The sequence below is a fragment of the Telopea speciosissima genome, chromosome 1 (genome assembly GCF_018873765.1).
Source record: "Telopea speciosissima isolate NSW1024214 ecotype Mountain lineage chromosome 1, Tspe_v1, whole genome shotgun sequence".
NCBI lineage: Eukaryota > Viridiplantae > Streptophyta > Magnoliopsida > Proteales > Proteaceae > Telopea > Telopea speciosissima.
In genome coordinates this window covers 65,537,539-65,609,627 of record NC_057916.1, presented here as the reverse complement: position 1 = coordinate 65,609,627, position 72,089 = coordinate 65,537,539, and the positions used below count along the sequence as shown (strand labels likewise).

Below are 72,089 nucleotides of genomic sequence, written 5' to 3'. Positions count from 1 at the left end.
AGAGGTCGATTTCTCTGGTGTTGAGGTGGATTCCTCAAGCTGTAATGGTGGATTCCCTAAGGCACTACAGGTGGATTCCTGTGTTCCACTCTTCTCATCCTTATTTCTCCTATTTCAGCTCTGTTCTACAAGTTTATCTGGTCAGATCAATACTCATATCTCATCCCCTGAGATGCCCTTTTTCAGATCTACGTTTCAGCCTACAAGTTTCGTTCACATCTCCTTCCATCTTTCACTGGTGTTGAGTCTCTTTATTTCCTCTCGGTCATTCCCAGTTACTACAATATCATCCACATAGACAATTAAGGTTGTGATATTACTACTACTTTGACGGATGAACATTGTATGATCAGCCTGACTCTAGGTATATCCATTCTTCAGAATAGCCTGTCTAAACCTCTCAAACCAAGCATTTGGAGACCGTTTAAGACCATAGAGAGCTTTCTTAAGGCGGCACACTTTACCTTCAGCTATAGGAAACATGAAGCCTGTAGGAACTTTCATATACACTTCCTCTATCAAGTCCCCACGGAGAAATGCTTTCTTCGCATCCAACTGATACAGTGTCCAGTCCCGGTTGACAACCATTGATAAAAGGACACTTATCAAGTTGTGCTTAGCCACTAAAGCAAATTTCCCATGATAGTCAATTTCATACACTTGATGACTATAGCCCTTGGCTACCAACCTAGCCTTATATCTTTCAATGATTCCATCTAATCGGTATTTAATTGAATTGACTCATCTGCAACCTACTGGTACCCTTTCTTCTGGAAGGTCGACAAGATCCTAGGCACAGTTCTTCTCAAGGGCCCTCGTCTCCTCACTCATAGCTTCCTTCCACCTGTGACTAGTCATGGCCTCATTAACTTTCTTGGGAATATGAATTGAGGAAAGGGCAGCCGAATAAGTAAGATCTGTAGGAGAGATTGCATCATAGCTGAATTGTATGATTGTCCTATAAAAATTTTCTTTAAGTTTAAAGGAATGCTTTGACCAAACAACACTCCGGACACACCTATCCACTTCATCCGTCCTATTTTAATTCTCTATGAAACATCATCCTCTATATCAACTTCTTTATTTATGATTGATCCTAGATACCTAAAATAATCAATTTGTGGTATCTCCCTCATCAATTTTCACCACTTCATCCGTCCTAGTATGACTAAAGTTACACACCATATGCTCTGTCTTCATTCTACTTATCTTAAAACCTTTTCCAAGGTTGGTCTCCATAGCTCCAACTTGGTGTTAATCCATGCTTTTGTCTCATCCATCAAAACAAAATCAACCTCAGGCTTTGGGGAGTGATTTTGCATTAGCAAAAATCATACACCAATGAACCTCATCTTGAATGTCTCTGGTTAAATCATCCATGATAAGCACAAATAGATAAGGGCTTAAAGCTGATCCTTGATGTAACCCAATAGAAAATGGGAATTCACTACCTTGATCTCCAACTGTTCTTACACTAGTCACAAAGGCATAAGTCAGTACACCATTTTACATACCTTTAATTATGCTCACATATTTACTTGAAACACTCTCTTCTCTAGTACTTGCCAGATTAACTCTCTAGTGACTTTGTCATAAGCTTTTCCAATCTACTGCTGATCTTGAACCTGAGTTCACTTGATTTGAAAGATCTATTAATTTGGAAGGCATCACCAGAGGTGATCTGCCAACCAGGCCTTAATTCAAAATTTTGAATATGCTACTTTGTTTTAGTACCTATTTCAAGCCCTCTGAAAAGTGGTCTGATCTCTTTATCCCTTACAAATTTTGAGAAGGCAACCGGAAATCCAATTGGTACAAGATAATGTCATTTGAACAAGTGACAAAAGAAGCTAGGAACCAGCCACTTGGTTGGCTTCTCTCCTAAATGAAAAACCTCTCTCTCTCTCTCTCAAGGGCCTTCCTTCTGTTCTGTTTCAGTATTTCATTTACTTAATGCGGGTACAGCTCCCATACTTCTTTAGTTTTGTTTTGCTTTGCCGTCAGATTGGCTTTTATATCTCTTCCACCATAATGTTAGTAGCCATTAGAAATGCCTCTACAAATGAGTTAGCAGTTTTTGTCATTCATTCAGCCTATTTGGACCATAGCTATTAGAGAACTCAGAAACTGGATGTTTAATCAGTTCTTGGTCTTGCCTGCATCCTAACAGTAGAATGTGGTTGTACACTGATACCTTTTCCATTTCTAGCTAAACCAGGTTGAAATTTCTTTTAAAATTGATTTGTTTTCATGTTTGATGGCCAAACCCAGTTAGAGCTTTTGTAACTATTTAGCACCACAACTAATTTAGTTGAGGCCAATATCATGGTCTGTAATGGAATATGTGATTCAGTGCACATGGTCTACTACTCCACTGTGTTGAATACGATGGTTTGAATATTGGCCTTTTCTTTTCAAAGTGATTTTGATTGATGGACATTGTGAGTTATCTCATGAAGTCTCCAGACATAGTCTACTTCATAAAGATTAAACTGTTCTATATGAACAGATTATTATCAGCAGGGGAACTACTGTACACTTTTCCCCAACAGCGGCAGTCCCCCTTGCTTGGGGGTTCAGGGGCTTGGCCCCCGACCCGAATTTTCTTGAGACGTTTTTATACTAGGGGCAGTTTTGTCCTTTCAGGGAATTAGGGTTTCTTTATATGTAATGTCTTTTGTTCAAGGGCATTTATGTCCTTTGCTTTATTTTTTAATCAATTGAATAAATAAGAGGCATGGTGGTCTAATTTGACCTATTCATGCAATCTCACTTTCTCTCCCTTGCACGTCTCTTCTCATCTTTCTCTCTCTTTCTTGCATCACTCTTTCTCTTGCGGTTTGAGTGTTTCTCACTCTCACATCAGACTGGACAAACTAAGCTACTCTTATACCATTGTGATTTCATCCTCTTAGAATTCAGGTTACAGATTTTATTACTTTATTTAAGTTTGGTTACTTAGAGGGTGGGCCTTGGTGCAACGGTAAAGGTTGCTCCATTGTGACCAAGCGGTCACAAGTTCGAGTCTTGAAACAGCCTCTTTGTGAAAGCAAGGCTAAGGCTGTGTACATTATGACCCTCCCCAGACCCCGCAGTGGCGGGAGCCTCGTGCATTGGGTACGCTTTTTTTTTTAATCTGAGTTTGGTTACTTCAATATCTGTCCCATCTTGAAAGAGATGAAAAGGTTTTTCTTTGCCTGGTCTTTTTGGTGTAAAGCACTCATAACTTTTCCCTCCATTATTTCCTTAATAATAATAATCTGTTTGTATATACTGGAAGGGGAGTGGGAAGGATATTGGAAACAATGTTTCATTATTTATTGCATTGGTTGTTGTACTCAGAAGCGTCTTTTTATTTGTGTATGGAGTTTAAAGACCATGGTATCATGTAAAGAATTTCTAGATGTATTCTTCTTCTACAAGTTATGCTATGGTTTCTGTTTCCCCGATGACGGGTTTGTTCAACTATAGTCTTAAGATGCGACATGCTGTTACTTCTTGGCCCTATAGTCCTAGGACTTTTGCTAGTACGAATGCCATCGAATGTTACATACATTTGTTTTGGTATCATTTTCAGAATTTCAGATGGACTAAATTATGCTGCATTTGCTCCTTAGATCCTCCCCCCCCCCTGGTCTACATGATTAGATTCTGCATCAACTTTTGAAGTAAAAAATACTTGAGTATGCTCAAACAGTTCTAAGTGGACGCTAAAAGTTGACATGCCACTCTAGTCAATTCAACTTAACAGAATTTTATCCACTTAATCAGGGTTGGCTACATGAATGTTGTTCAAAACATCCATGCTACCTGTGGCAATATCTCTTATTAGGTTGCAAGTCTACAGGTCTTTTCTTACTATCTACATCATTGCTGTCTTTGCCTTCCTGATGCAGAACTGCAGCAAAGAAGAAGAAGAAAAAGAAGCTGTCCAAGTAGTAGTAGTATTTCCCTACCTAGTTTATTTTTAATGTTTCCAAAGCTGGTTGAACCAGTGGTTCAATTTAAGTGACTTTAGTAACTTTTTTATTTAATGTAATTTTAGTTCTTTTTTTTTGGGTCCACATCTCCCACGAAATTAAAAGTAGGAGGCGAGTCTAGTGTAAGTCGGCTAGGGGTCTTTACACTCCTAGGCTGATTAGGAGTATGGCCTATGGCCTCATAAAAGCAATAAAAATTGTGGATCTCTCAATTCTCCACTTTTGAAAAGAGAATTTTGCTCTTGGTCTGCAACTTTCTCTTCTTCAAGAAGACTTTTATCTTGTGTGTGATCAAGCCTGGTGGGATTGGTGTCTGAATCAATTGACACTCTGCGGTGTGAAGCCTGGGTGGTTCTTTGAAGTTCTTCATCCAAGGTTCTAGTCAAAGATTTGATTTTTATTCAAGTTATTCAGTCAAACAATCTGCTGCCAGGATAAATCTGCAACAACAGTGAGTTTAAACCATTCCCAACACTCACCATTCTTCTCCTAATCTTCTACAGCCCCAACCCTAACCATTCCCCTTCTTGTTTTCGAATTTTCCAAGACCTAAAATCTCCAAGACCAAACCAGCTCAAACTTGGATCAAATTTTCCTCCCACCCTAAGGAGAACTCGATCCAAACCCCAGCCCAAATTGTCCACTTAAAAACCTAGATTCCCTCATTATTCCCTTTTCAAAAACCTAGAAAACCTAAACCTAACCTGGTGCCATTTCAAGTTTACATGTGTAACACCATTAAAACCTAATGAGACCTTCACTTATAGACTCCCCTACATCAACTTACCCTAACCTTACCATCAAACCCTAACCATAATTTCACAATTTCACCTATTAAACATACCCAAATTACCTAGTTCATAGCAGATCCTGGTTACTGGCTTCTAGTTGGTCTCCTACCAATCTAGAACTACATTACTTCCCCTTTACCTTTCAGAGCTTTGAACTTGCACCTTATAATTCCTTACAGATTTGAGACATATCATGTTCATATGCACTGCCAAGGACATTCTGGTGGATTCGTTATTTTCAACTATTTGTAGCATTAAAATCTTTTCAGATATAAATAAAAAAGATGTTGTAGATGGAGCTTGAAATTATGTGATCCCATCTATGAGTAGACTTACTTACTACAGGGGGGTATTCGATTATTTCGATATTCTTGAGTAATTAATAGGTTTTACTAAAAATCTAATTGGTTTTCAACATCAAGAAAATAATATAATCATCAACATTTAATTTCTAGCACTTGTTTGAGAACAGTGAAAGATGTCAGCATGATAAGTTGAGAATGTAGGGAAAATAAATGGTACCAACAAGAAAGGTCTAACTAGAAACAATCTGTTATACCCGCACCCGAGAGCCTATTTGTTTATTATTTATCCTCATGGTGTGTAGACTATGCTGCCTTGTTTGCCGGTGAGCCTTTCACCGTGATGGTCAAAGGGTAAGTTACTAGACCTATTTTATCGCTTGTTTCCTTCCTCTCAAAGTTCTTGAGGTGTGGGCCCAAGCCCGGACCTTTTTGATACTTTATTTGTCCTTTTTGTTGCATAGGATGCAGGGTCCTATATGCATTCGACCTTGCATCCGATGTTGCTGTCGTGGCTGTTTTGAGTGAGACCTTATGTGGGACCCACATGCCCTTTATTGAGGGTGTTGTTGGTGCCCTGTCATGGTTGACTACTACCCTAGCCTCCCTTTTATTTTGGTGACCTCTTGAGTGGTCCCTTGGGCCCAAGTTATGCTTGAAATAGGTTAATGTACTTTAGACATTAAAAGACCTTAGCCAAACAAGGCCCAAGCTTTATTCTAAAATGAAGCCCATTGGGCCCAAGTTGTGTTTATAATGGAGTTTAATTGAGTTTAGATGGGTAATGTGTTTGTGGTTCATTAAGAGACTCTACCTAAACAACCCCTAAGTGGACATTTAAGCTACCCTACCCAAACAGGCCCTAGATTTATAACTAAGAGGCCCTAGCCAAACATGCCTTAGTAAGGCATTTTCTATAAATAGGATAGCTAGGACAATCCCTTAGCCATTTCCCATTTCTTTCCTAGCTAACCTAAATCGTAACAGAGAGGAGAGCTTTGAAGCAAGGAGGAGAAGGAGGAGAAGAAGGAGAAGAAGAAGGGATCGGTTGCTTGTGCTTGGGTCTACTTGGTGCAACCCTTGTGTACCTCAAATAGGTAGGCCAAGTGCTCTTTCCTCATTTCTCCCTTCTCTTTTCTCTTTTTCTGTTGAGCTTGGATGGCTCTCCATGTTTCAGTTTTGAGCTTAGATGGCTCTCCTTGTTTCAGTTTTGAGCTTGAGGTTCCTTTAGGAACCAAATGGTTTAGCCTAAGCTGTGTTTTTGGGACTCCATTAATGTGTTATAGTCCTATAAAGACCTCTATTTTGACCTCCTGCTGAATCTATTTGATTCTAGAGTTTCAACTACCAAAGGAAACCCCAAATCTGGATTTTGAGGTTTTGATCCTTTAAATCCCTCAATCTTTTGATGATGGGTACTTCTAAGACCTTAATAGACCATAGGACACCCCCTCCCTAGTCCCTTAGAACTTAAAGAACAAAATAGGGCAAATCTGGACTGTTAAGGACCTTAAAATCGCACCTGGGTTGCATCGGATGTGTTAGATATATGGGCCAGAATACCGTGGGGCTATTCTGGACCTTTTGTTCCTGTTATTTTTGTTTCTTGTATGTGGTTTAGTCCCACATTGCTCATGTAAATATTTTTACTGTTTCATTATACTTATAAATAAAGATGTGCTTGGGATGAATTAATCATCCAAGCCTTTCCCTAATTTTAAATCTCTACATGGTATCAGAGCAGATTTTAAATTAGGGACCAACCCCCCCCCTTTTGAATTTCAGTGTTTTCTCTCTCTCTCTCTCTCTCTCTCTCTCGATCTTCTCCTCCTCTCTCTCTCTCTCTCTCTCTCTCTCTTTCTTCTCCCTTGTTCTCCATTCCCATATAGGGCAGCACTGATGAGGTGATCATGCGATCCAGTTGCTGCCCCCATTACCTCTTTCATGCTCTATATTTCTGCTCGATAAGGACCTGCCAAGCCTGCCTGCGATATTTGATCTTCAGTTTTTTTTGGAGCTTGCTTCTACAACAACTACAAGGAATCAACTCCTCCCTTTGAAGACCACAACCTGCAGCAAGATTGTCCTTTTATTGGTTCAGTTCTTATCTCATAGATTTGAAGACCTCCTTGAGATCGATTCCACCATCACAGGGATTTTTGCAAAACCCTGACACCTATCGATCTTGGAGTTGCTGCTGCCCATTGGTTTTGATTTTCTGCAGGTTATTTCCTCCAGTATAGAGGGTTAATCGACTTCAGTTGAAGCCACTTTTCTGCAGATTTTTGTGATTCTTTATTCCCCTCATCGATTTCAGCAATTCAGGGTTTTTTTCAAAACCCTGACAATATCGATATAGGGTTCTTCCTTGCTACTGTTTCTGATTTTTGGGAGTTAGTTCAGCCCTTAACCTGAAGATATTATTGGGCTTCTTTGCTGCCAGTAGGGTGATTCTTCCAATTCTTCAGCTACTTCGGATCAGCCACTTCATGATGGCCACAGCAAGATAGACTACCACAACTTTCCACCAAATCCTATTAAACTTGATGGCTCAAATTACCTTTTATGGTCCAGATCTGCCTCCTTTGCCATTGCTAGCCGTGGTCTCACTAGCCATATTAATGGCACTAGAGGTTAAAGATCTTGACCCTCTAAAATATTTTCTAGGGATAGAAATTGCTCGATCTTCAAAGGGCATCTTTCTTTCTCAAAGAAAATATGTCCTTGATCTATTGACTGAGACAGGGCTGCTAGGCTGTCACCCTTCAGATACTCCTATGGAAGCTACTACAAAACTTAGGGAGAAAGAGGATGAGCCTGTTGATAAGGGTGGTTATCAGCGGTTAGTGGGCAAACTAATCTACCTTTCTCACACACGACCTGACATAGCAGTTGCTGTGAGTTTGGTGAACCAGTTCATGCATGATCCCTATTCCTCTCATATGGATGCGGTCCGTCGTATTTTGCAGTATTTGAAGTCTGCTCCAAGAAAGGGAATCCTTCTATCTCCCAATGGTCACCTTAAGATTTAGGCTTATACTGATGCCGATTGGGCTGGTTCTACTGACCGGAAATCTATCTCTGGCTTTGTTCCTTTGTGGGTGGGAACCTTGTCACATGGCGTAGCAAAAAGCAGAATGTTGTGCCAAGGTCTAGTGCTGAAGCCGAGTTTCGTGCAATGGCACAAGGAATTTGTGAACTTCTGTGGCTTAGAGGATTATTGCAGGATATCGGTGTTGCTGTCCATCTTCCCATGATGCTTTATTGTGACAATAAAGCTGCCATTAGCATTGCTCATAACCCTGTCCGGCATGATCGTACTAAACACGTGGAGGTTAACCGACATTTCATCAAGGAGAAGCTTGAAGCCGGCCTCATTTGTGTTCCCTTTGTGAAATCTACTGATCAACTGGCTGATGTATTCACTAAGGGACTGAGTAGCAAGCTGTTTCATCCTATCTTAGTCAAGTTGGGCATGCATGATATATATGCTCCAACTTGAGGGGGAGTGTTAGATATATGGGCTAGAATACCGTGGGGGTATTCTGGACCTTTTGTTCCTTTGTTATTTTTGTTTCTTATATGTGGTTTAGTCCCACATTGCTCATGCAAATATTTTTACTATTTCATTATACTTATAAATAAAGATGTGCTTGGGATGAATTAATCATCCAAGCCTTTCCCTAATTTTAAATCTCTCTACAAGATGCAAGGTCGGAGGCACGCACTGTTGAGTCCGATGTTGCCTCCGATGAGGCCTAAGCCTGCAGGAAAGGTCGACGCAAGGTCGGAGGCACGCACTGTTGAGTCCGACGTTGCCTCCGATGAGGCCTGAGCCTATAGGAAAGGTCGGACGCAAGGTCGGAGGCACGCACTGTTGAGTCCGACGTTGCCTCCGATGAGGCCTAAGCCTGCAGGAAAGGTCAGAGGTATGCGGTGTTGCATCCGATGTTGCCTCCGACGCTGTTTTCCAGGCCTATAACTTATGTAAACTGTGGGCTTCTCTATGAGGCCTCCCCTACACTCTCTCACACTCTTATTCACTTCCGTAGGCTCCAACACATGTGCAAGGGAGTGATCTTGAGCGGGAATCGTTGCGCTTATACAAATTCTATTACAAGTAATCGGTGAGTGGGTTTTGGGTGATTGATTGGTTTGTTTATACTAAGTGTATCTTTATTATACCACTTGTATCATCATTGAACATGCTGCATAATTGCATTATTCACTTTGATTATGGAATGATATGATGATGTTGAGAATTATGTTTCATCTTTGTATTGGGTGACGATGTCGGAAATGCCAGCATTGGGACCCCAGAAATGTATATGAACTTACATTGCATGCCATGATGGTCTGTATGCGCCGTGTTGTGCTAGTACCCGGGTGTTAGATGGAATGGGACGTTGATACACCCGGAATACCTCTCGACACGATAGGAAGCATGTAGTATAACTGTGGTTAGGATTTCGTTCCTTATGCTACGACCCTTACCAACAGGGGTTTAGGTATTGGGTAACCAGAGCACCTGATGCCTGTGGAGAGTTATAGAGGCCAGGCCAGGGGTAGTAATGCTTATCGGGGTCTGCCTCTGGGTGGTGATGGCTATGACCAGCGCGGGCCCCATGGTAATAATTGAGGTTGCATTGTGGTGAACATGGAAGGATCCATAGTGTTTTCCCAAGTTATTGCAGTAGCATATACCCATTGACTTAGCATTGTGTGTTAGGTGGTAAATGAATTAATAATGGCATGCATCATGGACTAATTGTGATTGTGTGATTGTGCATCCCCTTTTCTCTCTCACTAGTTCAGTGGAGCTAACCCCCATGTACACATTCTTTTAGATTTTGATGCAGATGGTGGGTACTTTGCTGGACTCGAGGTCCAATCTTCGAGTATGATGATTTTGGTATTGAGGAACCAGAAGCCGTGATAGAGGATCATGGTGATGGTTGCCCCTGTGATGATTGTGCCTACTGGCCATACTGTTACTTGGGATTCGATCTCGTTTTGTTATTTTTGAGAGCCTTGTGCTTTGTATAAATTTTTATGTTTTGCTTTTTTGGTAGCTACTTGATGGTCATAGGAATTTTGTAACTATGCTACTTATTATCATTAGCCAATGAACATCTTATAATTATTTAATTTACGCTTCCGCAAACTCTGACCTATCTTGGAATGTAATATTCCTTTGTCTTTCGCACTCTGATATTATTGTAGTTTAATATTGGTTTATGACTGTGGGTTGGGACACTGTATCTGTGATCCAGGTAGCTTAGTGGGATGACATGTGTCATCCTAGCCACACCTTTTATTGTATTTTATCCCTTGTTGGGATAGGGTTGTGACACAATCATACTTTAATCATTAGAGAATGGAGAATCATTGGAATTATGTTCTTTTGGATTTTGATCCTCAAGGATCTCAAAGGAATTATGTTTGACTGTTCCGTTACACAATGAACGGACTGTGAACAATATGGGGTTAGCTTCTTTTATTATTGATATGTACCTTTACCTTATAGAAAGTAATTATTGGAAAGCACATTGAAATGCATGCATGAGATAACTTATATTTGCTATGTGGTTGCCCATGCTGTGCAATCTTCGATATTTTCTTTCCCAGCAGCCATACGTTGTGTGTTTTTTTCTGATATTTTTCCTTCTCTTGCATTATGGAATATAAGTTTGTTAATTTCATAATTTGTTTCCTCAATCAAGATAAATTTGCATCTTTTGTCTATTTTAGTAATCCATTTCAGATGAAGTCAATTTCCCTATGGGAGGCATTAAAATGCCGTGTCCTCTGCTCTATTGTGCATATGTTGGTGAGCGGTTTCTCCCATTGTCTCTAAAGGTTTAAGCCTTTTTCACTATATTTAAGATTAAAATTTAATTTTCTTTGTTTATGAAATAAAGTTTTAAGTTTGTATGGGTGTATCTTCTTTTTCTAATATCAACTACTACCATTCTACTTATAACAGGTTTTAACTTTTACCACAGTGATTGATACCATTATGTGGCAGAGACTTGTCTGGCCTGAATTTGAAGTTTTCTGATTTAATTCTGTTCTGAACCGGAGTTCTGAGTGGGGTGTATCCACTATGGAAATTCAAAAGTGTTATTACTAATGCTGATATCATGTGAAAGTCCAGAATGCATGTGATGAGTGCATAGTATGTTGATCTTTCTGCGTATGATTGCATGTGTGCAACTCCCCCCCCCCCCCCTACAGTAGTGGTATGCCTCCTTGTCATAGTTTTCACTGTGCCTAGGTGAACCAAGCCGGTCGAGAGGGGTAAAAAACTAAGGCGACCCCAACAAGGCACCTAGGTGTCACCCAGGTGCGTAGGCCACCAAGGCGCCCAACAAAAAAAAAAAAGTGGCCAGGACGCCCTTGACAACTATGCTCCTCGTGGATCTTAGAATACAGAAAGTGAACTGTGGATGTCTTTGTAGTACTGGTAGTTTGAGTGTGTCTTATGAACTTGAGCTTTTGAAGCTGCAAACTTTGTGATGTGTTTGTGCCATTCTACAGGATGTGGGATGCTTTATCCTTCTGCTTTTATCCTCCATGAAGAAGATTTGAAATACTATGGTCTCTCACTGAACTCATCCATATTTTTAGCCAATTTGCTCAGAATTTATATACCAACTTCAATTTTCCTAGTGTCTATAGAATACCAATATATATATTTTTTAATTAAGAATAAATGCAGATTAATAAATAAGCATTAAATCTCCCTCAAAGGACACGAAGAGTACCTACACAAGAGTGATAAATTTAGAAGGCTGACAAAAGGAAAGAGAAAATACAGAGGATTTCCGAGATTCTTCCTCTACTCATGAACAGAAAAATGTCAAACTAAGCGACGGGCTTAGAACTCGAATCCCCAATATCACATAGCCAGATCAATTACCCACCTTCAAACCCAGTCGGACAAAGAGAACCTGTTTCATCCGAGTTCCCCACTTCCAAATATTGAATCTTTCCTTTCTTCTCTTCTTCATTTTTAGGCTAATAGAATTTATCTGATTTGAATAAAAATCAACAATTGAATCAAGATCAAGCCTGCGAATTGGACTTCCTTGCCTGACCCTCTGCTTCTCTCTCTTCCAAAAGCCATCCGGACTCCTCATCTGCCTGAGCAGCCTTCTTCTGACCTTCCTTAACCTTGAGTGCCTGCAGCTTCAAAATGGATTGAATTGGATCATAGAATGCCTAATGGAAGAAAGTCCCTTTTGAAGTTATCTCTTTGACAACTGTATTTTTCTCTCCTGAAGCAAGCAATCAATGTTTCATTGCATGTATTTATAGCTTTTATACTTTATTCTCCCATTCACGTTCTTCTCTTTTTCTTTGTTTGTAGAATGATCAGTACTTATATATTACTGCAATTTTATTATAATGATTTTGTTCTTATTATTCATATTTGTGATAAATTTTATGGGTATTAGTGTCCTATCAAATCATCATTACTTTTGTTACATTGAGGCAATATGCATATAACTGATACTATTTGTGATCTTTGCCATGGATTCTATATGAATTCCACTGGTATTTTATTTCTGCTCTTCCTCGCTCCTTGCTTGCAGCATATCCTCTATTTGTGGTTAGTCTTGTGGGTATCTTTTATGATTGTTTTGTGCATCAGCCTTCTGCAAGACCAGATGGCTAATCCATCATTCAGAAGAAAGAGAAATAATTTGTTGGTTGATATTGGGTTCTCTAATTGCAGCTTATAATGTTGCTTGGTAGGAATATATTTGGTTACATTGTTCCAGTTCTATCTTTTGTTTTGCTTTGTTCAGAGCTTCCACACAAGGTCTTGCACTTGAGTATTACCACTCAGTTGAACTACTGGCTGTAACGTTATTCACAAATTCATCTTGTAACCATAATCTCTGTTGCCACAGGAACTCCGTTTCATAATTGGTTCAATTCCAATGCTCAACTTTGCAGCAGCAGTTAGCAGAATGTGTATCCTAATTCTTTGCCCCCTTATGGTTATCCCAATATTTCTATCAGCCATTGTCTATCAAACCTGGATTGGAAATCTTATTATTGTTTAATTAAGATCAGGTACCAAAATCTGATGTTTAAATTTGTTAAGGGAAGTCAGGTAGCTGGAACATCAAGTTGGGATAGCCTATGTGGGAACTACATATGCCTCAAGACTGTCTTCCTTTCTTTATTCTAGTAGTTTTGTCAGAAAGTAAGGTACAGATTTCCTTTCTATTAAGTTCCACCTTGGAGATTCAAAGGCCAAAAATTGGTCTAACCAGGTAATTCTAGTCATTAGATGGACAGATTTGGATATATAAGACAATTTTTATGCCTATGGGTGGCTTATATTAAAAATGGCTCCTTTTGGTACTGTTAATTATTCAGTTTGTGTTGTAAGCCATTCCCATGCCAGATACATGAGTCACATCAGCTTGTTGGCCATACATGTCAAACAACTCTAAACCAATGATTCTCTTACCCCTTGTTCCATTATAATTATTCAAGAAATCCCATTATAGATAACACATATCCATGTTTTTTATTTTTAAAAATTTCCTTTTTAATTAGTTGCCTAATTGCTATTTCGCTTTTTGATTTCTCATCTGAATTTGTTTCAGCTACAAAATAGGAAGAAGGCTTTCTGGAAATGGCTTAATCTGATGATGCTTGGATCTCTTGTTGGCAGGTTAGATGCATAACCATCATTGTACTAATACTAATTTACTCATCCATGTCTCCTTTCTGCTCATCTTCTGGTTGTTTTTGTCTAGGATTTTCCATTATTTCTAGCATCATATGAGAACTATCCAGCTGGTTATGCTCTTAAAATTTTGCATCAGATAGGTGAGTTCACTACTTCAAATTCTGCATCTTTCCCTTTTCCTTTTTTTTTTTTTTTTTTCTCTTTCTATACTCTGTAGTCAACAGATGGTGTTTGCGATGCATGTTATCGTTCCGTTAATGACATTAATCAGTCATGTGTGGCAGAGAGCATTTGAGTGCAATATTTTATTGATTATTGAACCTCATTGCTGGATGCTTTGAAGTTTCCTTCTTGTCTCCTTTGCCATGTCCACACGATACTCTGAGAACCAAGCTGAAGAACGCAGTTGAACAGTCCCTTAACAGAACTGGCGCCTTGATCATCCAATTCAAAGCATAATCACACCTCCTAAGAACTAGTCAAAATTGATCAAAGCCAGAAAATTGGTTGATTTCTATGAACCATACAACTGCCTCTTCTTATCTTTCACTGTTATGATTTTTTTCCTTCTCGCTAAAACACTATTTTGATTTTAAAAAGAAAGAACTGGGTTGATTCAGAACAGCCCATCCAACAATGCAGTGTCCTGCCCAATTTTCTGAACCATGAAATAAAGCATCATAATGGATGTTTCTATTGACTGTTTTCCAATATTCATCCAATTCACAAATCTATGATTGTGCTTGTTAATTGGTTGATGCTTTCTCAACAGGCCATGATACCAGTGAGGGGAAAGATTCATGTCTTCACATCGACTCCTTTTCGGCAATGAATGGAATCTCCCATTTTTTGTGAAAATGATTTCCCATGGCACTATGCTTTTCTCTTTCAATCGTAGCTTCACTTATGATCATACCTGGAGAGTGCAATCAGGCAGGATAATGTTTAGTTGAGTTGATAAGATCTTGATCACTACTGGAGAATTAGATTTTTCTTTTGTATTTCCATTAGAGTCCCTTTGCCCAGATTTTGTCCACTATACTGTTTTTTTCTTTTTTACATTTTCCTGGGGTTTTGCTTTGGTTGTCTGTTCCTATAAGCAATAGCTTTCTTTTTAGAAAACAGGTATTCCAAAGAAAAAGGGATTGCTGTGGAAGAATTTCACAACAGAAAATCAGGAATTTCACCTACCTTCTGAGGTTGACAACCCTTGACAAAGCAGAATAATTGAAGTGCTGATGTTGAGTTTGCTACTCCTGTATTTTATATCAGCACTCTATGCTTGAAAGTTTAAAAGTTAAACAAATAGAAATAGTCATATGTGCTAAGTTATGTTAACGAGTGAACTCGCATTAATAGGAGAGTTTTGTGTTAGAAAATCTCAACTGTTGCATCATAACATCATATCATTCTGGTATCTAGTCGTATCCTGTATTCATCTTGTATCCACAGCATACTGGTACTGTGGCCATATGCTGGGATCCATGTATACCCTCTGGTGAATTGATGGATGTCGACATTGTAGATGCAAATATTGGATACTGTTTCCTATACATGCATATAAGTTGACATGTATTTTCTTCTGTTCTACTATATCTTATTTACATGAAGGAAAAAGGGTGCCATCTCACAGATCTGTGATTCTAAAAGTCTTTTTTCTCTCTCTGTGATAGTGAGCATGGTGACATGATGGTTCCAAGTGTTTATTCTCTGTAAATGGGTTCTCAAAGGCTCGTCTTCGCATTGGCTTCCCACCCATATTGCTGGTAAGATCAAAACCCTTCAGCCCTTACTGGTGACTGCCTGCAGTGCTGACTAGTTGGACTTCCATGTCATATCTACAGCTGAAGGAGCCTAAAGTATTTATTCATCGGAATATGAGAAGCCAAGATGGTTTCTACTTGAAATGGCCTGGCTAAGTTTTAGGGAAAAACTCGTAGTAAATTCATAACTAGATTAACTATTGATTTTCTTGATTGGTAATTAAGGATTAAACAATTTCCTTAAGGATGCAATAGAAGGGCTCCATCTGAAGGTTGCCACTAACCCAACATGCTTAAGTTAATGGAGCAATGAATCATCATCTATACGTCAAAATTGGGTGGTAAGAAAACCGAATGGTTGTACACTTTCAGTGAGCTGTACACTGTCTTGAGATATAATTTAAGAGATAAATCATGGTTGATGAGAGAGCAGGATATGTATAGATTGTGAAACCCCATGAAATATGAAATATCGATATGCCATTGTGGTTTACACTGTAATATGTAAGAGGGGGGGGGGGGGGCAGGGTGTTTCTTTTTCATATTAAAAAAAAAAAGTGTTAATCCATAAACTCTTAGTGTATTAGCTTTGTTTTCTCGTCTGTAACTCCACCTGTGTGTGTGTTTGCACGTCTACTGAATAAAAAATGTTCTGTAATTGGATACTAACCAAAAATCATCCACTCGTGGGGTATTGTTTATGATAACTGTGCAGCATATGTGGAAGGCAATGAGGCTCAACACATTTTTCTTTTTTGGTGAATGACTCCTCAATATGTAGAGGAGTGCTTCCCTTTCTAAAGCTTAGCAGAAGTTGACTTAGAAACACATTATGAACTGACAAAGCCATCAGTATCATGTGGTTGAAATCTTTGACACATCTAGTCAGGAACCTTTTTGAATCATGGTTGAGATTGGGATTCTTGATTTGAGAGTTGGAAAAAGAGTTCCAAACCAAATGTGAATCAACCTGGCTTCTAAAGGGTCAATCTGAAAGCAGTGAAGTCAGATTGGGAGAGTTAAACGGAGTGAAGAATTAGTTGATTAACTCTTTTTAGTCGTTTCATGTTACTAAGCATCTCATACACGAAAACCTTTATTTTTCGTTCATTTAGTTTCTTTGTTAATAATGTCTACGATCCATGTAGCCAACCCCATGTGGGTGGGTTATTGTTGAGCTTTCGTCCATGTTGTTATGCTCTTTTCTTCTTACTAAACTTTTTGTCTTTACAAGAAATAGGATCCATGTATCCGACCCCATTTAGTTGGAAAAAGGCTATTGTGTTGTTGTTGTTGTTGTTAATAATGTCTAAGACTTTCATGTCTTTGTATGTAGATGGGATCTCTTCCCAAGGGAGAGTGGTCCTTGTTAGATACATCGACTCCTCAAAATAGGCTTGGTGTTAAAATTGAATTTTGCAAGTGTCTTTTATATTTTTTGATGGAACAAGTGTTATTTATTTGGTTAAAGCATATTACCATATGAAGTGAAAAAGGGGGAGGGGACCCCAGGGCATCAAATGAATGAGAGATTGAATGAATTTGACAGGAGAAAGCTTCTCTATCACTTCCTTTAAATTCCTTGCAAATAGGGCCCAGTTCTTATGGGAGATTTAATTTTCTGGTGCTACCCCATCTCCACTGCATCAAATGAGTGAGAAAAGAATTTGACCACCGGTTTCTAATTAGAGAAGAGGCATCTTTATGTCATATTTTATTAATAGGGTATTCATAGATTACTAAATTTCCTTGTCAGGTACTTGTAAGGAAATCTTTATTGATTCATCCAAAAAAAAAAAAAAGGAAATCTTTATTGTGTAGGGCTTGTTCTGTGAATAATATGGTGCGGGTTGGAGTGGGTGTCCATGTGTTCTTTGTGGGCCTATGGAGCCATTTTGGATTAAAAGTTAAAACCCTCAACATTAATTATTGGCTAAAATCATTTTAATTTAAAAATATATATTTTCTTCCCCGTAACTATGTCTAGCGAAGTATAACATTTTATCTACTTGCCACCCGACAATACTTGGGTTAGTTCATGTGATAGAGGACCAAACAAGCATCTCATTTGTACAATTTCAGATTAAATGAGTAGAGGAAATAGTTAAAATTTCAAAAGATGTCATTTTGTATTTTGTATTCATCTCCGTATAATGGCATTTTGATAATTTTGAATTAGAATTTGAGCGACTTTCCTTGTTTACTTTGGACTAAAATTTGACTATTGAGATGTATGTGGGATCACTATCACATGGACTAACTCATGTACTGCGTTATACTTCACGTGAGTTTTATCATACATGTTACCCGGAAAAAAAAAATCGAGTAAAAAATATAAAGGATAGAATTGCCATCTCCTTTTTGAGATGGAATAAAATCATGCCTATCATCATAATGTGAACAATTTGAACAAGAACTCAAGAAAGAAAAAGTTGTGTTTGGCAGGTTCAAAAACGGGGTTAGGAAGAGACGAGTGGTCAAATCCAGAAGAAAGTTGTGTTTGGCAGGTTAAAAAACGAGGCTAGGAAAGCATCTATGAGAATTATGAGCCACACATGTTACTTGCATTTGATTAATTACAAAGAAAGGCATCCTTGAATAAGATGCTTTGTCAATTAAAGGTGTATTCAAATTTCAAACAAACCTTAGGAAACTGCATTTTCCAAATTTCCTTTACTATATGTACTGAATTAGGAAGAAACATCCATGTAGTTAAAGGGCTACTTTCTCATTCCCTAAAAGGATTTATTTAGTTCATGGTATTGGATCTGGTATTGATTGATACAAATCGGACACTATCGGTTTGAATAAGGCGAAAATTCAATCCGATACCAATGGTGAGTATCAGTATCATATTGGTGTCAGTCACGATCGATAACATAAGGATCAGCCAATACAGACGATCTAATATTAAAACCTAAAACCATGCTTCCCCCCACCCCCATACCCCGATCGAGCTCCTCTACGGTGTAGGGGGGTGCGCCAGACATTTTCTGGCATGACACTAGAGCTCACCGTGTGGCCGAGCTCCCATTTGGATGGTGTGGATCGAGCTGGAAATCCAAAATTCAAAATTAAGAAATCCTCTTGTGGATCGCACTTGCACCACGCTCAACTGTGCTTCATCGATCTGCACCCTCCAAATGGGAGTTGTCCACGTGATGAGCTCTGGTGCAGTGCCAGAAGATGTCAGGCACACCGCTGCGTCGTAGAGGAGCCCCACCACTACCACTCAAAAAAAACACACACATATGATACTCACTATTTATGAGTGATGTCAAATAGTGAATGAAATAATAGCTCATTCTTTAACAAAAAAAAAAAAAAAAAAAAAACCTAGTTTTCAGTCCGGGAGTGTGGCCTACGCCAAAATAAAAATAATAGCTGATACACTTTTTATGAGTGATCTCAAATCGTGAATGAAATTAATAGCAGAAAAAGCTCTTAAATCTTACCCACCAGGAAAGAAATCAATACAACAAAAGTTATATCTATCCGAAAAAAAGGAAGAAAAGAGTTAGAAAATTATAAGTCAAAAGATCTTATCCGTTGTCTATACTTTTCTATGCCACCCCGTGCACTAGGTCGTGTTTGCTGTGTAGGGAGAAAATTAACTTGGACTACAAAAGAAGAAGAAAAAAATTTGAAAATTTAACCTTACCTCAACTTTTTCTTAATCAGGGAAATTGGTAGATGGGGAGAGTCCGAAGACCTTTTCTTTGACTATCACACCACTCACCCTTCCCCCTTCCCCCCCCCCAAAAAAAGAGTTTTTCTCTGTGTAACCATGACTGGTTACATTGATCCTACAACCATATCGAAATTGCCCTTCTTTGCACAAAAGGGTGGGTTGGTCTTCATTGTCTTGGAGGGAATAGAAATGAAATTATACATTTAATTAAAAAAAAAAAAATTGATCCATATCAGATGGTTACAATTCAGTGTGAATATGTGTAATTATACTGAAAATATCCTTTAAAAAAAATGGAAAAAGTGTCACCTGGTCATACAATGCATGCCATCCCTGTGCTTTGACACAGGGGTGCGTAAAATGATCATCGTACCCCTTAGAACCCCAGAAATAACCAGGGGTGCGACAATCATTTCACACATCCCTATGTCAGGGCAAAGGGGCAGCATCCTTTCTCCCCAAAAAAAATTAGCCAGGTAGAAACAACAAAATATTAAGACTAGACACCAATGGGTACCAAATCCCCTTCTTAGAAGGTCCTAATATCAAAAGCTATAAAAGCATTCTTCACCCATGTAAAAGTAAAACCAACAAAAGATGTTTTTTTGGATTGCAAGTTTCAAGAAGGTAAGAATATGATACTTAGGCTGTATTTGGTATGCATTCTAAGTTAATTTTGGATCGCAAATTTCTTGGAATGCATTCTAAGATAATTTTACATTCTCAAGCATTAAAAACAATTACTTTTATCATCCGAGAATGTAAAATCGACCTAGAATGCATTCCAAGAATGCATAACAAACGCTGCTTAAGTCTTTTGTCAATTGTTAGAGATTTCAACGGAATAAAATTCTTTATACATGAAATTTACCTTGGAAAATTAAGTCTTCTGACTACTTGCCGCCCTTAACAAGACTTGGTAGCTTGGGAAAGTCTTTATTTTATTTTTTTATATATAAATCATATAAATATTATAAATACCAAAAAACATAAGAGAATCACAAATGTATGAATTTTGATTGTTCAGTCAATAGGGAAAACAATGGTTAAAATATATACAAATGGTTATAGACCATAACCAGTGTCCAAGACAAGAAAGAGGGTTTGAAATGACCAAACTTGGTTTGTTTTGGTTTACTCCGATAAAAGTACTGAGTCACAAGTGATATTCGGGAAGACTCGGAAACAATCTTGTAACTTCTTAACATTGTATGAGTCTTCAAAACTCTTGACAAGGTTTGTTTTCTGTTTTTTTTTTTTTACATATTTATTTTTTTATTTTTATTACTCTAACTTGGGCAACTAATCTGAATTTTCAATAATGATAAAAACAATTAAAAGAAATAGATATAATTAAATCAAATCACAAGAAGCACTAAAAAAAATTAAAAGTTTTGTTGCAAAATAAAAATGTTGATTATAATTTTGGGGAAAAGGCTGGGCACACCGCTGGCATATTGTAAGCTAGTGTCCGTTGTGTCCATCTCTCTTCTTCCTTTTGAAATAACTCTCCTACCCCTCCTATATGATGTTCCATCCCACAACTCCCTTGGTACACCCTCTAGCTTACTGCAGGCCAGAAATGTGCCTATTGCTCTCCCCTAAATTTGATAGAAATTAACAATATCTTTTGGTTGAAATTAATAGAAATAACCAAAACAATCAAAACTAACAAATTGATTCCAACTTTTAGAATGATTTGTCATACGATTTTCTATATTAAAATTTGTTTGTAGAGTAAAAGTGCTTTTCGATTTGGAAATGCCACATGAACCTTTCATGTAGTAGAAGATATACAATAAGTTTGAAAACTTCTAATGAAATGCCTAAGAGTAAAGAAATAGCATTTTGAATTAAATTTTTTGAAACTTCAATAGTTAATGTAAAATGACAATATTTACCTACATTTGGGAAACACTAAATATGAGTAAAACACCTGTTTATTCTTTTATGAAGAAAGAAAAATAAAAACTTCATTCCATTGTAATAACACAAAATGAATACGAGAGAAGCATGATGGGAGAAGAAAAAAGAAACCAATAAAGAATTACAAGAAGAAGGAATTTCTTATATAATTAAAAGAAGAATCGTGATAAAACAAGAGCATGAAGCAGGTTTTTTGTTTTTTTTTTTTTTTATTTCTATTTCTTTTTTTATGAGAAGTAGGAGGATCTATGAATTTGCATTTTGCAATGTACATGATAATTATTTAAGGCTCCGTTTGTCTCAGTGTACAATTATACCTGAAAACTTTTACGCGACAAATTTTGCTTCGTAAAAGATAATTTTTATATGTTGAAATATTTTTTAATGTTTTTTTCCATAAAAAAAACAAACATTGGAACACTCTTCAACAATTTTTACATCTCAATTTTTTTGAAGTGAAAATTTTCAAAATATATAATTATTAATCAATAGTTTTTTTTTTTTTTTTTATGAGAAAAAAAAAACTATTGATTAATTGTTAAGAGGATATTACTATGCATTATGAAACCAAATCTGTTTTATCTTCTTCATTTTACAATATATTACTAGCTAGCTAGAAATCGATTTATCATTTGTTTTATTGTCAAATCTTCATTGGTGAATGCCCAAGATCAAGGTTTATGGGACTCTACTTAGTGCATTTTATTTATAGGATCAGGACCACCATATAAATGGATCTCAACTTAATCTGAAAGAATGCATGACAAAAAAGGAAAAATTAAGAAAAAGCATGACAATATAATTTTATAGCCAGATGATCTATGCAATAGTGTTATATACTTTTAGATGTTCAATCACAGATTTTATTTTATTTTATTTTTTTTTTATTTTTTATTTTTTTTTGATATAGAAAAGATTGCATGCTTACCAATAAGACTGTTTTTTTAAATAGATTTTTATTCTAATTGATCTCTTAGGTAGGATCTATTTAATAATCATCTTACAAGTCCCATATATAGCAAGATATAAGTGCCATAGAGGCCTAAAGAATGATATGAGACCAAGACCATGGACCCAAGAGATCTCTATTCACAACCCAAAAGATGTAACTCCATCATTAGACATTAGAAAATAGACTATAAAAGTTGCCTTTCTGTACTTGGTGTAGGGAAGTTGTGTGATTTCTATGGGTAGAGAAAATATTATCTTCATGGAAAGTCAATCTTTTATCTTATGCATTGCTAAGGTTATGATCAAATTAATGTTGTCGCCTATCCCCTCATATCTCATGTCATGTTTTCTTTTTTCCCATAAGATTTGTTGTAAATTTGATTATTTCAATCTGAATTTTTGGAATGGGGGTTGGTAACCAAAGAAAACTTCATCTTACTCTTGGAGAATAGTCTGCTCTCCCAAAAATATGGGAGGATTAGGTCTTAGAGAGACCCATTTACTCCTAATAAAGCTCTATTAATTAAGCTTGATTGGAGCTTAATACCTGAGGATCAAAGCTTGTAGGTTAAGGTTCTAAAAACTAAATATTTTGCTAATAAATCTTTAGGCAAGAGATCATTGTCAGGTTGTGTGGCCCTTGCACCAGCATAGGATCAATGAGAGCGCAGACAAGACAATCAACATGGATGGGATTTTTTTTTAATAGTAGTGGAACGGTAATTTTGCATGCTCCTATGTCTGAGCACAGACTCCAGACAACCTAGATGGGATCTTTTTCCTTAAGGGGGCTCATGGATGATGGACCTCACATTTAGAAAATAACTTGTATCAAGATAGGTACTGGTAGGAATACTAACATATGGACTAACCCTTGGATGGATATTTATCTGTCCCTCAATTTCCTCAATTTCATCTAATAGGATGATAGAAATGACCACCCTACCCTCTGCCCGAACACACGGCCCGGGTTGGAGTCCACCTCCCTCTATTAGAGGGAATTGAGGAAATTAACGGGCAGACAAATTGAGGTGATATTTTTCCCCCTTGGATACCTTTTCTACCATATTTATGGTGTTCCTGAGAGACCAAATAGAAATATGATGGATTCAAGAGTAATGATTTAATCCAAGGACATGGAATCTGAGTTTAATAACTAGTTAATACCCCCTGTCGTCTATGCAGTCCTCAAGATCCGCATTCCCAATACAATTGCTATATATCGATGGCTTTGCTCCCTTTCAAAAGTTGGTAGACTAACTACTAAGATTGCTGCCAATTTCCTTTTTATAGGAAGCTGGTTTAGCAATGGCTTCAGCCAGGCATAACCTGTTGAGCCAAGAAATGGAGTGTGGCCAAACTGTCAAACACATGATAGACAGAGCCTTTCGGGCAAGGATATCAGTAACCGAATTTCCATCCTTGGAATACAAGAAAAAGAAACTGACACAAAGGAGTCACAAAGAGAGTGAATATCCCGGATAATTGGAGCAACCTCGATCTAGAGATGGTATGCGAGTCCTGTCTTGAGTCAACTCTATAATCTCTTTGTTGTCGGACTCCACCTGTAGGCGAACATGCCCTAAGGCAAGTGCTCGAGTCAATGCGCTCCGCATAACAAGGGCTTCACCCTGAGCCGAGGTAGAAAAGTGACTTGGTACTGAGATGGCTTGAAAGACTCTACCGTCATACTCCCTGAAGACAGAACCTGCTAGCCCTCCTTTCTAGCTCAATTGGATAGTACCTGGCTTTTTGGGCCTGCATGATAACACTTCTATTTCTCTATTTTTCTGTAATTTATTCATAAGAACTGAAAAAGAAAAAAAAAAAACTGTTTGTTACCGCCAATTCATTTATTTGTTCTTGGGAATGAATCAATTACAAAAAGTTGCTGAAAAAATTTACAGATACAGAAGCTTTAATTTGAAACTGAAGATTGAAATTAGGGGGAAATTGTTCTTTGATGAGCTCATGGTTAATTTGTGGGTAAAACAGTAATGTCATGTTCAAAATAAAACACCACCTCCACCATCGCGTGAATACCAAATAGAGGAGGCATAACCAGATTTTCAGTTGCTTGTTGATTTAATTCCAAAACCAGACCAAAATATGGCCGTGGGATTGTCTTCCTATTCTTTTAAATGTCTCTCTTTTAATTCACACAATAATAAGTTTGTAATTATTAATTCTGAAAAAAAGTGGTAAGAATGGTGTGAGTGATTGGATGGAAAATTCTAAAGGGAGAAAGATGTTATGATTTATGAAAAAATATTCTTTCCTATTTACTTAATTTTATGGCAAAAGGTTAGATGTACGGCTGTGCATGATGCACGATTGTGCCTATAATCGTTGAATGAAGATGAGGTGTTGTGTATTGTATACGATCATGCCCATCCAACAGTTGAAAGCATGACTTCACGGCCATGTTTGAAACCTCTCCCTTAATTTAATTTTTATTTTCATAAAAAAACACATAATCAAATAATACTTCTGGTTTTGCATCCATTACCCACACCATAGTTACCTATACCTAAAGCACCTTTTAGACTACAATATAGGGATTTTTATCCGCTGCTGTAACTATAGCGCTGATGCACTCATCATGCGGCGCTGCAGGTGCCATGTGGGTTATATGGGGTCCGTTGTACACACATGGCACTTGCAGTACCACATGATAAGTACAGCAACACTGCAATTACAGCAACGGATAATGATCCTAGAGTGAATTACTACTCCACAAACTATAATTTGTTGCTGCTCTCTCAATTTACTGCCAACTTTTCTGTAGTGGACACTGGACACAAATCACACCATTGAGACTTGAGACAGCCCTTTTGTCATTTTTAGAACTTTTAGTACTACCACAACTTAATATCTCATTTGACAAAGTTGAATTTATTGCTGTTAAATCCAATGCTTTCCCATCTTAGGCCCTTTTTCAGTTTTTAGGTTAAGTTGATGGGCATGAGGGCAAGATGCCCTTATGCCATATTTTCTCAATTTAGAAACTTTTCTTTTTCATCGAGGGGCGAGAGAGGGCGAGAATGGGTATCGGGAGAGTATTTTGGAATATACTAATTCATATCTAATTAGGAGGGGTTTGTGAGCCGCCCTAGAATGATGGGTGGAGGAAAATTTTGTCATATTCTTTTTCTCCATATATTACTTATGGGCTAATGGTTCTCTGTGCCGCAACCCAGTCTACGCCCATACACATGTTCCAGCCATTAAGGGGGGCAGGGTGGTCATTTCGCCCACCCCATGTTTCTGACGTAGCCTATACCCCCGGCACAAAGAAGAATTGGTCTATACGAAATCTGACACTGCCCTTCGAGTCCCATCCAACCGCAATAATGACATAGAAAACCTCTTCACTATTAGTGAAGAAAAACTCAAAGGTGATGCCATTCCATTTCCATCGACATTGTGTTTGTTTTTCTTTGAAATTGTTGCAAGTCCCTCTCCATTCATTAACAACTGTTAGTGGGGTCATCTGTGTCGTATCCTTGAGGTCATGGGTTCATATAGAGCTCACCCATCAATCCATCTACCATTATAAAAAGAAATCTTAATTTAAATCTCAATATAATAATTATGATTAAGGATGCAAAGTGGGGTCATGGCAGAATCTAATTAGTCTTCTTGAACTAGATAATCCTTTATTAATTTATCCTTCAAGTAATTAACCATGGCATTAGTTAGGCTTCAAAGATAATGAGGTCATGAACCTGAGAGAGAGAGAGCAAAATAAGGTCAATTGTGTACGGTGGTGGTGGATTAATGGGCAAAAGAAAATTAGTCAGGATGGCTGGACACAGAGGTTTATCACATGGGAGGGTTGGGTGGGAGAAAGGTGAGACGCCATAAACTGGTTTGATTAGGTATATCTCACCCATTGAAAATTCTCAGGAATAAAAGCTCTGCCTCCCTCACATGTCATTCTTTATATAGTTTCATTATTAGGTAAAAGGAAATGAAAGAAACCCTAAATTTGGGACCGAGTTTATCTTTCACCCATGTGAAGGGTTTCTTCATTGTGGACATCAGTACCCTTAGATGTCCACTGACACAGTAGGAAGTATGGGAGCTAGATATTGTTCTAGTGTTCATGAAATAAATAGAAACTAATATTGTGAAGTTATGCACAAAACTTCGGAAAATCCGTAGAACATGGTTGTCTTTTTCGAAATGATATTATGCTTTCCATATTTATATTATATTTTAGCAAAAAACTATGGCCATCGAAAATTGTTGAGTTGGAAAATAAATATCTTCGACCTGATCAGGTGAACTTCTATCGATCCAACTAATTAAGGAATTCTTCAGAACTCTTCTCTTCATCATCCATAAGGAGAGTTGTTTCGATTTCATCAATAGGGAGTGAGTAAAAACCATTCAAATCCCTTTTTGTAACCCAAAGAAGAAGAAAAAAAAAGACTTTATTTTTGTAAAAAATGAAAGATATAAGTAAGCACATGATAACCATTAGGAAGAGGGTTTCCCACAGATAGCGATCACAATGTGGGGTGGGGGAGGGAAAGAAATCTGCACGCCCAGAACAATGACAGTACAAAGAATGATATCATTTAGATAGAACCCACATGATTAGAGTAGAAAAGATCTTTTATATATATAACCCTGATTTCTTTTATATGAAAAGTTTGCTACTAGGTTAATTATTGATTACATTATTTTATAAGTGATTATTAAAAATTTATTCAATTAATAAAGAGCAAAAAATTGTCGTGGCAACGCGCATAACAATAAGACATTAGGAGTATATTTTATTTAAAAAGTTATAAATAAATACATCTTGTAGGACCCATAACTGTTGAGATATATATAGAACAAGAACGTAGTGGTTAGTATTATTATTATTAATTTTTTTCTTTTGGGGGGTAAAAGTAGTGGTTAATGGTTCGTATTATGATATGTGTTTTTTAATATGTTGTTTAGCATCCCAAAAAGCTTTAAAAAAATAAAATATTCAAAAAATAATCAATGGTAACTTTTTTAAGATGTGCCAAAATAAAAAATTAGTATATTCACACTAGAGGTGCCAATCGGTTGGTTTTGGTCGGACCTTTACTAGTTCTTCATATCTAGGTGTAAGTGAAAAATTATCACCTAGAGTTTTCAGTCTGATACAGTTTCCTAGTGCCTCTAATAAGAGGGGGTGGTTCCTACTTGGGCAGAGTGTTCGGTTAGGGGGGTGGAATGGGCATTAGGTCCCCCTCTAATAGGAATCGTACCAGGCAAAGAATCATAGGTGATAAAGATCCAGGTGTAAGTCGGTGATCGACCGTTTATATAATTGGTCCTCAAAGTCAAGACTGAGACGAAAAAATTGTCTGCTCCATTTCTTGCCCAGTCCATTTCCCAAGTCCCTCTAATAGAGGGGGTGGACCCCACCTGTGCAGTGTGTTCGAGCAAGGGGTAGGGTGATCATTTTCGCCCTCTATTAGAGGAACTTAGGGAAATGGACCGGGCAAGGAAATGGAGCAAATAATGACCGGTTGATATCGATCTTTAATCAATTTTGGCTAATTAGTCGATTAAGCTATTTTTGTCTCTATATTTTGGTTAATTATTCTTAATTTGTTGAGTTTGTGTGGTTCAATTAAGTGGTTCTATCGGCTAGTCTATAAGACTAATTGAGTTGGACCAAGACTAACTGATTAATTAAAAATAATGGCAATAGATCACTGCTTGGTAGTGCAACCTTGAACCAGCACAGGCTGAACAATGAGAGTGCATGTAAAGGTATCAATACATATGGTTATTTTTTTTAAAAAAAAAAAACTTAGGATGGATTGACCAGTAATTTCGGGTGCTCTTGTGTTTAGTCACAAGACCGACACAACTAAGCAGTGTTCTTTTTCCCTTAAAAAAATTACGGGTAAGAGATTTCTTCTTGGTCGCATGATCTCTACACAAACGTCTGGGCCAATGTGTGAACGCGCGTGAGTATCTACCTGAAAGCAGGACATTTAATGAATAATTGATTTGATTTGGGTTTTATTTGGCCAAGCTCTCGGTGGGACCTGAAAATGACACCCCTAGGATTACACTTATGACACCTCAAGAACTGAAATAGGAATGGCAATTCTAGAGACTTTTTGAGTAGGCTTAAGAGAGAAAAAAACAAAAAAAACAAAAAAAAGGTATTTTGATCTAGACATAAGGTCTTTATTATATTGGAATCCAAACCCAATAAGCATCAACTTGATTTTATCTGGGATAGGTTTTCTGAGCAAACATCATAGATGAGTGCACCAATAAAATGTGACAAAATCGAATCATATATTAAAAGACACCAAAGCCATTTCATGTGACTGAGAAAAGAGATTGACAATGCTAGCGTACCTTACCCTAATAGCAAGAACCTTTTTTACTTTTTATATTTTGCTTTGGAGAATTCTATAATTCTATTTTCCTTTCCCTTTCCCTTTTCTTTTTGATGATACATTTAGGATGTAAATGGATAAAACGAATCGAATACATTGACATTTGATGATATAAGAAATTGAGGAATATCTGGGGAAGTGCCATCATCGACATTGCAACCCTTTGTTTGTGGGTCAATTTAGATTATAAACCATTAAAATCTGAGTAGGCCCCATAAAACCTAAATCTAGTCTACCCAAACATCACTAATGGGTGGTTAAATTATATTATCTTTTAATCAGTTTTTGGAGTGATTAGACCCATTTAGGTGCAAATAAGGTTGAACAAGCTTTCCAACTCTGATTAACATCAGTTTTTCTGTCTCTATCACTACAGTTTCAAGTTTCAACACCATTAATGGATCACAAAAAACAATTGTTCCTAAGATTTTCCATATACCCCCTTCTGGTTTATGACAACGACATATTGGTCCCTGTAGTTTTCAAAAATACAAATTCATCCATGTTTTTCAAAACTTACCTCATAAACATGCTTTAAAAAAATCTTGTTTGCACTCCCATAAAAAAATTACAAAAAAAAAAAAAAAAAAAAAAAAAAAACTTGTTTGCGCGCATTACATGATTAAGGATTTTTAAAATATTAAAATGGTAAAAAGTTGACTAATGAATGAATGAGAGGAATTTTTATCACCTCCAATTCGTTGCCCGCTCTAATTCCCTCCAATTCCTCATATAAGAGCAAAAATGACCACCCTACCCTACCTTGGGCCGTGTATTCGGGCAGGGGGTAGGGTGGTCATTTTTACTCTTATGTGAGGAATTGGAGGAAATTGGAGCCGGCAAGAATTGGAGGTGATAACGATTCAAAGGAGAGAGGGAAACGTATTACTACATTTATGCCCCTATTCCTATCCAATGGTTGAAAGGCACAACTACCCATAAAAATTGGGTGTTGCTAAAATTATCATTTCCTGTATAAGAGAAAGTTTTCATACGTGGCTTTTTTTTTTTTTTTTTTTTTTTGAGTGGAAGAAATAATCTTAAATGTTTTTTTACCACATATTGCTGTAGAAAAATGACCTGGCACGCCTAGACGAGCTATTCTGCAAGAGCAAAGAGCATAAGAGATGATTGGAGTGGACTCCCGGGGATTCTCCAATGCTTAAGTCAGTTTTTCGAACAATAATATGAATTGTCAGAACAATTTGCACAAGAGAGTGAAAGATTTATCGATACCCTTACCTGGATGTTTACCCTTATATTTATAGGATGAAGTGACAAGGCAATCCTGATGACCGGTGCTAGGAGTCCAATATTGGTAGTTAACCTGGGAAGGGAAGTCGTATCCATATGGGAGTCTAATATAAAAGGAGAAATCATTGTTGAGAGTCCCAAAAGGGAAATTCCTGATAAGGCGCAATACCTCAGCGTGTTAGAAGGAAAGTCCCAATATGGCATGGCAACGGACATTTATTCCCTCAAGTGCACCAAAAAGGTAAATCTAACTATGCACATACACTTTGGGAGTGTTTTAAAACAAAAGCACTTTAAGGTGCACTCTTAGATGTACCTTTTTAGTGCACTTGAGGTATACTGTACTTGAGGTGATAAATTTTCCCATGGCAACTTAGTGTGTCTTGTGATCTGGGGGTTATCTTGGCCACGTGCCGCTTGATATTTATGTGTATGACCATGTATCATGATTCTTAATGCGCTATCACACTATTTTATATTTTGAACAGAATGGACTTGGTTAACAAATAATAATAATAATAATAATAACTGAATTTATCTAATTGCCCCTAAATAGGTGACACTAAACTGTTTACCAAATAAGAATTCTTTGCCACATGGTAAATTTGGTGGATTCATGACATTAAAAAAAAAAAAAAATACCCATTACCATTACCATTACCATTACTAAATGATAATTCGTTGGTGGATTCATGACATAAAGACGCCATCCATCCCCAAATGGGTTTAACACCACTAATTCGGGTGGATATTGAATATATATATATATATATATATATATATATTTTTGGTGAGTGATATTGAATATATTATTATTATGGAAAAAAGAACACTAACCGATTACATGGTTTCTTTGCTTAGAAACATAAAATTGTGTGAAATTATTGCTCAACCTCTAGTGAATCTCATTCAATCAAATGCTCTTGAACGTGCTATTATTGACCCCCCGTGTTGGTGCAGGCTCGACACTATTAGATAACGATCTCTTGCCCTATTATTATTATTATTATTCATGTTTCCTCCACCCATGGTAAATGATAATTCATTCATTACGAGTGTGGGATGGACCGACGAGGATATTGTGAGGGTATTTTAGGAAAATCCTTAAACCTTATAAAGGTTTGTGAAGCCTATGATGATGGATGAATCATTCTCGTCCATGGACGAAAACTTTTTCCCTAAATTTATACTTACGGATGAGTGAACACTGCCTAGGCCTCTAGAGTCTACATGCACATACTGGTCAATGAAAGCGTGTGCATAAACATCAATATGAATGTAATTTTTGTTTTTTCATGGAGGCAGAACAGTACTGTGTCTAAACGCAGGAGCCATGTTGGCCAAGCAACTGCTAACCAGGTAGCGTTCTTTTTCCTTATACTTATTTAGAAGAAATTTCCAAACCGTAGTGGCTTTCCAATTTTGACCTAACAATGACAAAAGCTTATCTGTCTTCAATTTAAAAAATTACCTTGAAGAACTTGCCATAGTGCCCAGCTCATGTGTTGGGGAATTGACATGAGTCATGAATCATGAATCATGAATCATGATTGATTGTGTGGGCCATTTCGTCTGATGAACGGCTTAGATCATTTCGATGGACTTTTTTAGACCAATGAGAAACCTCCACTTGTCTGTGCTTCAGTCGATTGTGCTTTGGTGTGAGGCCCTCGTGCCTCCCACCGGCTAAAGTCAGCAGCAGCCCAGGAAAGAAGAGGAAAAGAGGCAGGAAAATGCTTTTGGGAAAACCCGAAAAGGCAAGGGTAAATCCGGTATTTATTTTAATGATCGAGAGTATCTCCGTGAAATCAGGAAAGTTTTCGATTTACTTTAATTGGGTAGTTTGAAACAAAAATTCCAATCACCGCCGGCAACGTCCCTCATATTCTTCTAAGATTAAAATTACAAAAATACCCCAACCAGTCTCCAAATGGCGACAAAGCTGGCCAATTGCGCCATGGAACTCTTATTCTTGGAAGTACACATCCGATGCCCTGCAATCCTGCCAGATTATTATCCTCTTCAATTCTTAAAGCTCGGCAGTGTGGTAGTGTTATGGAAAGATGTTGACATGTGGCAGCTCGAACATCCAACGGTTCGAACTCAACATAGTCAATAAGTTTGGACCATTAGATGTCCAAGTTGCAATGTATCGGCATCTCCACCTTGCATTGCCACACTATCGAGCTTTACGGAATTGAAGAGGATAATTTTTCAATCCTGCATGAACAGCTAAAAGTAAAAAATTATCCCTGACTTTTATTACCACAGGACCAAACAATAAATGCAGTAAATATGGGGAACTTTACCCCCAAAAAAAAAAATTACAAATATGGAAAAAAAAAAATAATCGAATTGATAATTTGACAATCCCCTCTAACCAAGCAAGGGCATAAAAGCTGAGGTTAAAGGCCCCCTTAGAAGGGAACACACATTGACTAGGAAGCTACCACTTTTGAAGTGTAGTCTATATCCTTATATCTATTTCGTATTTTTGAGCAATATTAATGTTTGTAGGACCCATTACTTTGCATACAACTCCAAAAATGTTAATTTGTTTTCATCATTAAAAATGGGAGAAAGATTTCAATCTAAAAATAAATTGCATACTCCTTCACATATCACTGTTCATGAGAGGAGGTGATATGTCATAAATGCGTCTTTCCCTATTGTCAGATTTTAAAGGAGGTTTATTCATTTACTTGAAACACTGCACTCAGATTGTGTAGGGAACCTTCTCCCATTAAAAATTTATCAATGTGCTTCTAGGTTTGGTCTAGTTTTAGTTGGATAGAATCGGTTTCGGGGTGAGAATGGGTGATTTTGAACTAAATCAATAAAGGAAAGGTTCATTTTTTTTTATCAATTTCGGTCCGAATTAGGTTCGCTTTATTTTGATTTTCTTTTATCGATTTGATATCGGGTTTGGTCCGTTCAACTTACCATGTATATATATATATATACATAATTATGGGAAAAATAACATGTTTATGTTATGGTTTTTGGTATTGGTTTCAATCGGTTTTATAATACCCTAAATCGAAGTCTGTCTGATAAATAATTAGTTTGGTTCAATTTGGGTTTTTCGGTCATGATTAGTTTAGGGGTTGACACCCATAATTTGATTGGCAATTTTTTGAACACATCCATGAAATTAGTGGTTTCCTCCTTACTTTTTATAGTCAAGAGGGCAATTGGACGTGTAGCACCTGCACTAGCACAGGGCTAGATAAGAGTGCATGCATGAGCATTTAAGTGAATGAGATTTTTTAGTTCATTGGGAGCTGAGCGATAATTTTGCATGATCCCGATCTAACCACCTGACCGACTAGCATTTTTTTTTAATTTTTTTTTAATATTCATGAGCTCCAATTGGAAACAAGTCAATGACATTGCTAGAACTGACTTTTGATATTTAAGTGCATAAGATTCCATTTTGATGGTTAAATTTGAATCAGTAATATTTAAGAGATAGATAGATGGCTAAATAAGTTTTCTCATTTAATTATGTTTTATTATTGATTTCTTAGATGAACTTTCCATCTTATTGTAAGAGGAAAATGAAGTAGCACTCAATTTGGAGCAAAAAGTCTCATAAGAGAAAAATAGACCAAACAAGTCATTTATTCCTCAATTTGTGGTGATAGGTTTTTCCTGTTTTTTTTTTCACAAAAAAGTCCCATTTGATCAGCCTGGACCATTTAATCAGTGGGCCACACATAAGATCAAGGTAAGGCCATTAGATGGAACTAACCACCTAATCAATACCCTTTTCTTCATTCCCTTCAAAGTTCTAGCAAATGGTCTCCCATATCTTATGCTTGTTCCCATTACTCTCTAAAATATGGCACAATGATCAGCTGGTCCAGATTCCAGAATATGACTATCTATGTGCCCTTTCCAATCAATTAGAACCGTCCACAGATGAGCCACTCTTGGAAGGCTCATATCCAGTGTTTTAGGTATCGGTCTTAGATCGGCCGGTCCATATCAGTATCAGCGATACCTAACCGATATGGTGAATGGTACAGACACAGAACGGATAGAGGGTATAATTATCAAAATACAGTGTGATATCGATACCTGACCGATATGGAGAATGGGATGGACTATGGACGTCACATAATGGATAGAGGGTATACTTATCAAAATACAGTATGATTGGTATTTTTAGGGCAAAATCATTTGAAGCGGACCGATATTGATATTGATATTAATAATGATACAATACTGATACTATACGTGTTGATCCGATATCTACAAACATGATCAAAATGCCAATAGCCCTAGAAGAGGCAAATCTCCTAACCAGATGGGTTAAACCAGGGTTTTAGTAATCGGTATCGGTCTCAATTGATACCAATCCGGATTGGTCCGTATCGATTTGGATCGAACCGATTTACCTTTGTATTCTTCAAAAAATTGGATTTTTTTTTCTCGCATTTTTACTTTTTTCTGTACCAATCTACATTTACGGATCAATTAGGAACTCAATATCAGTCTCCACCGATATCGATACGAATCAGCCGGATTTGATAGGGACTCCTCAAACTATGGGTCAAACTGATAGAGATGTTTGCACCAAAACAAAGTAAAAAAAAAAAAAAAAAAAAAAAAAAAAAAACCCTGATAGAGATGAGTACTAATTAACCAGCAGTTAAGGATACGCAAGCATTAACCTTAATTAATCCTTAGACAAGATCTTACGAGTCATTACCACACAGTGAATAATGAGACATGGTTCAATCCAACAAAAAAAATTTAAATAAATAAATAAATGAGAGATGGGTTGTTGGTAAAGGGTCATAACTGGAATTTCATTAAATTGGAAATTTATGGGTGTTTCTGTCATTTCATTGTTTTGTTTTGTGGCTATCCGATCTAGAGAGATTAAAAAATGCAAAATGGTCATTGGCTGCAGTTTCTCCCTTGCCCTGCTAAAGCCTAAAGAGTACTTTTTTTTCTTTTTAATATTTTATTCAAAGAAAATTAAGAATGAGTCGACCAAAGCCAAGCAGTTATGAGTTGCGGGTGGGCCCACCAAGGAGTCTGACTAGGTTTACATTTGGAAGTAATTTTTACTTATAAAACTACAAGAAAAAAATATATTTTATTAGGCAATTCTACTATATGGGGATGTGCAGCATAGGAGTTGGTACATGCAATGCATTATAACCATCCAATTTGTTGACCATCATCTTTCTTGACTATCAGGCAGAAATGAATCTTAACTTGATTATGGATGGCTAGATAAAAATGCAATTATCTTTTTGAAAGAGAGTCAGTATATCTGACGGCTAGAATCATAGGATACTGATGACCCACAGGATGAATGGTATTGATTGGATAAGTATGATCCTTGGTCTAATTGCCTAGAGAGGCCCCACAAGATCAAAGGTATTGATCATTGATACATAGAGACTTATGTGAATAAGTGATGCAGAGAATCATCAGTGTATAAATACTTTACTGTTTCACATCTGTGCTTATCAGTTAACACACTTTAATCTAGAGAGACAAGTGTTTACCCAAAAAAAAAATATATCTAGAGAGACAAGCACAGAAATTAATAATAAAAATAAATTTAAAAGATAAATAAAAAGAAAAAGTTATTTTTCCCATCAAACACCATGTTGAGTCAGGTAGAGAAGATTAGCTTTTTCTTTTCCACCTCTTTCCTTCATGGCTTCATCTGTCTTAAGAAATTAAGAATGAAATTTTCCTTTGTTTGTTTCTTCTGTGTTGTTTGGCTCTAAGCTTTTCTATTTATTTTTCAATTTTCACATCTTTTTGTGGTTTTGAAAACAAAAGCGAAAAAGTCCAGAGTCAACAGAATATATGTAATAATATTCCTCTACCCTCACACCATTTTAAAATTAAAAAAAAAATGATTTTTTTTAATAAAAAGAAATAAATTGAAAGATTTCCATAAAATCAAAATAACAATGAAAGCTGAGCATTTACTCTATTTACAATTGATAGCAACTACAAGAGGTCACAGAAAGTTAGAAACAGCCTCCATTTCACCTTCCTTCCTCGACCTTTAATAGGATTCCTATAAGGTCTTTTCTCTTCCATTGGATTGTACAGGTTCCAGGCTAGAACCCATTTCAATCCTTTTGAATTTTCGTTGATTCTGCTATTTTTATGCAATTTTCTTAAGTCTGAAAGACATATTTTCCTGGGTTTCATGGGTTTTTTGTTTCTTCTGCAAACTCTACCTGGGTTTTAGCAGAAAGTCTTACAGACCCAGTAATATTCACTTAAAAAGGGTTGTAGAGAATAAGCGTTTTTGTTTTTTCCCCTTTCTCTTTTTTCTCAAATTTTGTTGAATTAGGCAAGAAATTCAGTTTTTTTTTTCCTCCATTTTTCGTTTTGGGAATCTTTGTTTGGAGATTGAGGAAGACGCATGGGTAAGCAAGGACCTTGCTACCACTGTGGAGTTACAAGTGAGTCTTTGTTCGTTTACCGTGGCCTCGAGATATTTTTTGCTGAATATTCAAGGAAAATATTGGATCCTTTTTTTTCTTTTTAAATTACTTTTTTCTCGTCTTTCGTTCATAATTGGGCTTTATGAATTTGAATTAATAAGTAATTCTATGGAGGAAGGGACCAATATGCTTGTATGTTTCAATGAGAACTGGTTTGAACCAGAAGAACAATAAGGATATGGGGAAATATGCATCTCTCTTTTCTTCTTATTCTTGTCCTTTCTAAACTTTATTGAGTGGGAAGAATCCTATTGAAAGTCTTTGTTTCTCTTTAAATGTTTATACTTGTATGAATTTCTGTATAGAATTGATTTTGCTCTCCCCCCCCCCCCCCCTCCTTCCCACAGTCCCTCTTCTTCTTTGGTGTCTATTGTCCAATGAACCTCTAGTCCCTTATTGCAGTTGTGCTAGTGATATTGCAGATACATTGAAAATGGTTGTTAAAAGAATCTACCTTATGTTCTATGAACTTAAGGTGAATCCATGTTTGAAATCCCTTGCTGCTTTTAGAAGAATTTTTCCAAGTTTTCTTCTGAGTTTTGTGCTCTTCTTGCTATACTCAATGATGACTTCCCTCCCAAATCTTTTTTCGCTGTTCTATCTGTTTCCTGAAATAGATGATTTCAGTGAGCTCTTAAATCAGTGCTAACCATCCACTACATTTTAACAATTCTGTTCTACACCCGAAAGACCATTTTCCCCCTTTTAATTATAGTTTTAGAGCTAATTATCAAGTGCATATAACAGTGAATGTCACTGCCATTAATTACTCGCTTACAAAGGAAGTTAGTTCTTTTTGTTTGCTAGACTTGTTGTCCTTCCAAAATGCCTTTTTTGTACACCCAGTTCAGTACAATTAGAAGGTTCAGGGAGTGGTCCTCATTGAACAGCTTATGGTCTAAATGAGAAGACTTAACCTCAATGAATTTGGAAAGTATGAGGATATGTTTGGCAGTTTCTACACTTGTCTCATGTTAGCTAAACACTGTCAACTAATGCTATTGAAATGATGCACACCCAAAACATTGGAACAGCTAGCACTATTATCATAATAATGCATATTCAGCTGTTGAAATGATGTACACCCAAAACATTGAAACAGCTAGCACTATTATCATAATAATGCATATTCAGTTAGGCTGAGCTTTTAGCCAAATGATATTGCTTGTGGTTAACTCAGGACCACCGTCATTCTGGTTTCAACTGGGAATTATATACCACAGCATCCTAAGGAATTTAAATATGTTCTTTGATATTCTTTATTGTGCTCCATGGTTCTTTATTTTCTAATGTTATGAACTCCAGATAATGGGTCTTCTCCATTTCTCCTTCGTTAAATTTCTCATCGAAGGTTTTGTTTCGTTCAGGCCACATTCCTTAGCTTCGTTGCCTTGTTTCAACAGTCTGATAATTGCTTATTTGCTACATTTTCTCTCTCCATCCTTTGCTACAATGATGCGGATCGGTTCAATGGTTATCATAATATCCATTGAAAACAACCTCAAATGGCTAGATAGTATTGTATTCTTTATATGATCTCTCCACTGAGAAGAGTAAAAATTAATAGTTCATAATGCACGAGGGAAAAAAGAGTGTTTTTTTTTTTTTGGGGGGAGAGAAAAAATGCATACTAGTCCTACACATGTTTGACATGAGGACTTCACCAAATACAGAAGAATTAATGCTGGAAAACTGCTGGATTTCCTGATCTAGGGTTGATCTCAAGAAGGCAATAAAAACAGACATCCTCAATTTCTTCTTTTTCCCTAAACAATTTTACCAGCAGGTGAATTCATAGTCTAACTTAAAATTGCTTTGGCTTGCTAAGTTTTCAATAAATGCATCAGAACAAATGGTACATGTAAGTATGTTATGGTTCAGATTGTTATCTTCCTCAGTATAAACTTTTGTGCCTGTAAGATATGCATATCTGAATCAGTTATCATTCTGTCAACCCTATACAAGTCCTAATACATAATCTCAACTAGAGACCTTATGCATGGCTTGAGAAGTTGGAGCTATTCTATTTCAAATAACCAGTGCTTGGTTTTTTCTGTCATCTTGTATTGTTATCTTATTTTATTTTCGAGTGTGAAGGACCAAGTGATGAACTAAATGCAATCCTATGAGAATTGGATATTCCCAATAGATCCATGACTTCAGTAACTGTCTTACTGCTAAAGGATCAGAGTACCTTGGTTTTGCATTGTAGAATCCTAGGCTCCATATAGACTTTCAAGTTGCCTCAGGCCACTTGTCATGTGCTAGATCGGGCCATGAAATATCTTATATGTGGGCTTTTATAGCATATATTTGCTGGAGTTTTGGAAATGATATTTAATGGAAAGACTAATATCAGGCCTTGATGCAACGGTAAGGTTGCTTCCTTGTGACCAAGTGGTCACAGGTTTGAGTCTGGAAACAGCCTCTCTGCGAAAGCAGGGGTAAGGCTGTGTACATTATGACCCTCCCCAGACCTCGCAGTGGCGGGAGCCTTGTGCACTGGGTATGCCCTTTTTTTACTAATATCGAGCTTGCATGGTGTGCAATTGCGTGTGCACACACTTCAGTCTTGCACACCACAGTGGCTCTATTCGAGTTGCTAATAGTCATGAAGCGATGCCATGGTACGCTTGGTGGGCCTTCATGGCATTGTCTGTGCAACAGCCCTGGCCATGCTATGCAATAGAGACATTCTTTTAGCACATGGAATGTTCAGTGATGCGTATAGTCTTTAGACATTTGAGTCGATTGTTTTTCTCTCAAATCACTTGCAAATCAATTTGAAGATTGGTCTCGTAGGAGTACTTTCAAGACGTACAGCTCTAGTTTTATTGCTGCTAAAGAAGATTTGTGTTTAAGCTGTTGACAAATGGAATCTCATTAAGATGACGTTGCGATTATTCTTAACTTTGAAATGAAGCTATTGAGGGTTATGTAATCTTTGTGTTCAAGCTCCTTTTTCATACCTGGATGGGAGGGCTCATTTCCTTTTTGTTCTTCTACATTTAATCCATTCCACCCATTTAGTTGTTCTTGATTTGATGTTTGTTTTAATTCATTGTTGACAATCAAGTAATGCTACAGGTACCCCTCTTTGGCGTAATGGACCACCAGAGAAGCCTGTGCTGTGCAATGCATGTGGTTCTCGATGGAGAACAAAGGGAACACTTGCAAACTACACCCCATTACATACCAGGATAGAAACTGATGACCTTGAAGAGTACAAAGTTCCCAGATTGAAAATCATATCCATTAAGGCTAAAGATTTGAAGTTACAAAAAAGAAAACAAACTCATGATAATGTGGCGGTGCAAGGGAAAGCCCCAGAATGTGACCAGAACTTCCGGAAGATTCTGGATGATGATGCAAGTAATAGATCAAGTTCAGGATCAGCCATATCATACTCTGAGAGCTGTGCCCAGTTTGGTAGTACAGATGCAAGTGATTTTACAGGTTAGACTGTCCTTAAGAGTGTTGTGGGTTCTATGTTAATTTTAAGTTGAGCTTCATTGAGATACTTCGGTGTAAGCTTTAAGGCTGTTAGTCATTAGGTGCATATTTGTTCAATTTGCCTTAATTGCTGACAATGTGAACTATCATTGGAAGGCAGAATCGGATAAACAGCCCTATGTCACTAATGAAACATAAAAAGTGATTTCCTAACTGGAATGTGAATAAACCAATCGATAATGCATGAAATCAAATTTGTTTCATATATTGGATAAGATAAAATTTATTTCATCTATTCACATTCAAACAAAGCTACAATTATGATTCAATGCTTCCTGAATGAAAATTTTACTGTTTGACATGGGGTCTCCCCTTTGGTGGCACTCATTTAACCAAAACCGTAATAACCATTTAGTATATATATATATATATATGATGAAACCACTTAGTATATTTGACAGCAGGACAACTTATATGAAGAATTCTGATTCTTTTAGGAACTATTGTGAAGATCTCATGATCGGATTTCATTCACATAGTCTATAAACATATTGCTTGGCTCCTTAAGTATGTCTACACCACTTTAATACAGTTAAATCTTTTTCAGGGCCAGCCCAATCCATTGTGTGGGATACAGTGGTGCCATCAAGGAAGAGGACTTGCGTGAGTCGCCCCAAGCCTTCTCCTGTTGAAAAGCTTACAAAAGACCTATGCTCTATTTTACATGAGCAGCAGGCTTCATCTAACTTCTCTGGATCTTCGGAAGAGGACTTGATTTTCGAAAGTGACACCCCAATGGTCTCTGTAGAGATAGGGCATGGAGGTGTTCTCATCAAGCACCCAAGCTTGGCAGCTCGAGAGGAGGAATCTGAAGCCAGCTCCCTTTCAGTAGATAACAAACCTAACCTAGTAAATGAGGTTTATTCGGGTTCTGCATCTCTTCCTGTACATAATGATGATAAAGGCATTACTTTTCCAAGCATCAGCAATGAGAAACTGAAGAAGTCTACTGGACAAGGGATACAACAAGAGCATGCCAAAAGGTTCTTACTGATCATTGTGTATAAAGTTAAAAGTGAGTTATGTAATACAAAGATTAGGGACAGTTTAATCATTGAAAAGTATTCAGTGAAGAAACACAGTGGTTGTTTTCTCTTTTGAATAGAAACCTTTCAAAACCACACACTTGCTTTATTCATTTGCCAAAAAAGCCGGAAGCTAAAAAATATCTAAGAAGAAGCTGTTTGAATAGATGAAGCTTATGCAGAAATTTCAGCTTATTTCAATGACACACTATGTTTTTTTTTCAGTGGTCAGCATCTCTGGATGCAACATATAAGCTGTTATTAGGCTTAATTTAAGCTAATAGCATAAGCTCACATAATCAGAACAGCCGAATGCAAAGCCTTCTTATAACTGGATCTCACTTCTAGTATTGGTGTCTTTGACATTGCAGGGACAAATCTCTCTTTGAGAGATCACAACTTCTACAAAGTTGCAACTCACCACTCAGATCCTTAGATCTAAAAGTAAGATTACACTTCTAAACTATATATATGATTGTATGAAGAAGAAAATGCTCCAGGCTGGATGTTCTGCATCTACTAGTTCCATTCATTGTGATTTGATGAAAACCAATTGTTGGAACAGGAATTGTTAGTGTTCTGTTTTGTCTTGAGTTGTTGTGTAGCTCACATGATTGCAGTCCATGTTTGTAGGATGTTGTTAGCTTTGAGGAGTATAAGGGTCATTTGACTCCTGAAGAACAAGAGCAATTGATGAAGTATTTACCTTGTGCGGATACTTCCAGACTTCCTGATAGGTTAGCACCCTTTTTAAGATCTTTATTATGGTAATGGTGGTGCAAAAAAGAACCTGAATATATGATCCGATACGACTGCATTGAACCATAAGCATATTTTATACATGGAATGTTACATATTTTGAGGGTGGGCTGTGGTGCAACGGTAATGGTTGCTCCATTGTGACCAAGTGGTCACGGGTTCGAGTTTGGAAACAGCCTCTCTGAGAAAGCAGGGGTAAGGCTGCGTACATTATGACTCTCCCCGGGAGCCTTGTGCACTGGGTATGCCCAATGTGACAAATATTTTATTGCTTTTTCTGTATTACTGGTAATACTTTTCTCTAAGATTTTTTATATTGAAATTACCAGACTGAATCTCCATAAAATCTATTTCTCACATTGTATGCATTAAAATGTGATTACTTATTTCTGGCGCTTTCTGATTATTTTTCTCATATATGTTGTTTTCCTTACGTTTTTCAAAGAGAACAACTTTGCATAATGCCATTTAATTTGTGCATATTTATAAATTCCTTGTTTATGCTTCAAAACTAATTTCTGTATCATTTTTCATTTTATAGCCTCAAAAGCATGTTTGACAGCCCTCAATTCAAGGAGAACCTATCTTCATTCCAGCAATTGCTTGCAGAAGGGGTCTTTGACCTCTCTTTCTCAGGAGTGAAAAGTGAAGACTGTAAAACTCTGAAGAGGCTTGTGTTGGTCAGTTTGGCAAAGTCAAAATGGGTAGAACAATATAATCTGCTCAAGGTATTTCTCTACAATACTGATCTCATATCCATGAAGTTAATTTGGTTTGGTTTCTTCCAAAATTGAAAAATACTGTTTTCTACATATTTTTTTTCTTTGATTTCTTGGCTCTAGGATATAAAAGGTATGAAGAATATAGATAATAACGGAGTTGCAAATGGAATCAGTCTCCCAGGTTCAAGTGATCTTAAACCTGGCAAAAGACCACGAGATGGCCAAAATCATAACTTTCCAGGTTAGACATTTCCCAATTTACCATCTGTCTTTTTTTTTTTTTTTAATACTTTATGCGAACTCATTTTTATGGAAACTATGTACATTTCTTCACACAACTATATATCTGCAACTGTTACAAGTAAAAAACCTCACTGTATCTTTTATCTTCTTTTTTGGTACTGTACTTACATACATTTTATATAATTAGCTTTAGATTACATGAATATAAATAGGGTTGTTCAGCAGGGCTCACTGATACATCATTCAAATTGTTCAATCAGCAGTCCATGTATGGGACATGATATAAGCCCCATTGCAGACGAACCATGACACCTTGAACTTTCTTTTAGGGCCAAACTCAGGCAGCTGAATGGATCAAGGTTATGGTTCCCATGACCACCCAAAAAGAAATGAAATAAAGCTTAATGGTCAGAGACATTTTTCCGTTTTCCACTGTAGTTTGAGATTTCTGGAATCCCAATATTCTGTCATCAAACAAATCTGCAGCTGTTTGAGTCAAGGACTTAAACACCAAGAATGCTGCGAGTCCAGCTATCCTTTGCATGGGTTTGGTGAAAAAATACATTAAGTCCTGTTACTAGCTTTATCAATTTAAAAGGAGTTATCATCACTCAGAGGTGATAAAAGAAGTAAAAAAGCTCAAGAATATTAACCTTGTAAAACCCATGGACATACATACTTGCATGCTTCAACCTAACAAGCCTAGGTTGTCAAAATAATCATAATTTTGTCCCATCTATTGTAAATCAATACTTGTTGCTAAAACCTTTTAGTCCATAAAGCATTTTTTTAACAAACATCTTTCATATTTCAGAACCAAAAGCCACTATGAAAAGCCCCAGGAGGGGGGTCACGAGGGCTGGTTATGAGACAAAGGACCCCATTGACAATGATGGCTCTTGCTTCAGTCCAAGAAGCTTATTTGCTCTCCCTACTGATGGGAGCTCTATGATGCTGGATTCTTTTCAATTCACTGATGACAGTTCCGATCAAGTTCTACTATTGGACATTCCATCCAATGGTGCCTTCCCTCAGGCAGAGCTTCTACCCACAACAAGCATTCAACAGGCAAGCACTTGCAGTGTAGGACACCAAAATCTTATCCGTCCCTGATATTGTTTGTTCATACAGTACTTTTTGAATAACAAGAGCGTATATAGTACACTTCTGCTAGGACCTGGGGAGAGTATCTATGGTCTGTGCTTTTTGCATGCTAGAGTGGAGGAGGCTATGTAAATGCAGTTTCAAGGTTGCTTTTCTTACTTACCAAACCCCCTGATTCCTAGATGTCAGTATTCTGACTTGGTAATGTTTTGGAATGTTGACGAACATGGGTGGGTCTTTCTCTTTTCCCCTTTCTTTTTTTTTTTCTTTTTTTCTTTTTTGGGTTCTCTTGTTTCCTCTTGCTTTCTGTATAGGCTGACAGGAGTTTGTAATATAGAGCTCAGCGTTGCAGGGAAAGTGTTTTCCTCTAGAGCTTGAAGGAGAAGAGTGCAACATGTACGTATTTTAGTTGTTGCCTCACAAATAAACTTTGAGATAGGCTTTAATATCTTAGTTTTATAATAGTATGAAGGAGTTTTTGCCATCTAAAATACTATCTTGGATCAATTTTGAGTTAAAAGGTTCTATCAATTTTTTTTCTTAAAAGATGATTTGTTAAACAGGAATGATGCATACCACAGTACCTCTTAAAGGTCCACTGTCAGTCACCAAAACAGCCATACTTTCTGAAGTTAAAACTGCCAGGTTGAAGTCCAATTCGTATTTTTTCAGTGATTCATTTCGAGATGTAATCTCCGCTTCTTTCGTTGCTTGTTAAGAATCTTGGGTAGAAATGGGAAGTAATTGTTTTGACATGACTGGTAAATCTACCCAATAACATTAGAACTTTAATTATGGAGTTGCTAATACAAGTCTAAGGGAAAAATGTATGTCTTCTTATTAGCCACAACAGAATATTACTGCTTGTGGATCAGTGCTTGTTGCCTACGTTTGGAGATTTGGTCTTCAAATGTCACTCCTGTGATTTATGGACCAAGATTTATGCATCACCATAAGAATGAAACAGGTTTTCATACTGGAGCAATTGATTAATATGGACTTCGTAAGCCTTATCCTTTTCTTTTGTAACAATGTGAGGGAAGCAGTATTTCAGATCTGGGGGGCAAACCTGGGAAAGCTTGGGTTTGCCATGGGGCTTCCTTGATTCTGAATTGAAGGAGAGAGGGACTATCAAAACAAAAGAACACCTTTTAGTACACCTGTACAGGTATCATACATTTAACATACACTTATTAACTGATTGTAATCTCAACATTTATATTCTATTAAGCATAGCCACTGTCTCTGCTCAGAGAAAAAGTATATTATCCTGAAAGGTTGATTAAGCTAAAGTAACATTAAAGCATTTGGTTTGAAATGATTTCAAAGGGAGTGTATTGGAATATTATTTTTGTTAGTAAAAGGAAACAGAAAAGGGGGGGGGGGGGGGTTAGGCAGGGACCTTAAATGATGAAAAACTGGTAATAAGTATATTTTTTTAAAAAAAAAGCTAAACCCAATTGAGATATAAAGAATTAGAGTGAGTATCTCAACCATTTATTTCAAGAGTGACTATCAAGATCAAAGTCCACTCAGTCTATTTTCCATATAGAATAGGAGGTTTCCCCTGTGTTCCTAACTAAGCTTCAGTCAGTCAAGATCTTCAAAGTCCACTCAGTCTATTTTCCATATAGAATAGGAGGTTTCCCCTGTGTTCCTAACTAATTTGTTCCTCTTCAGCATATTCCATCCATTCTACATAGATTTCCATGTCATCAGCTTCATCCGTACTATCATCAGTGTCTCCTCCTATATGGATAAAAGAGATTTCTTCTGACAGAGACTGTCCTATGGTCAATCCCGACACGGACTTGAGAAGCTTATGTGTCATACGTATGAAATCATCCACATCTTCCTTTTCAGGGGTTCCTTGGTCTTGAATCTGACGGCTAATTTCAAATGGTGAGAAACCGTACTTACACAGGGGTGCCCCTAAATCGAGACCTTTCAACCTAAGCTCTAAGAAATCCAACTTTCGAAGCCGATTGTTGGATGTTATGTCCCTACCACGATCACATAATTGTCCACCTGTTCGGACATTCCCATCACAGTTTGTCCTGGTGCAATGGACGCAAACTTGCATTTTCTCAGCTCTTATCCGACGTGCTTGCTCATCCTTCCCTAAATACCATGGGGTAGGTTGGATTAATGTTGTCGGGTCTCGGATTGGTCCTTCCTCTTGCAACATATTTACCGATCCTGAGGAGGATTCTGGAGAATAAGTCCCTTTCAGAAGAGGCTACGACGCTTTCCATGATGGTATCGAGTATTCCACCCATGTAGCACCTACTGACCTAGGATGATAAAAAGGGGAATCCGGACGATTCACCTCTTGAGAAACTTCCTCCTGAATCAGACATTTCTTCTTTCCTTTACATCTTTTTGCCAAGTTTGCCCTGTAGACGCGTGCATTCATCAATTTTTTCTTCCTTCTGATTGGTTTGATCAATTGAGTAGGATCCCCTGGTTTGGAATCTTCCTGCAGCATGTTCACCCCATGAGCTGGCAGAGGGTTTGCAGTGACATTTAGCTGTTGCTTAACTTGAAGTTCAATTTTGCCATCATCAATCAAGTCCTGAATCGCGTGCTTGAGGAGTATGCACCTGTCTGTGTGATGCCCCTTTTGGTCATGGTAATGGTAGTAGAGATTGGACTTGTACCACGTAGGCAGATTATTTAGATCCATGTGCTTAGGGGGAACCGAATTGATCATCCCTTCTTTCTTGAGCTTGATGAACAACAATGTGGGTGTCATTCCTCCGAAAATGAAGGTTCTTTTAGGAGGTTCAGGCTCAGCTTGGATCACGAGAAGTGTGGTCCCGGTGGCCACTACTTGTACTTCTGCTGCTTGGCGACCTGTTCCTGTTGCATTTTCTCCTTTTGCCCTTGAATTTTTCCTTTCGGAATAAGTTCCCGCAGTCTCTCGTGTTACACCTTGGGCTTGTTTCTCTTTGAAGATCTTGTCTTCAATCTTTTTCCCAATGGTCATGAGTGTATCACATGTCTTGATGTGCTGGTAGTATATCTTTTCGTGATACTCACCATACAGGTTTTCTAGCAAAATCTCTACTTGTTCTTCCTCTTTAGGGAGGTTCCACATCTTCGCAGCCTTTTCTCTGAATCTCATGATGAAATTCAAAAATTCTTCATTCGGCTCTTGTCTTAAAGTCTCCAGCTCTCTCCCGGTGATGTCCATCTCAATATTGTACGAATACTCTTTCGTGAATGCCTTTACCACAGATGCCCAGGATTGGGTCTGGGTATGATCCAATTGTGTCAACTATCTCAACGCGGACCCAGCCAAGGAGTACAGGAATGGCTGTCCCATCTGATTCTCAGAAAGTCCCAAAGACCTAGCGATGGTGGCGAAGATCTTGAGATGAGCTCTAGGGTCTCTAGAGCCATCGAATTTATCCAACTTCCACTTGAAGTCTTCAGGGATTTTCCCCTCAGGGAAGAACACTAATTCCTCTTCATATTTTTCCTTAACCTTGTCTTTGACTACCTCCTCAAGCTCCGCAACTTTCTCTCTTATTTTCTTCTCCCTTTTAGTTTCAGGGGGATCTGAAGGCCGACTATCACCTCCCTCCTCTACCAGTATGGTGATCGGAGTTTTGGGGGTTGCAGAGGTAGTCCCCCTCACTTCTTGCTCTGCAGGTCCAGATGTGGATCCCCCTTTAAAGATTTCATTGACTGATTGCACCAGATATGCCATGAGTTGTCACATTTCGGCCATGTCTGTTTGCAGCCTATCTACTCGGTGCTCCACTTGACTTTCAGATAGGTGATCATCTGTCGGATCCATGTTGTTCTCAAGAAATATCTCAGTTGATGAATCGGAGGAATGAGAAGAAGACAGGGAGCTTGGGAATAATGATGGACCAGCCCGGATCAGCCTTCCATCATGTCGGATCCAGATGGGCGGGAATGATCTTTTCGGGTATGAAATTGTGCCTCTACAAAAAAGAGAAATCCTAATTTAGGTACTAAGAGTGAATTAAGAAAGCTCATATACTAAACAATTTAGGACAAGTTCCTTTATTTTTTATTTTTTATTATATATATATATTTTTTAGTTTTTGTGGATTCTTATTGTTTTGTTTTGGCTCAAGTAATCGAAGTTGCCATCGAAACTTCCAGTGTTGCGGCAGTTCATTCCGACTATACTTCGAATGCCATCGTCGCCCAGAACATTTCTTCAAAGAAATCATAAACAAACATAAACAAAGCCTAGTTTTAGGTTTCTGATGATTATATCTGGAGTCAATACGAGACGCCTCACTTTCGAGGGACAGATAGGGTTCCAACATATGGGAGTGAACTCCCATTTTTCTCCGAGGGACCATTGCGGGACTATGGAATTACCTATTTTAGATGGCCTCTCGTATTGACGTCAGATTAATCATCGGGTCACCTTAAACTCGGACCTTCGTAAAACTAACAAGGGTTAGTTTGTGTGGTATCCTAATCATATATGGTCTATTTTCCTACATGATGCATGCAATGGGTAGGCTAGTAGGATAGAAATAGGTCACCTTTGACAGAGCCGATATACCTGTCGCTTATGCGAGTCATTGGTACGTGGTTCTTTTAATATACCTAGAGAGTAGGCCACACAAGCTCAGAGTAACCGAGCTAGTGCCCTTTTTTGAGTGACTAAAGCACTCCACAGCACACTAGTGATTACCCTCGCTGGTGATTCTAAACTCGTACAGTAAATATCAAAGGTTGTGGCTTCGTCGCGAATTATCCATGACTACTCATGGGGTCCAACGACTAACCACGGGGTAAATGTGTTCCCATGCCCTGTGTGTGTGCACGAAAGTGGTACAGGAAGCGGCTATCATCCGATCTCAGAGTACTTAGTATGACGTACCTCACCTCCCCAGGGGTAAAGGTACGACAGGGAGTACCCTCGTCGTTTGATTTCACTTCGAGTACTATGCATGATGCAGTTAGTACATAGAACAGTTAGCCACACAAGCTTTCATACAAAATTAGAGAGAATATTCTAGCATTTATCGGTAGCATCTATTTTAGAAAGCTTGACCTCAAGTGGACGTTTATCCACTATAATCCCCAATGAAGTCGCCACTATAAGTACCATGGTCCTCTGTGACGAGGTTTCCTCAGCCTTATTGGCGACAAGCTATTGCTCTATAATTATGGAGGTATGATTTTGATATGTTATCATGGGGTAAGGGTCATACTTCATAAAAATATTAAGATAAAATAAGGAGTCACCACCTAGGGTTAGGGCCTAGGACCCGATGGGTGTAGCCCTATCCGTTATGAACGGAAACAAGCTACATGATTCCATATGGTCTAGTCAGAGATTTGGCTAAGGGGTCAGGTTACAAGCATGGGAAGGTGTTAGGCACCCATCTTGCCCGGAAATAACCGGTCTTTCTGTTATAGATGCTAAAAGGGCGAATATTCTCTCTTTCTATGATAATGAAGCTATATAATGTACATTATACCTATATTTACAATATATACATTAAAACGGGAAAACACAAAAGGCTACACTGTGATAGTGTAAATGCAGTAATTATACGTCTATGTGGGTATACCTCAGATCTTGATAATCCCTTGGCTTAGGGGAGACGGATGAATGGACCAAGACCAGCTTCTTCGAACAGGGTAACGGCTTTGTTGGATAGCTTTTCGCTTTTTGCGAACGGACAGAATAACGGCTGTAATGGAGATTCTTGTTATCCGTGCACAGACGGGATAATAAGCTTGAAGGAATGCAATCGTTCCCTTCTTACAGGGCAATCGACGGATCTATCCGCGCTTTGGAATCGGACACTCGAAGTAAAGGGAGTTAGGGCAAAAGGGGACTAATCTCAGGCTGGGGGGGGGTCTCCTTACCCTCAAGATCCATGAAATGAGGGGAGGGGGACCCTCCTATTTATAGGGGGGTCCCACACCTCTAACCTGGATAGGTCCTCCACGGCACCGTGGAGGACAACCATGGCGCCGTGGATGATGTCAGCCTACTGACATCGTAAACCTCTGGTGGGGGACCTCCATAGGGCCGTGGGACACTGTCCACGGCGCCGTGGACAGTGTGGTCCCCCTCATTTCACCTTTTGGGCCTAAATAGGTCATTTTTGGGTTCCAGGGTGTGTTTGGGCCCATGGGCCTGGTCTCTTTGGGTTTTAGGAAGGGAAAGGAGTGCGATGTCCATTGTCCGTGTCCCGTCGTCATCATCGCCAAGGGTAGTGGCAAAATTTCAGTGTCTACAAAGCTCAAGATCGATTTTCTCTGGCATCTTTTATTTTTGGTATATATGGAGAGCCCGTAATGATATCATCTTCAGGAAGCACCTCTAGTCTCCAGAAGAAGTAATTAAAGTTGCTGAAAAGGCTTATCAAGAATTCTCTGCAGCTACAAAAAGCAGTTCTAAGAGCTCCCCTCCTATCATGAACAGCCTTTCAAATCCGCAAAGGATGATCAGAACTCAATGGAATCCTCATCCTCCTCATGTTATCAGAATAAACTGTGATGCGACCTAGAGTAAAGAGTCAAAAAAAGGAGGTATTGGTATTATTCTTCGAAATCATCTAGGCCTTCCTATTTTGGCTGACTCCTATGGCTTACACTGTGAATCAGCTGTTATTGGGGAGGCTTATGCTATTAGATCTAGTCTGCTCCATGCTGCTTCGTGTGGTTTCAATCAGGTTTTGGTTGAATCAGATTGCTCTAATCTGATTAACCAATTATGCTCTTAGTCATATCTGGAGATCGAGATCAATAGCATATGTCAAGATATTTTTCACTTGCAAAATAGTTTTGCTTCTTGCAGCTTTTCTTATGTTCTAAGATCCTCCAATTCTGTGGCGAACTCCTTGGCCAGGTCGGCCCTATCGGTTGAGTCTCCGATAGTTTGGCCACTTACCTCTCTGTGGCTTCTGCAATATTTGCCGATCATGGGCTTGCTCTGGTGATTGACAATTTTCTTTCAAAAAATCACTTGAAGGACATGATTAATGAATCAAGTCCCTTGAACTATTAATATCTTTGCTGGTTTCCAAGAAGGTTATGGCTTTCTTGGTCCTCATTTTTGGCCCAACAATGGGTCCTTTCTTTCTTTGACACCTATGTGAGTCCCTTGTATAGCTCTAGTGGGCCTCTATATATATATGGAAAAATATTCTTTGTGCTGGGGTCATAGGCTACGTTTAGACACATGGGGAGTGGGCAAAATGACCACCCTGCCCCTTGAATGGTGGAAATTCCGTCACTATGTGTTTGGGCGTAGCCTACGTTGCAGCATAGAGAACATCAACCCTATATATATTATATATAAATACTTTCTTTCATGTAAAGTTTTTTATTTTTTTATAAATTTATGTTAAAATAAACAACGAAAAATCCTATTTTATAAAAAAAAATATTTTTTTTATTGAAAACAAACGGAACTTGCAATCAGATGGAGCCATAATGATTGAATGGATTGAAAACCATAGCTTAGGATGACATAGGTCCACTTTTCAGGGTGGGAGTGGGGGGGGGGGTGAGAGGAGTACTGTGAGTTAGAAGGTCCTTGCCACAACCAAGTGGGACCTGTATTCCCTCCGAAGAGGAAGCTTACATGGCCAAAAAGGAACCTTTGAGACCATTGGTTGGCACAAACAGTGGGCGCAGCCGTTCATCTGCCAACATCATCACCAGAAAATGGTTGAATGGATGGAGATGGCGATGGGTGTGGAAGGCCTCTTAATCAACTCTATGGGTAGCTTTCATAAACTGGTAGTGTCTAAATACAGATACAATGAACCAGCCCAATAAGGCTACTCTTGTTTTTTAGTGCCAATGTGGCATTGAGAGGTTTTAAGTGGTTAGGGGACCCTTCCTTCCATGTGCTTTTTTTGGTAAGGGAATTGCTACTCCTCATGAAAGGGAAGATCCCATTTGCTCATGTGGGTGGGGTACCATATCTAGGTTAAATTCTTCCCACTTTCTGAATTTATCAGCTCCTGTTATTTGGAAATTTTTTTATTTGGGAAAATTACATACCTCTCCTTGTACTTTGCCCTAATTACACATTCCTCTCCTGGGTGTTCTCACCTTACATACGATTCCCTGTAGTTTTAAAAAAATTATTAATTTCTCCTCTGCCGTTGGCATCTACCTGTTAAGTGTTGATGTGGCGTAGTTAGATTTTTTATAATGCCCCTGAGTCCTTGTGAGATGACCCGCTTACCCTTTTGATTAAAAACGATATTCATCTTCTCTTCTTCTTCTTTTTGTAACCCCACCCACCCCCACCCCCACCCCCACCCCCACCCCTACCCCTCTACAATCCCGCCCCATTGTCGACTACATCGCTGACTTCACTGCCACTTCCTTCGGTGATCAAGATACCCATTTCTCTGTATCTTCAAAGTTAGCCAAAGGTAGGCCATCCAAAAAAAAGAAAGGATATTTTCACATACCACCCCTAAGGTTTGACGAAAAGATATTTTCACCCCCCAGTTTTGGAAAATTCTACGTATCCCCTGAGGTTTGCAAACGGTAACAAATAAGCCCATTCCGTCAGTTCATGACTAACACTGTTAAAAATAAGACTTGAACTGACGGAATTGCCCTTCTAAAAAGAACCCAAAAAAAAAAAAAAAAAAAACCTCCTTTCTCTATAATAAGGAGATCAGTCAAATGGAAATTAATCACTTCGTCCCTCTGTAACCTGTTATACCAACCCTGTAGCTGCAAAACAAAGCACCAGATTTTTGTCTTTAGCGAAGATCCCCTTTTTTTTCCCCAAAGAAATTAATCAAATCATTCTAAAAATACCCAATAACCATAAATGGAATTGAGAGATACGAGCATTGTTGATCGATTGAAAGATAGCGAGTGTGAGTTTAGAGGTAATGTCACTGTGGTGAGCGTATAAGTTCTAGAAAGATTTCCTGGTGTTTCTTTTCATCTACTCCTAAGAACATCGTGCGTGATGCTGAAGATCGCTGCCAAAAGCCGTAACTGATCAAAGTAAAACCCCTCAAGAAATTAATTAAAACTTCAAGGAGAAACAAATGAGAAATCCCAAGACGAATTTTTACCGGAACAAGTGATCGGTTCTTCCTGGGCTTTTTGTCATAGATGAAGAGAGAACCCTTTTGTTCCCAGAGAGATGGTTTCAGTCGTGAGGGGAGAGGGAAGGTAGGTGCAAAACCCATCTCAGAATGAATCAAATATGCGTCTAATTAGTCTTCTGGGGACTGAAAGCTCCGATCTTGGAGTAGAGAGGAGGCGATGACTTAAAAGGTTACAGGTTGGACTGTTTGGCTGTGTTTAGATAGATTTTTGCTTTTCTTCTTCTTCGCTTTTGCTTTGCTTGCGTTGCTACTTTGATTTGCTTCGCGTTTACTGTGTCTTTAATAATTTGATTTCGGTGGGTAGCGGAAGTGACCATAGAGGAAAAGGGAAGGGCGGATGCGTGATGAAAGGGGGTTTTGTTTTGCGCAATTTCGGTGCGGCAGTGCACATGAAGACATACAAATAAGAAATAGATCAGGTGAAGGCTGCCATGGATAATAGTTCCTGCGCAAGTTCAGGTTTCCTGAGAATGCCAAGATTGATCAAGTGAAGGCTGCCATGGATAATGGAGTGCTCACGGTTACTGTGCTCAAGGAAGAAGTGAAGAAGCCAGAGGTGAAGGCCATTGAAATCTCTGGCTAGGAGTTCTCGTTATTACAAGAAAGAGAGAGAGAGAGAGAGAGAGAAAGGAGGAGAGAAAGGAGGAGAGAAAGGGATGCCTGCAACTCATCTTCCCCAAATTGGGGAAGATGATTTAGGGAAGATGAGTTGCATGTCTTTTTTTTATTTATTTTTTTTCTCTTGTAAGGGTAATTCCTCAGTTCAAGTCTAATTTTTATCAGTGTTAGTTATGAACGGACGAAATGGGTTCATTTGTTACCATTTGCAAACCTCAGGGGTACATAGAATTTTAAAAAACTGGGGGGCAAAAATATCCTTTCGTCAAACCTCAGGTGTGGTATATATAAATTTCCCAAAAAGAAAACCAAGCATAGAGCTGAGATCCCTCTGCAAAAACAAACTCACAAACCCATCAGACTTTTTTCATTTTTAATAAAAATGCTACTCTCCAAACCACTCAAGAAACCAGCCATGATTTGAGCGAGTCCACCTACAGATGGGTTTTATCGCAAAACCCTTTTGCCTCCTCTCCTTCACTCTGTTCCTCTTAGCAATATATACACAAAGATAATCCATCCATTGACTATGAAGCTTAACTAATTACCATATAATTTTCTCCATCGAGCGAAGTACCGTAAGACAGTTGAATGGATGTTATGGGTTTCATTTACAGTTTCAAAAGGAGAATCTTTATCCTTTTGTCACATATCTTCAATATTCCTCAAAGGGAAATTTGATTTTGGACCTCCAAAACCATTCTTTCAAGCCTTTTATATGCTTGGATGGGCGAAATCCAGCATATGAACATGAGAATGGCTGCCATGGCTAATCCCAAAAGTTGCAGAAACTGAAAAAACCCCATCTCTCTACCTCTCCCTTTCCCTGTTTCCTCTCTATTTACAGCTTCAAAGTTGATTGATTCTAAGGGAGGAGAGCAAAAGGTATTTATAGATGGAAATTGGGGGTTCAAGAATGTTGGGAGGAGGGGAAAAGATTTTGTCCCACGCAGAGATTTAGAGGCAGATTTAGGAGCTGCAAAGACTACAGTTATAGGTAACCAAGAGCAACAACCCGTGTTCCGGAGACAAAGTGATGAGAACCTTCCTAGGGCATATGCCGGTGAATACTACATCCAACGGGTTTCTGAGAAAATGGTTCCAGTGCCAGCAGCAGTTCCAGTGACGATGTCGATTCTGGCGGCCTAAACTCAGCTTCTGCTCAACTTAAGCAGAATTTCTACCAAAACATCTGCCTCAATGTTGAAAAATATGTTAGTAGTGTTGTTGAAAAGAAGTTCAATGAAACTGATATGGTGGCGGCGGCAGTGGTGGTGGCCGCGGCAGCAGTGGTGGCGGTGGAGGAGGAAAGAAATGGTGTTTTAAGGTTGAAGATGATGAAAAGGGTATCATTGTTATTCTACGTGTGGTGTTTTAGAACAGGGGTAATATTGTCTTTTCAAATCATTAATTAATAGCATCCTAACACTGTCACCCATAAAGGGTCAAAATGTAAGGTGGGAAAATCAATGGGAGGAACATGTAATTAGGGTAAAATACAGGGGAGGGATACGTAATTTTCCCTTTTTATTTTTTATTTTTGATATTTATGGTTCTCAAATAATATTTAAGAAATCAAAACTGGCTGTTGAAAATTGAATCGAATCACAATAAATCAGTTCAACTTTGGTTTCAAAATATAGAATCTTTTTGGTTCATTTTGATTTCGTTTTTATGATTGAAATTTTGAAACTATTGAGCCGAATCGAATTATCCATTTTTAAATCAAATAAATCATATTTTTAATGTTTTAATCAATGTGGATGATAAAATCTTTTTTTTTTTTAATGTTTGAAAAAAGTTTGGTGGATTATGACCCTAACAAATAAGGGTTCTTTTGTTGTTGAGAAGAGAGACTCATATATCGGTGAATCAATATAATTTGGTTTTGGCAGAAGCTATCTACTTATTGAGGAGGCTCATGGGAAGAAATAGAGATAGCAAAAAGGATCTTCATATGGTCTTTATTGACCTAGAAAAAACGTATGATCGAGTTCCTAGCGATCTAATCTGGCATGTTCTAGTGAACAGAGGGGCATCATGTAAATATGTGGATGTAACTAAAGATATGTATGGGAGGTCAGGATAAGGAATTCTCAATTGTGATTGAGTTACATCAGGGATCAGCCTTAAGTATGTATCTATTTGCACTTACAATGGACGACCTAATCAAGAGCATTCAAGATGAGATCCTGTGGTGTATGCTCTTCGTCCATGATACCATTTTGGTGAATGAGACAAAAGCAGGGATTACCGCTAAGTTAGAGCTATGAAGATCAACCTTGGAAACAAGAGATTTTAAGATTAGTAGAACGAAGACGGAGTATATGATGTGTAATTTCAGTCATATAATGATGGATATTGTCATAGTACGAATTGGGGAAAGAGAGATACTACAAAGTGACTATTTTTGACATCTGGGGTCTATCATAAATAAAGAAGGTGGCATAGAGGATGATGTTTCACAAAGAATTAAAGTGGAATGGATGCATTGGAGAGGCACGTCCGGAGTGCTGTGTGACGGATGTACCCCTTCAAAGCTTAAAGGAAAGTTCTATTGGACTTTTGTACGACTGACTATAATGTATGGGGCAGAATGTTGGGCAGTTAAGAAGTGTCATATTGAGAAGATATGTGTAGCAGAGATGAAGATGTTGCAATGGATGTGCGAAAAACTAGGAAGGATAAAGTAAGGAATGAGCGTTTTAGAACTGACTTGGGAGGTGTCCTGATCAATGACAAGCTCCGAGAGAATTGTTTGAGGTGGTATGATCATGTTCAATAGAGGCCTAGGGACGCCCCAGTAAGGAAGAGTGATATAATCCTAATTGATGGAGCTAAAAGAGAGAATGGCAGATCTAAAATAACCATATGAGAAGTTGTGAGGAAGGATATACATAGTTTAGGTCTTGTACCAAATATGACCTCGTATAGAGCCTATTGGAGGGCAAGAATCCATGTAACAAATCCCATTTAGTTGAGATTCTCCTGACTTACTAGATTGTGTCTCTTTTCTCTTACTCTTTCTTTTTTTTTTTATGTGTCATTTTCCATTTTTCATTTCTCATCTCACTTTCCATCCCTCTTTTCCCCTTCTCTTCATTACTCGTTCTTGTCTAGTTCTCTGTTTCTCCTACTTTGTTTTGCTTGGATCCATATAGCTGACCCCATTAAGTTGGGATAAGGCCGAGTTTGTCATTGTACAAGAATAAAAAAATCCATTTGATAGTTCAATTTCTGAAAATAGATTCTCTATAATTCTTTGGGAAAGGTGGTGGTGGCAGGGGCAGGGTGGGGAAGGGGGTGGTTGTGATGGTGGCGGTGGCGGGGTGATGGTGGTGAGACCATTAGGATGAAGAAGGGTGATGTTTTATTTTTAATATGAAGTTACTACTTTGCCCATCAAATTATTCATGTGCTCATTAAAAAGCAAAAATGAAATCAAATGAAATAGAAATTCCGAAACGACTCCTCGGCTATTTCACTGAAATAAGGTACAAAAATCAAACCAAATAATATCTGAAATAGAAATCATATCAAATCAGGCCTAAATCTCTATATCTACCAAAAAAAAATGTCTCTATGATAATCTGCCTCCCAAGTCTCATCTATATACGCTTTAAAATAAATAAATAAATAAATAAAAAGAGGATATGATTGGCAGGCATCTACAGCATCTTCCCTCACTCCTTAAGCAACATGGATAAACAATCTTTATTATAGTATTAAAATCTTAATCCCCTAAATCCTCATAGTCTGCAGACACTGATGTAAGTGTCCTAACACTGCAAAAGCAAGGGCAAAACAAAAATTAATATTTGCAATATGTTTTCTAACCTAATGAGCTTTAATTGAAATGTCCTTCATCTACTACTAGAGAAATTAATAGGTTTTATTATTATATTGGGAGACATTTTCTAAAATCACAATCTCTCATTACCCATTTGATTTGTGTCAAAAATTGATGATATGGATCGGAATTTTATCCATTTACATGTAAATATAGTTTTTTGGTATTCGCATCCAATTAGTTTTCAATTCGAATGGATTCAGATAGTGCAAAATGGATACGAACATGGATTTTGACTGTTCATTTACAACCCCACATGAGAGTGAGAGATGTTAGACTGCCATCTAGAACCCACGTCAGATATAATACCTCATTAAACTTTCTCAAGTTTCCAATGTGGGACTATTAGAAAACACACACTTGAACTGAAAACACAAAAACACAAAAGAAGTAAGTTCAAAGGAAAGAGATCTTCTGAGACTTTAAAACACCAACAATCAACCGGCTCAACCATTGGATCGATAACCCATAAACCAGATTCAGTCAGAACTGGAAAAATCAATCGTCATTTATCAAGAATCAGTAAGTTCGAAACGGTCCAAAGAGCATGAGATCCTATACTGGCCTGGATCTAGGGTCACTTGATATAGATTTGAATTGGGTCGAGATCGAATTGGAACCGTTTGATTGATGGTTGGTTAGTCTAGTTGATGAGGTGGTTGAACCTATCAGACCAGGCATCATGGACTGACTTGTCAACTAATGCAACTTTCTTTTCCTTTCTTCCAAATACACATATCAACTAGTCCAACCTCTCCAGCTCAGATGATCCCAGACAAAGCTAGCTAACATTAGCCCTAGTGGGTCTGGTTCAAGGGTGAACCAATTTGTGATCTTATGCCAATTGAACCAACAAATCAATTGAAAGGCATGAGATTTAGAAGAGGAACTAAAGTACAGTCCTTAGAATGGGGTGAGAGTGTGAAACCCATTCATGTGGTGCCTTCCTCCTCCAAGTCATTGTACCGACCCCGAAGAAACATATATGGAGGAGCTCTCAGAATAAAGTTTTTTTTTTTTTTTTTTTTCCTTGGCTTATAATATACTCAACATTGATTCACCAGATCCCAGCAAACATGTTGATCGAGCATTTTTTTATTTTTTTGAAAAAAATAGAATTCCTACATGCTCGTGATAGGAACTTTTTCTTACACTACTATCACATACAATTGATGTGATTTTTTCGAAGCCCGTGAGTTGGATTAGTCACATGTTAAATTTTAGATCTTATATCAATAAAATAGTCTGTCATATGTTTGATCTTGTCGTATGTATGTACATGTATGCTTAAGGTATTCTGACACATAGTCTTGGATTTTCAAAGCTTTGTTTTATTATGTGACAAACTCCGAAAGAATTTGAAACTTGACACGTGAGTGAAACTAAGGATGTATTTGCTTACGAAATTTGAACCCCATTTGTTGTGCCAAGTGATAATTGTCAACATTGAAAATGATGTAGAAAAGAATCCTACTATGACATGTAGGAACTAGACTCCTTAATATTGTTCTAAGCTATAAGTTGGCCCAATGATTAAACCAGAGATTTTGCAAAAGAAATTGAAAAAAAAAAAAATGATTGCATTGGTCCATTAGATTGGTTATGTTTGACATAATAAACCTACTTGGTCTAGAGGTGCCTAATACCTAATATGTTGGTTAGGTGTGTTCTGTTTTATAATTACTTAGTTACTTCATTTGGCATCATTGAAACAAGTTAACTCATGAGGTTGTTAAACTTGACTTGACTTGCATCTTCAAAAAATGTTTCTCGATGGCTGATTGATCTTAAAATCCACCCTCATCCCCTATTATTCGCAGTGATGTATCTATTCAGGTTAATCTTGATATTTCTATCTCTGATATGCTTAAGTCATTACCTAGGTTACATTATCCTATCTTGATCTGTGCAGGAACTTCTAACTCGGTCCTTGACAAAGTGGAGTGGATGTCTTGCATTTCGTTAGAAGGACATATTATTTTGATCGTTACATGTCATTTGGACAAAGGTCATTTTTTGGAACCGATGATTAAAGTTTGTCGAAGGATCTTAACCATGCCGTGAAACTAAATATGAAGATTAGGCAGATTTGATGCTTGAATGAAGGGATGCTTGATCTTCTACCTATTCCAAAAGTCCCCTGACCACGGCATTTGGTTCCACAACTTTTGAAGATTTCGGAGACTATCGTAGGAATTCTCTATCATATCATCAAGACTCTAACTTGCTACTTTCACTAACATTTTGATTCATTTTGCATTAACAAATAGACAACATTTTGTATTAATTAAAGGATTTTTGTCAAATGCTCCCTTGAAAATGCCCATTTGTCCAAATGCCCCCTTACAATTTTTCTAATTATAAACTTTCCGTTATTTTAAACAAATTGTAGCATTTTGGTCCTGTCCGTTAACTTAGGACGTTTGACGTTAGTTTTAGGGACTATAATGACCAAAATGCCCTTGTGATAAAAACCAACCAAAATTAAAAAGTAGGGTTTTTGTCAATGCCCCCCTGAAAATGCCCATTTTGTCCAAATGCCCCCTTACAACTTTTTTAATTATAAACTCCCCTTTATTTTAAACAAATTGTAGCATTTTGGTCCTGTCTGTTAACTTAGGATGTTTGACGTTAGTTTTAGGGACTGTAATGATCAAAATGCCCTTGTGATAAAAACCAACCAAAATTAAAAAGTAGGGTTTTTGTCAAATGCCCCCCTGAAAATGCCCATTTGTCCAAATGCCCCATTACAATTTTTTTAATTGTAAACTTCCCCTTATTTTAAACAAATTGTAGCATTTTGGTCCTGTCCGTTAACTTAGGATGATAGATGTTAGTTTTAGGGATTGTAATGACTAAAATACCCTTATGATAAAAATCAATTAAAATTAAAAATTAAAATGACCAAATTGCCCTTATCTTCCCCAAATGATTTAAGGTTTGATACTAAAAATTGAAAACACCCTAGATCTATCCAAAAAAAACCATCTTTTGCAAAGACTCCCACCGACGTGAAGATCCAGGGGATCTGGTATGCTCAACTCCAGTAGAGTGGGGTTTCTTTGATTTGGGATTTTTAGAACTTCCCGTCTTCAATAGTTCAACCTCACCAACCCTCTTTCCTTTTCCTTTTTGTTGTAAAATCAAGAAAAACAGTGGACGTTCAATCGTTTTATATAAGTCTAGCAATCTCTTTCAATACACACACTACCAGCACCATTGATGCTGCAACTACTACCTCAACCAAGCACTGTTTGTGTGTGAATGGAAATGGGTAAAAAGAAAAAGATTGACGACCATTAAGAAATCAAAATGCATCAGCAGCATAATGCAATCCACGGAAAAGATAACCCAGTAACAGATCTTTAAGAAAGCAAAATCAGCCCATGATGCAGACCACACAAGAGGGATAACCCATTAATGGATGATTTAAGTAATTTAGTGATAGAAAAACAATTTCTAGCTAACCCTTCTACAGTAGGACGAAAGCTGAACTGGGTCACTATAAATTTCTCAAATTGGTCCCCAGTTCAATAAATCGTGAGGAGCCCTTGGCTCTACAAAATTTAAATCGAAAATAAATAAATCATGGAGCATAAAAATCCATCTTCCCCAATTTTGTCTGCTGCTGTTTCTCGATTATCTTACAAACTTTGAAACATTCAGTTTCCCGTTTTCCCCCAGAAAATTTCCCAGTGCTCTGAAGATCCCTTCTCCAGTACTTCGAACCCATTTCATTGCTGAGGATTGAAATTCAAAATATTCAGTTTCACTTGCGTTCGGGTATGTTAAAAGCTAAGAATCAATTGGATTATAAGGAATTTATTCTAATTTTCGTTCGGATTTTTTATTCGATTGTTCAATGATTGAGGAGAACCTTTGTTTATGGTCTTTCATATTTTTTGTTTGTGGGGCTTTTCTCTTGTACTGTTGTTGCGTTAGCTTTCTCTATAAGAGTTCCGGTAATAAAATATCCAGCAATAATCTCTTTGAGATTGCACATGATGGTTTTTGGATAGATCTAGGGTTTTTTCAATTTTCAGTTTCAAACCCTACACCATTTGGGGAAGATGAGGGCAATTTGGTCGCTTTACTTTTTAATTTTGGTTGGTCTCTGTCACAAGGGTATTTTGATCATTACAATCCCTAAAACTAATTTTTAACGTCCTAAATTAACAGACAGGACCAAAATGCTACAATTTGTTTAAAATAAAGAAGAATTTAGAATTAAAAAAATTGTAAGGGGGCATTTGGACAAATGAGTATTTTTAGGGGGGCATTTGATAAAAACCCTACTTTTTAATTTTGGTTGGTTTTTATCACAAGGGCATTTTTGTCATTACAGTCCCTAAAACTAACGTCTAATGTCCTAAGTTAATGGACAGGACCAAAATGCTATAATATGTTTAAAGTAAGGGGGAGTTTACAATTAGAAAAATTATAAGGGGGCATTTAGAAAAATGGGCATTTTCAGGGGGGCCATTTGACAAAAACCCTTAATTAAATGGAGACAATGTAGATAGTGTTCTTTCTTAATAAACAATAGCTAGTGGTGTCAACGGGCTGGGCTTGCCCTAAATCCTAGCCCAACCATAGGGGTCTTAAACTCGGCCCAAGCCCAGCCCGCCTATCAGGGCTAAGAAACTATTAAGCCCAAGCCCATCCTGCAAGTTGAAAAACCGGGCCCTGGCCATGTCCAGGCTCAGGGTGGGTTAGGATGGGCTCGGCTGGCCGGGCTTTTTTGACACCCCTAAATAGCTGCTTCTTGAAGTGTGGATGTTATTATTCGATAATGTTTCATAAGTGAATAGCTGAGCAACCACTTTTATATCAAATTGGCTGGGCCATGACTCAGACCATGGTTTGACTAATCATGCCACGTACAATGTAATTTTTTTGGCAATATACCACTATGTAATAGAGTACTTGAAAGTATCCAACTCAAAAATAAATAATAAACCAAGAAATTATAAAATGATTTTTTTCCCTGTAACTATTCCCACTGAAGTATAAAGTTTCACTATTTGCCACATGGCAGTACATGGATTAGTCCTTGTGATAGAAGACCAGAGAAGCATCTCATTGGTATAATTTAAGCTTAAAATGAGTAGAGGAAGTAGCTAAAGTTACAAAATATGTCATTTTGTATTTTATAGTCATCTCCATTTGATGACCTTTTGATAATTTTACTAAAACTTTGAACTTGAGTTTGAGCAATTTTTTTCCTTGCTTATTTTTGGATTTAATTAATGAGCCCATGTATTGCCAAATGGCAAATAATGAAACGTTATTCTTCACTAGGCATAGTGACACCTAGAAGGACCCTTAAAAAAGCCATATTTTCTTAAGACTATAACAATAAATAGGTACAGGCAAGGTTCTGAAACTCGGGTTTCCACTAGGTTTCGATTAGCCAGAAAACGAGTTCGTCTCGGTTTCAATCATATCTCGGTCGAAACTTAGGACTTTTTCCAAGCTAACTAGAACCTTGGTTTCGAGACCCAGAAGTTGTTTTTTTGCCTTGATTCTTGTTGTGCTGCCTATTTTTTACATTTTAAACTCAATCCATGCATTAGTTTCACATAGAGAACACTAAAAATATTACTTGTGGTTTTGATCCAAGTTTGATACTGCATATTGTTCTTGGACATGGTATCAAATAAGGTTTGACTAGAACATAATTCATTCAACATAAATGAGATTTAAGCAATCTTAGATTTGTTAGAAAGCTTTGTTTTGATAGCTTTCCAATAAGTCCAAAATTGCTTGAATTTGATTTATATTGAAGGAGTTATGTACCAGTCAAACTTAATTTGGTGTGCGCGAATAATATCAAAATCGCTCTGAATGAGAAAAAAAAAATTTAGACATCAAAACAAATGAATATTTTACCCCACTTTTGGTTTTTAGCAATATTTTATCATATTAATATTTATGAAATTTTTAGATTTGAGAGAAACCCCAGCATTAGAGAGTTAAAAATTGCACCTATCGTCGAAAATCCAGTTTTTTTTCTTGAACTGGGGGGTTGATTTTTTTTCCTTCTGGAATTTGATTTTTTAATTATTTTTATTGAATTAAAATAGGGGGTATTTGCTTATTTATGAATAATATCTTAAGTAAATGAAATACAAATACAAAAACATTTACTTACATGAAATTAGGCATAACTAAGTGTCTGTCCTGGTTTCTGGACTAGGTTTTAGCATAAATACATGTTTATTCTAGTTTCGAGCCAAGTTTTTCCTAGTTTCGATGGGCATATGTGTCGAAACCACCGAAATATAGTCGAAACCAGATAAAACCCGGTCGAATCCAGGGATTTTATAAAATCCCACTTCAACTCGTCTCGAAAACCTAGAAAACAGAGTTAACTCGGTGGTTTCAACAGGTTTCGATTGAGTTTTTGTTCCATGGTTACAGGTAAAGGTTGGGCATGCTAGCGTTGTGTCCAGCTCTATGTCTACATCTCTCCTCCCCCTTGGAAAGTTCCCCTACCCTCTCATCCTAGCCCCTTCCATTGGTTGAGCTGCTAGCTCCAAGAAAGCTAGTGGTGTACCCAACATCCGCTCAATAGTACTTATATCTAATTTATATATATATGGGCAAGGGATCATTGTCTGGTCGTATAGTACCTTTACCAATGTCGGGGCGAACGAGAGGGCTAGCAAGGGCATCAACATAGATGTGATTTTTTATTTCATGGGAGGCAGGGCGACACTTTTGCGCACTATTTATGTAAGACCAAGAGCCATGCGACCAAGTATTATACTTTTTCCCTTTTATATTTTGTATTCTATACCAAAATTTAGGTTAGAACCTCTAATTGTCAAAATCAATTTATACGTAATATGTTTACATATAATACACTTTTCATTTACTAAATTATGGACCAGGAAATATTGTTAAACAAGGGTTCATTCTAGAATTCTTGCTAGTATGATTTGTGACACTTTATCAAATAGTCTCATAATTTGGTTTGACATTTGACCCCTCAACTGTCTGTTTAGTTAAGTAATTAAAACTAAGGAGAATGTTCTCTGTGCCGCAGGCCCAAGCACATGGGCCTGCCATTCAGGGGCAGGATGGTCATTGCACCCACCCCCATGTGCCTGGGTGCAGCTTGCGCTGTGGCACAGAGAACAGCGCCCCTTAAAACTAAGATTACACTTATAGAAATCAACCTCAATATTTTTTAGAAGTTCAAGGTTGTGCTAACTATCAAGGAATTATCTATCCATAAGGGTGGTCCCATAGTAGAATAGACTTCATTATCTAGAATTAACACTTTCAAACAAATAAGCTCGATCTTGCATTGATAAGTTTTTATGGATAAATATTGGTTAGGTATCTTATAGCTGGTGTTCCTTAAACCCTTTAGTAATAAACTTCAAGGAAATTCCACAGACTATAAATTTTTAATTAGGTGATTTATGCCTTAAAAACACTTCTATCAATGCAAATACGTATGCATAAACACATATCGTTAGACATTCGTACCAAATCAATTCAAATAATTAAGCTGGTGAATATTTTATTACACTAATTAAATATAAAATTATTCTTAATTAAACTAAAAAAAAATTATCATTTTGGATGGAATTTTGGTTGTTCTTACTCATTTTTCCCAACTGTCACTATGAAACTATAAGGAAAAAACCTATGGATTTATGTATTTATTTTTCAAATTCTTCTCATACCTAGAAATAGGTTTCTTAATTTTGAAAATTCAGAAGAACATAGAATCATAGAGCTTAATTTCTTTAATAAATTATAATATTCACACAGGAATCATGCATTTGAAACTTCCAAGATTTTTGAGAATTTTTGTTAAAAACACTTGAAATTTCGGATTTTATTTTTTAGTTTCATATTATGATCTATATTGTTTATACCAACTAGTATTTTTAAGGTGTATTAAGGTCTTGTTAAAAGTACATGGAAAGTAGCATGTATTTAATTTTTTTACTTTTTGGACTTCAAATATACATGAAAATTAGGGGGTTTTTTTTTTTTTTATGATTTCAGAATATGCCCTGTTTTAGTGATCAAATATAAATGTTTATTGCTTATTTATAGCTTATTATGCCTAACAATTGTTTATTTGTATCCTATAGGCATCCATACATATCCAAGCATATCTTGAATTTTTTCTTCAGCATATCCATACTTATCCCAATGCATATCCAATATGCGCACATTTTGAAATCAGCTTTCTGATATGCTATCCGATACCAATACTTTAAACCTTTAAGTCCATTAGGCATGTGAGGGTAAAATTCAATCGAAGGTCTATGATATCAACCTGCACAAACAATATGATTTACACTATCTTAGCCTCTCTCTCTATCCAACATCCTAGCCAAACTTCTTCTTTTTTTCAAATTTTTTTAGAATTCTTATCATTTTTTATTATAGTAAATATTTTCAATTAATACATCATTATAATTAATAAATATATTTATATGATGATTATTAACTATAAAGTCTTTAATTAAAGTGAAAAATGAATATGCTCATGGAAGGTTCATATAAACTAGAGCATGCATAGTGCTTTACATCCACTTTTTTTACCATCAAAGGTAAAACCACGGTAATATCCTAAAATCGCTATGATATAATTTTCAAAATTATATTAGGTAAAACCCTTGGTCATACAATAAGAAAAATATATGTAGATCTATTCATTTCTTGATAGACCTTGGAAGATGATGCATGATTAGAAGAAGAGAGTTGAAATCAAAGGTGTAGAGTGGACAGCTTAATGACACTTGAGACAGGTAAATTCTGACTACCAATGAGTATTCTCCACTTGGCATGAGTACAACTGTCAAATATCCCACGTAATTCACGAAATCCATTATATTCCATATCATATAAGGATCCTTCCTCTTAAAGGCTCAAGAAGCTCCACTCCAGTCGGAATTCCCTTGGAAGACTCTCTAAGAAGATCTCCTACCATGATAGTCTCCTACTGGGATTCATTTTTCTTACAAGAGAACTTGCCATCAAAGGATACAGAGCACCGCCGCCCAGCAAGAACACCAATGTCAGACTATAAATATATGGGCGAACCCCCAATTAAAGGATCAAACACTTTTCACTCTTACTTTACCATTACTCTGCAAGTTCTTATCATTGCCTTGGGATTTGACTTAAGCATTGGAGAGTCCCTCCCCCCCCCCCCCAAGTTCCCTCTGGTGCTCTCTTATGCTCTTGTGACTCTTGATCTTACAGGAAAACGGATCCACGTCATCTCAGTCAGTTTATGGTAGGGATGTAAGCAGATCGGATTCGGCTCGGATACGGATCTGATGTGATCGGATCCAGATATTCCCTAGCCGAATACGGATACTTCTAAATGGATTTGGATGCGGATCAAATTCATATTTTGGACCATGCGTTTAGATCTCTACCTTGTGTAAACCGGACCTTCCTTCACCTAGCGGATACGATTCACTCTCAATCCATATCTCTTAGGTCATGATTTTCTTTTCCTCATATTCTGGAACCTGTTGAATCTTCAAAAAACCCTCAAGATCATTATTTACTTAATTTTTTAGTATTAAGTATTCGGATTTTTTTTCTGGATGGATTTTTATCGGAGTATTTGGTTTCTTTTCCCAGATAACTCTAAATGAATACGAATGTCCCTAAACAGATACGGATACGAATCGGGTTCAGATTTTCTGTTATCCATTTACATCCCTAGGTTTTGGGCCACAGCAACACAACAACAAACATCTAAAAGTAAGTCAATTCCATACATAATAGATAATCAAGTTTGATACATTTTTCAAAGCATGAAAAACTAGAAGAGTTTATTATCAAATAGCTCACACTTCATGATGTCACAAAATATACTATGAATTGGAAAGATAAACTCCAAATCCCTTCACGACTAAACAAAGCCAAATAAAATAAGCTTACACATTAAGCTTAGATCCAAGATAAATACATGTTCCATTCATTGAATGCAACTATTGTTTCTGAAGTATTTTTGTTTTTTATAGGAGTGTCCATACAAATAATTGAACCAAAATCAAGTTTACCATTTAATCATCTTAACCACCCACCAAATAAAAAAGAGGAATCTCTGTTTTCTGGGCAGGGTACAGATGTAATTGGATTCGATAAGATAGTAAGACTTCTTTTAGATTTATGATAAAGAGTTGATAAGAATCCTAGAAAACCCACAAATATGAAATATATATATATACATATTTTGCTCTCATCAAGTCACCGTTCACCGAATGAACCCATCTTTGTTGTCTTCAGACATAAATGCAAAGACCGCATAAACCAGCCGTTTCTTTTGGAAACTCCCCACTATGATTCATGGCGATGACGGTGACGGTGACGGTGATATCTTTTTTTCTCTTCTCTTCTTTCATTGTTTGGATTGTTGCCTTTGATACAGGACCACAGAACTTCCCTTCCCTTCCCTTGATCGAAAACAGTTGCATCTCATCAGGTTTACAACCCAGGAATCAAATCTAGATTGGAATCTGCCTTGAATCATTGGAAATATGCTAAAAACCAAGAAAACCCTAGTTTCGTTAATCCAAATTAACACCGGAAGCTCACCGGAGATGTTCCATTAGAAGCCATGGATGGAGCAATCGATGGGGATTAGGGGTGTCAATGGGTCGGGTTGGGCCGGGCCTACCTAAACCCTGACCCTAACCCTGACCCAACCCTGGCAGGGCCAAGAAAACCTCAACCCTGACCCGATCCTGCCAAGGTTTTCCCTAACCCGGCCCGGCCCGACCAGACCCTGATAGGGTCGGGTTGGCCTTGATTGACCCTGACCTTGACTTTATTTATTTTTGGAAATGGTTTTTCTTATGCCTGTAATAATTTTTACTATGTCAAAGTTGATCAGATTGTAATTTTCTAGGATTTGTCAGCATTGCAAGTAAAATATTTCAACTTAATTTGAAGTAGTAAAAATGAACAGCTTACAAACAGTGCACTCAATGAATCTCGTTAGATTGTCCTTTGGTCAATCTCGATAAGGCACCAATCATGTTACATTCAAACACCATGACCGATCAAAAAGCCAAGTAAGAGAAAGAAACAGGGCAATAAGCTCACAATACTCAAATTAAGATCATTAAAGCCTTAACTAATATAACATCTTATACAAATATAAAAAATTTTGAGTATAGAGGCTGAGTAGTTCATGCCGAAGATACCCAAGGTTAAGACCCACTCCAATCCACCTCTCTTGAAAGCAGGATTCATACTACATCATATCATTATTTAGTGTCGCATTAAGCTGACAAAAAACAGGGGAAGCATCATCAATCTCATGACTGTGTAACCATCACACTAACCCGAAGGTTGGGTTACTAAAAGCCACACAAAAAAATATTCAATAATCCAAAATAAAGAACGATATGAAGAAGAGTATTGGAAAAACAGAGGAGCAGTGTACGGAAAGGGAAGGGAGGGAACCATGGAAGAAAGAATGGGAATGGAAAGGAAATCTATTTGTACGGTAATGGATACAGAAAATGGGACACCTAAAACCTAAATCCGATAAAACCGACCAGAAATAGGTAGGGGATGATGAGACTTGACTCTTTGAGTCTTCATATGGCGACACTTTGGCATTTTAGGTTTTTGATTGTTCTGTTAATCTAATATAATGGAAGAAGAGTTGGGCTCACTGGGTCGAGTTACAGGCTCCAAGAGATGCTTTGATCCAAGAGCTAATATAATGGAATTATGGAAGAAGAGTTGGGCACTTAGGCTTACAGATTCGATTTTTTTTTTTTTTAATATTTTCTTAATACGAGAAAAAATTGGCGAGATATAAAGAGAAAACGTCATTGAAATTACCTGAGCGAAATCAACCCGTCAATCACTTGCAAAAGCTGGTTGTCGTTGCTGCTATGGAAGAGATAGAAGTGCCGCTGGGAGTGAGGGAGAGCGGAGAGGTACAACGCAAGCTGCTGGATTGCCACTATGAGTGAAGGAGAGGAAGGTCGCAGGTTGTTGCTTGCCTCCCAAAACTTTGGTCACCGATTTTCGCCGTTGTGCATGTAGCTTTTGGTCAGCCTTCTCCTCCAAAGTCCAAACGAGAACGATAGATGAGGCTAAACCAGACATTGCAGAGGGAAAGAGATGGGGTTTGGAGACGGCGCATGAAAGGAAAGAGATGGGGTGAGTGAAATGTGAATCGCTTTAAGGTTTTGAGTGTTTTTTTATTATTTTTTGTTGGGATAAAGAAGAATAAAATATATATAAATATCTATATATCTATATATTGTATATATAAAAGTATATATATATATACTTATAAACAATTCAGGGTCGGGCTCAACCCGAGGCCTAAACCCGATCCCGACCCGACCCTGCCAGGGTCAAGCTATTTCTAAACCCTGACCAGCCCTTCGGACTGAAAAAACAGGGGCGGGTTTGGGCCGGGCTCAGGGCGGGTTCGGGCCGAGCGGGCTTTATTGACACCCCTAATGGGGATACCTGTAACTCATCTTCCCCAATCGATTTGGGGAAGATAAGTTGCAGGTTTTTTTTTTTTTTTTTTTTTCTTGAAGGGGCATTTTTGTCACTTTACCTTTTGATTTTAACAATGTTAGTCATAAACTGACGGAATGGGTTTATTTGTTACAGTTTGTAAACCTCAAGGGGGCACCCAAAATTTTCCAAAACTGGGGGGTAAAATCATCCTTTCGTCAAACCTTAGGGATGGTATGTGTAAATTGTGAATTCACCTAGAGGGGGGTGAATAGGTGAAGGTTGGAAAATTAAAAACTTATGCGAAAATTAAAAATAAATCACCAAGCTACCAATATAAAGACAAGCAATAAACAAGAGAGAGACACAAAAGATTTATAGTGGTTTGACCAACACGTACCTACGTCCACTCCTCTCAACTTAGAGAGAATTTCACTATAAGAATCTTGAGTAAGAGTAAGATAACTCATACAACTACTCTTGAGAAACGAGCAAGAAGACTCAAAAGCTACTCTTGAGTTAATGAGCAAGAGGACTCTACCTTCTCTTGATTCTGAGCAAGAGGACTCAGACAACTTATGCAAAGTGAAAATAAACATTAAGGGGTCTAGAATTACCTCAAACCTTAGTGAAAACTGTGCTACCTTTCAAATAGTGAAACTTGAATGCTAATGAGAATGAAGGGAGCAAGGTGAGATTGATCTTCCTTGAATTGATTGTTTGTAATCTCACTTGGGAGTGACTTGTTCTTGGAGGCTCTTAATATGATTCAATGTCTTGTTTAGAGCCAAGAACAAGTGGGTATTTATAGGCTAAGAGGCTTGAATTAATTTGAAATCTAGATTAGAATCAGATTCCACAAGTCATATATAATCCAGCATGTTGGATGGGAATCCGGTATGCCGGATTACCTAATTTCCTATTTCAATAAGGGAATAACGGTCAATTTTTAATAGTCCAGCAGTGATCCGATATGCCAGATCAGGGCACACTGCAGGCAATCAGGATCCAGTATGCTGGATCCTTATCCAGCATGCTTAACTAATCTACTGATTCTTATTTTCCTCAGATTTCTCATTAATCCGATATGCCGGATCAAGAACCGGTATGCCGGATTGGGCAAACTCAGTGGAAATTAGTCCAATTTTATTAGGCTTTGGTTTGGGGAATTCAAACCCATTTAGTCACATATTTAATGGGTCAAATAACCACCTAAGGTCATTCTAAATGGATGCATGCGTGTGTGTGTGCATTACATCAAAATGTGACTCAAAAGGAAATTACAAAAAATATATATATAAAGTCTTCATGCTCAAAATCTTTAGTCTTCCAAGAATTTGCTTCCAAGTCTCGAAAGATCTCTTCTTGTGTATGCTCTTTGTATTTGTATACGCTCCCCCTCACTTGGTGCTATGCTTTAACTCTAAAACACTTAGAACACAAGCATTAGTCCAAGAATAGTCTTATTTATTATCATCAAAATACCCATGTCATCATGGAGATGACTTGAAGTGTATAAGGCCATGTATACTTCCCTAACATAAATTACCCGTAAAATAAGCTTTCACAATCATTAAGCTTAGATCCAAGATAAATACATGTTCCATTCAGTGAATGCAACTATTGTTTCTGAAGTATTTTTGTTTTCTATAGGAGTGTCCATACAAATAATTGAACCAAATTCAAGTTTACCATTTAATCATCTTATTTGATCATCATTCATGGGTTTCCATCTTTTATGTGTCATCTTCAATCTGTTTTTATGAGAGAGAGAGAGAGAGAGAGAGAGAGAGAGGTGTGGTCATTTGGTGGCTAGGAACAGAACAACGAAGTTTTCAAGGTGGCCACAAATTACAGCTTCAGCTCACTTAGGTTGGGCATTGATGGCTCACTTTCTTTTCTCCATTTTAATAGTAGTGGGCCTGTGTTTACCAACAAAAATAAAAATAAAAATAGTGAGCCTGTGAGTACTTGTGTAAAGCATAGCATTTTTGTTAATATTAATGACATTAATTGATGACAATTTATAAGATTTATACAGAGTATAATATAATATAATTAATTAAAGTTAATTAGGGATATAGAATACCACTCGGTCGTGCAATACACGTCGCCTTGTGCGTTGACACAGGGGCACACGAAATGACTACCACACCCCCTAAAACCTCATAAATGATTAGGGGTGTGGCGGTTATTTCGCACGTTCTTGTATCAGAGTGCATGGATGGCGTGTCTGGCATGACCGGGTGGTGTTTTTTATCTCAATTAATTAATATATATACCGTGGTACAAAAGTAATATTATGGAATGAGAGGGTCAATAGGTTAAAATCAACTAATCTAATGCAAAATGAACGCCGGCAAACAAGATGGAGGGTATATCTGTATTTTGGTAGCATC

The 72,089-nt window shown here is 37.5% G+C and overlaps 2 protein-coding genes across 3 annotated transcripts; both read left to right on the top strand.

The window, feature by feature from the left end:
- Positions 1-12,466: 12,466 nt before the first annotated feature.
- On the top strand, positions 12,467-15,688 carry LOC122648893 (dol-P-Man:Man(7)GlcNAc(2)-PP-Dol alpha-1,6-mannosyltransferase-like). 2 transcript variants are annotated; one of them, XM_043842188.1, is made up of 6 exons: positions 12,467-12,688; positions 12,815-12,901; positions 12,993-13,054; positions 13,712-13,768; positions 14,893-14,985; positions 15,460-15,688. In XM_043842188.1, exons 2-6 carry the CDS (start codon positions 12,821-12,823, stop codon positions 15,500-15,502), a joined length of 336 nt encoding a protein of 111 aa, XP_043698123.1. In that variant the 5' UTR covers positions 12,467-12,688; positions 12,815-12,820; the 3' UTR covers positions 15,503-15,688. The 2 variants fall into 2 exon arrangements, with proteins under 2 accessions (XP_043698123.1, XP_043698124.1); XM_043842189.1 differs by lacking the exon at positions 15,460-15,688 and having other exon boundaries at positions 14,912-15,341.
- Positions 15,689-35,599: 19,911 nt separating this feature from the next.
- LOC122672328 (GATA transcription factor 26-like) lies at positions 35,600-43,860 on the top strand. The gene is made up of 8 exons (XM_043869823.1): positions 35,600-36,227; positions 39,357-39,725; positions 40,330-40,765; positions 41,179-41,251; positions 41,441-41,544; positions 42,108-42,294; positions 42,409-42,529; positions 43,346-43,860. Exons 1-8 carry the CDS (start codon positions 36,188-36,190, stop codon positions 43,642-43,644), a joined length of 1,629 nt encoding a protein of 542 aa, XP_043725758.1. The 5' UTR covers positions 35,600-36,187; the 3' UTR covers positions 43,645-43,860.
- Positions 43,861-72,089: the final 28,229 nt, after the last annotated feature.

Bases quoted from the DNA above. Each gene is read 5' to 3' on its own strand.
- LOC122648893 (XM_043842188.1), top strand. From the start codon at position 12,821: ATGTTGCTTGGTAGGAATATATTTGGTTACATTGTTCCAGTTCTATCT. The intron at 13,055-13,711 runs GTGTATCCTAAT...GCTACAAAATAG, and splicing joins GCAGCAGCAGTTAGCAGAAT to GAAGAAGGCTTTCTGGAAAT. The intron at 13,769-14,892 runs GTTAGATGCATA...TATAAGCAATAG, and splicing joins CTTGGATCTCTTGTTGGCAG to CTTTCTTTTTAGAAAACAGG.
- LOC122672328 (XM_043869823.1), top strand. From the start codon at position 36,188: ATGGGTAAGCAAGGACCTTGCTACCACTGTGGAGTTACAA. The intron at 39,726-40,329 runs GTTAGACTGTCC...AATCTTTTTCAG, and splicing joins AGATGCAAGTGATTTTACAG to GGCCAGCCCAATCCATTGTG. The intron at 40,766-41,178 runs GTTCTTACTGAT...TTGACATTGCAG, and splicing joins CAACAAGAGCATGCCAAAAG to GGACAAATCTCTCTTTGAGA.